Source organism: Oreochromis aureus, linkage group 3, assembly GCF_013358895.1.
Source record: "Oreochromis aureus strain Israel breed Guangdong linkage group 3, ZZ_aureus, whole genome shotgun sequence".
Taxonomy (NCBI): Eukaryota; Metazoa; Chordata; class Actinopteri; order Cichliformes; family Cichlidae; genus Oreochromis; species Oreochromis aureus.
In genome coordinates, this window is record NC_052944.1 from 96279658 (window position 1) to 96351746 (window position 72089).

The window sequence follows — 72089 nt, forward strand, 5'->3', positions numbered from 1 at the left end:
GCTCAGATCCATCAGGAGCAAAACCAACAGACTAAAGAACAGCTTCTTCCCATGGGCTGTCAGAACTCTTAATGCAAACTAAGCGTGTGTAAAGATTTCCCCAACACATCCACCCTGACACTGCTGTTGATCATCTATGTGCAATATCTCAGTCTTTCCATGTTCTGTGCAATATTTTTGGCTCATGTGCAATATTCTGGTCCCAGTCTGTTTCAATGTTTCTTACACATACACCATATATAGTCTCACTCACATATGTATACATATACACTGCTTTTTATTTTATTTTTTCCCCCTTTCGTTGTATATTGGTCTCTCTTCTTCTTACTTTTGCACCTTTGTGGTCCAGCTACCCAATTTCGCTGTGCAAGAAACTGCACAATGACAATAAAATGCTCTAAGTGTGTGAATGTGTGCGTGAATGGGTGGATGACTGGATGTGTAAAGCGCTTTGGGGTCCTTAGGGACTACTAAAGCGCTATACAAATACAGGCCATTTACCATTTATACCAATCCCAATATTATAAAAACCCAAACACAAAAGATTCCCCACACTCTCTTAACCCATGGTCTCTCCCGGAACCTTTAAATGGTGTCTGGACCCCTGGGGAAACATTTGCCCAAACACCTTGAAGAGAACACAGGCAAGAAAGGTGAGTAATCACATCTTACAATCACTTCTTTGCATCACTTTTATCACTAGATTTTCCATAAACACATTAGTTCTCCTTACTGGTAAACCTTATTTTCTCCCAATCACCATTCCTTTCTCCTCAGAGACAACCGCCACATTCCTTGATGAGGAGCAGCTGTGCAGGACCTGGAATAAAGGCCAACTGATTTTTAAAATACAAAATAAATATTCAATACATAATTCAACTGCAAATGTTCTTTTGTGCAAATCTATGTCTAAAGTGCGATGCCAAATAAAGGGCTTCATAAGGTGCTTTTAATACAATTTTTTTCTGATGGCTTGAGCACATTTTTGTAACTATTGGCTATTTTTGCAAAACTCTACACACAAATAAGAAAACTCTTCACCCAATCAGCAAAACATTGTAGTTTTCTTGTAAAAGCGAATAACCCTTGCTTAACTCTCCACACCTTTGTAAAAATGGTATTTTCGTATCCAACAGTTAACACAAGCCATCACATTAATAAGCACACAATGCACCAACTACACACTGATGGTATGAATGAAAAACACATCTGGCTTTTGCTTTCTCTGTGCACAAGGTAGGCCATGTCAGTTTGAGCTCATACTTTTGTCATAGATCCGTAAGCATTGAGGGATCCAAACTTCAAGTACTGGTGTGTATTCACACACATCAAACCAAACACAAGTGTTTATTTCCAAGTATAGGATTATTTGCAATCGCCATATTGACTATATGGGTTTCTTGGTCTGCAGTGAACATTCTTCCTCTGCCCCCAGCATCTGGTCGTCTAGCAATTCTGTAAAGTAACAATTTCAGGGTTTTTTACATCTATGGTATTGCTGTGTTTCTCATTAGCATGGCAGTGCTACAAGTCTTAGTGCAAAGTGACTGTACTAACCGATTCTCATTTCAAAATGTCCTTATGATGCTTGCTACAGTGTAGCGGCTCAAGTTAGGCTGAACCCGTTGGCCAGCTTCCCTCAGGGTCATAACCATGGTTGATTACATGGTCCACTGTTGTAGCTCTGATGTCATCAGCAATTCTATTTCTTACTCTTTTTACCCTTCCTCTCCCCCCTCCTCGTCCTCCTCTTGCTCCTCCTTGTCCTTGTCGTCCTCTTCGTCCTACTTCTTCACCTCCACATCCTCTTCCTCGGCCTCCTCTACTTCTCACTCTTCCTGCTCCCTCCACTGTACTCCACACACAGAGCTTACCTCTATTATAGTGCTTAGGCTGATTGCAAAGTGAACTAATTATCTAAAAAAGTTTTCACATGTGACAGTGTGCCAGACAGTTGGCAAAATAGTGTAAATAATGGCCATAAATGTGTATAGTTTTGCTAGGAGTGTGTTGATCCTTTGGAAATTGAGTGTAAAGCAGTGAGTTGTGTTTACAGTTCTGCAAAAAGAGTGCTGTGCAGTGGATTGTAGCTACAGGTTTGCAAAGTGTGTGTTACAAAATGGCAAACTGAGTGCAAAGCAGTGTTTGTGCTTTTAGTTTTGCAAACTCAGTGAGTGGTTTTGCTATAAGTTTTAATAGTTTTAGAAATTGTGCTATAAGAATCACAGTTAGGGTTTAAGCATTCAGAAAAAAACTGTAAAGTGAAAAGGGTGCTGTAAAGTGCTATACAGATAATATAAATAATCATAGCAAGGGAGTCCTCTTCCTTACAGATGGCCAGCAATGTTTCAATGCCACTCTCCAAAACATATGTGTTTATGACGTGGCTGTTTGGTCTCTCCGATGTAGAGGTCTGAGCATTCTTCGCTGGACAGTACAGATTAGTGAAGTTCAAAATGTGCTCTCAGAAAGTGAACTTAGGTAAACATGTGACACCTGTTCATCAAAAATTCAGCTGTACATATTTTTGTCATTAATAAGCTTCCACAAATCATTAAATTACTGATTAAACCAGGCTACGTTTAACTAAGGAAGGTTTATTCATCAAATTATTTATTAATAAAATGGAACATAAACAGCAACCTGATCTCATAACTGTCACACGGTGTTAAACAGAAGCTGTGAGCTCAGCTCTGCAGAGTTAACAATCATAATGAAGCAGTTCATGTTCATATTTTAGATGCAAACTGCTCTTCATATTTTGTCCACCAGATGTCACCAAAGAGAACTGTGTTGGAAAACATTTGTTTTTTTAACTAATTTTCACAGAATAAAAAATAATGCAAGGTAAACAAAATAAGAGGCGAAGGCCAAAAGACACAGGAGGCTTAAATCAGAACCTGAGAGAATGATAATGCCAATTTTATCAGAGACAGATGGCTTTAACTTATCAATGTAGTAAATAACATGAGATATATCAGAATGAGGGATGCTGTCAAACTTGAGTGATAAGCAGCTGTGTATGTCTAACCAAAATATGGTCGAATCAGTTCACGAGAAAAACAACTATTTTAATGTTTCACAAGCTTAATCAAACAACAGAGGTCCACCTCAAATCTGAGTCTTGTTTTTAGAAACACTGTCACTGGGTAAATATAATTATCTTTAAACATGCTTCTTTAATTTTTAGAGAAATGAACCAAACACATTTAGAGAAAGCCTTTTCCATAATTGACTGATCCTCATTAAAAGCTTGCAAATGATGAGTCAAAATGATGGAAGAGAGTTTATTTACATGTTGCCTAAATAACCATCATTTAAATTACAGCTGCCAAGTGCTAAGTTTGGCATCACTGGTTTGACATCTGAATGTAATGTGATGTTACAGATTAACTGCCTTGGTGCCAGTGGGATGGCATAAGACGCCTGCCTGTAATCCTTTTGTGTGCAACTTATATTTGATTAAAAACACAGAGTTCAGTGAATCAGTCACAAGCAATGCATCACCCTCAAACCAGTTTCAGTGATACTATTGTTCCAAAGGGAGGACATGTGGAGAGACGAGTGGTGTATAAATATCATTTTCGATAATCAAAATATCTGTTTGTGGAAATTTGATAAGTTTACAGGAACGTTGCTGATCTCACAGTTATATTGCAATAGAAACTCTACTCCTCCTTGCCATGGTCCGGGTGAGTGCCGGCTTTTTCCACAGCGCCAGTGATTCCACCTTTGGGCAGAGTCGCCGCGTCATCACAGACAGGCTGTACCTGGACGTAATTTGGCTGCCGGCTTCAAAAACCCTGTAACATTATAATAAGCATCATATAGAACTATTAAACTGAGATCTGAACTGTGACATGAGTGCAGTGTAAACACGCTAACGTCAGGAACTTATCTCAGCTGCTACAGGTCAAGAAACATGTCTTTGGGCTGTAGGAGGCATAAAGAGATCCCAGCAGCCAGTAGACAGAATGAGATCCAGTATTAAGGACCAGTGTTGGTCAAGTTACTTGAAAAAGAGTAATCAGTAACTAATTACTGATTACTTCCCCAAAAAATTAATCCCGTTACTTTACTGATTACTTATTTTCAAAAGTAATTAATTACTTAGTTACTTTTAAAAACACGATTTACAACCTGAATAGGTGATAAAGCGATAGATCTTTCAGCCCAATTCTACTTTTTCTGCATAATCCATCATAAAAAATGTAATCAAATGAAAAAGTCTCTGTTTAAAACTTGTTTTATTAGTTTTAATCTTTTAACTTTATGCATCAAGCAAAAATTTAATTATATGCAACATTCTCTGACTGGAATACATTTGTTTAATATTTAAACCTATTGTCTGCACATTCCATCACATAAAATAATATTTTTTTGTGTTTACATTCAGTCTTTCAAATACATGCAAGTAAAACACAGCAGGAAATAAATAAAATCAAAGACTAGCGGTTTTGTTGCTCTGTTTTCACCTGTATAGTAGGAGTGTTCGATTCGTGAATGAATCGTTCAATACTCGAGAATCACTTTACTGACTCATGAATCACGATTCACAACCTAGCGACAAAAAAAAAGCGACTAGCGACAAATCTGGCGATTTTTTCTGGTGTTATTGGAGACTTATTTATGACGACTTTTTGACGTGAAAACGCATATCGCTCTTACTCTGAACAAGCAGCGGGTACTGGCGTGGGCACCTCACCCGTGCCAAAGTGCTCATGGGCGGAGGATAGTCCTCCCCCCGCTGCTATCAGGGCAGAAGATGTTCACACCTATGCGTCCAAACTGCAAATGAATGCCGCTGCTCCTGCACTGACTGTAACGCAGTCAGTTCTTTTTTACTGTTATGCTGTTTTGTGGATCACAAGGTTTAAAACTACTTATAAACACACACACACAGAAAGTAACTCCACCAGAGTGCCTATTTCGGGTAACTTTTGCCAGTCCAAGCCCGGGTAAAGCAGGGTTGGAATTGTGACATTAAAAAATTACTCACTTTATGTCTCTTCCACGATGTTATTTCTCTCTCCAACAACGCAGGTTACAATAACATTAGCATGACCAATTATACAAATTAGGTGATGACGTCATTTAGCGACTAATAGCGACTTTTAGGACAACCAATAGCGATTTTCCTTACTGAGGAGTTGGCAACACTGGCTGAATCATAGCATCTACGAATCACTAGCTGTGTCCCAAAACGTCGGCTGCATCCTCCGGAGGCCGCATTTGAAGGCCGATTACGTCACAGCCCGGCGACGAAGGCTGTCCCAATTCGTCGACTCCTTCAAATGCGGCCGACAAATGCGTCCTTCATTTTCCCGAATTTGAAGGATGGGTCGGGTGTGTCCTTCGTGGCCCACCATATCCCAGAATTCATAGCGCGACCCAGCCAAATTTCAGCTGCCAACAATGGCGGCCACTACTAAGTTTTAAAATTAGTCTTATTAATCTTTCTGGGTCACAAAATAAACTTTTAACATATTTTCAGGCGAGAAAGTAGCTGTGCAAATTACAAATATCTGCTTGGTTTATCAAGACATCGTATATTTGCAAAAGTGTGCCGACGTTTTCGGAGACGTCTGTTACCCACCCGCTCGATAGCAAGCCGGGGGGGTTCAATGGTCACTCCAGCCGGCGAGAGCAGCGGACTCCCGGCTTCATCGTTTTCAGACCCCCGCTCTTTCGCTACTCAGGTTAAACATGATATATAAGTCACTCGGATAACTTAAAAATGTAATTGTTTGCCTTTTCGGTGTTTTATTTGTTCCGGAGTAAATCGGGTTGGCTGAGATCAAAATTATTAGATTATTAGATTAAATAAAACTTTATTAATCCATTGGGTGGGTTCCTCCGGGATTTTCACACAGCTGAATAAACGTTAAACAGAAAACTGATTAAACAGAAGTGTGAGACGGTCGAGAATTTACGCCAGTGTCCTGTTATATTTTAGATAGCAAGGAGCAGACGGCCGAGTTTATTAAACTCCACCGACACAGCGGTGACGCAAATCTGAAGGCTAGACCGTCCCATTTCACAGCCTCGCACTTCCGGCCTTCTCGGTCTTTGAAGGACCCGGCCCATGTAGACCGCGAAGGCCGGGTCCTCCGAAGGATGCAGCCGACGTTTTGGGACACAGCTACTCACTCACTCACCCCCTCCCTCCTGGCTCACAGCTCAAACGAGTTGAACCAATGACTGTAGAAAACATGGACGACGCCACACCGCCTCCTCCCATTGTGCAAAAATGAAGCCAAAATATCCCACTTGTGGAGGCTGCCATCTTGCATTTTTGGAGCCAGAGGCTGTGTCCCAATTCAGGGTCTGCACGCTTGAAGTACGCACACTACGCGTACTACGTACGGTGCGTACTACAAGTACGGGAAGTGCGGAAGTGAGAGGCTTGTGAAATGGGACGGTCTAGCCTTCGTCGCGCCGTTCAGGTTGCCTAGCAACCATGATACTAACCGCGAGAAACGTTTCATACAGCATTGTTTGACAGAAATGAAGGAGAAAGAATGTTTTGTTGGTCATTCATTTTTGTCATGACATCACTTTGATTAGTTGAGACCACAGGACTGTAAAACATGATAGTTGGACTTCATTTCTGTACTGAACAGTCATTTCAAGATTAGTTAGTAAATAATAATTAGCTAATGTTGTTCATGAGACTAAAGTCATCTCACTGTGGTAATGTTAATATAATATGGACAATATTATATGTATTGTCATCTATATATATATATATATATATATGTATACACACACACACACACACACATATGAGCTTGAACTCTGGGTCAAAGATGCAAGTAGCAGTTATTTATATTTCCTATCACCTTAAATCTTCACTCAAAGACAAGTATCTTTGACAGTGTATATACAGATGTATTATATATAAGAGACAAACATTGTTCTTTCAATATGTTGGCATTACTAAATTTGGCTCAATGCTTATATATATGTGTAAAAAGAAAATGTACGAGCTGTGATAACTGTTTCTGATAGAATGAAGAGTAGACTGATATATGAAATATTCCTTTATTGGGTGAGAAAATCAGACCATGTCATAACTGCTTTAAGTCATACAGAATAGATATCAGAGCCTTAAACAGGCTGACTTCTGCTAAATGGGTCAAACTGGGCAGAAAGTATATAAACACATAACATCCTTATAGAATATGATGTAACACTATAGATCAACTTACCTCAGAATATATAAAGCATATAAACAATTACAGCAATATGATGCAACAAACACAGCAGTGCTACTAATCCAAAATACTCAAAGCTTCATAGAACTGAAACAAACATTTATTTTTAGCTCCATTCTGCTGCTGATACATACTTTAGGTTTCTGAATATTAAACTTGTTGCTGCCGTTCATAGTGTGTAACTTGAAGGCCCTGAGTACTTTCTCCCACACTGAAAACACTGGGATGATAACATTATTTGAACATTACCTAATAAGACTGATTCAGGACAGACAATTAGTTATGTTAAACTTTTCTAGCAGTCCTTCACAAACAGGGAACAGTCTGTCTATTCTCTCCATCTGTCAGCTGCTGCTGGCTCTTCCTCCTCCTCTTCCTCATACACTGCTGAGTTTGTCCTGGTGGATCATCAGGGGTGCAAAGCCTCACAGATGATGTGCAGCAGTGGGTCCCTCAGTCTGTCCTCACTCTGGACACTTGCAGTCGTCACACATGGAAATCAAATGTGTGATAAGCTGCAGGATTCAAACACAAGTGTAACTTATAAACACATGTTCATACTTTTATTCCACAATCAGAGAGAAAGAAACAGAGAGAGAGTGCAGGACAGACAGACAGGTGACAGTCTCAGGTGTAAACACTGCTACAAAACAGCACAAGAGAAGGAGGATTTGGTGTTTGTGTTATTACGAGTGCTAAACAAGAAGAGTTCCAGATGGTCCAGTGGACACATGTGTGACTCCTGTGATTAAAGCATCTTTCTTTCAGCTTAACGAGTGAACCGTCAGCTCGTTCAAACACACGTTAAAGTCCGTTTGGCTCGACACCACCGAACAGAGGCAGCAATATAACATAGCTAACATTAACAGTGCAGTGAATCCTGCTTGTGCCGTGATATTCAGGACTGCAAACCGAGCAGCATCACTGACTTTCAGCTTGTTGTGTTTGTGGATATATGACTGACTTTAATTATCCATAAAATCATCACATTCTCTGTAAGATTAAGGTCAACTATATATATATATATATATATGTTTAGAAGTAGAGGCTTTAAAACCAAGTTACCGCTGAAAGTACAAACATCACTAATGTCACATAACTTTGCCGACATGTGGCCAACAGTAATGTTTTAATGTTCTTAAACATTCGCACATAAATAAGTGACATCATATTCAGTACTTACTTTTGACAGTTCACTCTTCGGCCGCTCCCTTCTGCCGTATTTTGCGGCAAAATTATCCACACCCACCGCCGCGCTATGGATTGTGGGATATATTGGGCCACGCTTGATATTTGGGGAAATCGACGGCGCATTTGGAGTATGCATTTGAAGTACACTTTGAATTGGGACAGCCGTCATCGCGTGGCGGTGACGTAATCACACTTGAAATGCATACTTCAAGCGTGCATACCCTGAATTGGGACACAGCCAGAGTCTGCGCAGTAGTGACTTGAGGTGGAGCGACAGCGTCACGCTCCCGCCCACACACCCGCTGGACACACCCCCCCAACACTTTTTACGTAGCCCGGCTGCTCCAGCTTTTAGCTGGTTTACCGCGACTGACGACTCATTAAATTAAGGCAAATACAACCATGTCCCTGTTATGAAAAAGACACACAGCTTATCATCTTATAGTTCTAAAACATCTAAAATCACTCTTATTAATTCGTTTGCTAGATTAGCCGCTAGCATACGCAATGTGTTGGGGGCTTGTTGCTAGCTAGTTAGCAATGCTACACACCTGTTACTCTAATAGTCTGTGTTATTGAAGGATTCAGCACTCCTTATGTTTTGTTATACATTTTTAGACAGCGATAAGATCAGCTACACACTCCACAGAGGCCCAGAGTTACTGTTAATATCAAAAATATCATGCTGTCCTTTGAGATTTTAACATAAGACTGTGAGTGTCATGGATCTAAAACTGTTTAAATCTTCAGAGCCCTCTACAGCCTGGTAGCATGGAGACTTTAAAAACAGCAGCAGAACGTTTCAGTAGGGTAGTCTAATTTGTTCTTTTCATTTAATAATAGAGTCCATATTATATCAACAGCTACATTCACCCTGGAGAGAAACTAGTGAGGGAGACCATCAGGACCAAGCTGGGTTTCCTGGGTCCAGAGGTTTGGAGAAACTTCTTCCCTTTCTTCATCACAGCTGTCCTGTGCCAGAAGTTCTGTTGACCCACTGAGAGAGGCATCATTTAAGAAACACCAGGAAGACTGAAGCTCATCGCATTGATCAAGCAGGACTCATGATCTTCACCAGCAGCTCCCTCACAGGGAAATCTTCAGCACTCCTCTGTAGGCCCGATCCAGGAGATGGATAAACCCAGCATTTCATTTACACTGTGATGGAGACCTTTGGTTTGTGTAATGTTATAAATACTCGGATACTCCCCAGAGTATTATAATATCATAAGATATTATATTCAGTCCTGTAGAAAGTTATATATTTAAAAATATACCATCCTCTCTGGTTACTCTGGTATGAATAACTCTGAATCACTTTATGGTAAATAACACACTATCTGCAAATAACAGTGAAAGAATTCCAGATCACAAGTTTATAGTTAAACATACAAGTGACGACTTTTGACCTTCATCAGGTTTTATTTAATTGTGTCAGAGAAACTCAAACGTGCTCTTCATGCAGCTGAGTACATCAAGTGTTTGAAACCGAAGCTGTGCAGGTCTGAGATCAGCAGCTTTGTGAAACACCAAACTGAGGTCCTGTTAATGCTGATATATAGTGAAACAGTTACATGGGTGATTAATCCTTTTGACTTTTTCAATGCCCTGTACCAACATAGAGCAGAGCAGCTATCTAATAATTTTACCTCCTCACTACGTACGACTCTGGATACTGTAGCTCCTGTGAAAACTAAGGCCTCAAATCCAAAGTACCTGACTCCGTGGTATAATTCTCAAACACGTAGCCTAAAGCAGATAACTTGTAAGCTGGAGAGGAAATGGCGTGTCACAAATTTAGAGGATCATCATTTAGCCTGGAGAAATAGTTTGCTGCTTTATAAGAAAGCCCTCCGCAAAGCCAGAACATCTTACTATTCGTCACTGATTGAAGAAAATAAGAACAACCCCAGGTTTCTCTTCAGCACTGTAGCCAGGCTGACAAACAGTCAGAGCTCTGCTGAGCCAACAATCCCTTTAACGTTAACTAGTAATGACTTCATGAACTTCTTCACAAATAAAAATTTTTATCATTAGAGAAAAATTACCAATAATCATCTCACAGATGTAATATCGCTCTACAGCTACTTTTAGTACCATCGATGTTAAGTTAGACTCTTTTTCTCCAATTGATCTTTCTGAGTTAACTTCAATAATTAATTCCTCCAAACCATCAACGTGTCTTGTAGACCCCATTCCTACAAAACTGCTCAAAGAAGTCCTGCCATTAATTAATGCTTCGATCTTAAATATGATCAACCTATCTCTAATAATCGGCTATGTACCACAGGCCTTCAAGCTGGCTGTAGTTAAACCTTTACTTAAAAAGCCATCTCTAGACCCAGCTGTCTTAGCTAATTATAGGCCAATCTCCAACCTTCCTTTCATATCAAAAATCCTTGAAAGAGTAGTTGTCAAACAGCTAACAGATCATCTGCAGAGGAGGCTTATTTGAAGCGTTTCAGTCAGGTTTCAGAGCTCATCACAGCACAGAAACAGCTTTAGTGAAGGTTACAAATGATCTTCTTATGGCCTCTGACAGTGGACTCATCTCTGTGCTTGTCCTGCTAGACCTCAGTGCTGCGTTTGATACTGTCGACCATAATATCCTATTAGAGCGATTAGAACATGCTGTAGGTATTAAAGGTACTGTGCTGCAGTGGTTTGTATCATATCTATCTAATACACTCCAATTTGTGCATGTAAACGGAGAGTCCTCTTCACCCACTAAGGTCAATTATGGAGTTCCACAGGGTTCGGTGCTAGGACCAATTCTATTTACATTATACATGCTTCCCTTAGGCAGCATCATTAGAAGACATAGCATAAATTTTCACTGCTATGCAGATGACACGCAGCTCTATCTATCCATGCAGCCAGGTAACACACACCAATTAGTTAAACTGCAGGAATGTCTTAAAGACATAAAGACCTGGATGGCCGCTAACTTTCTGCTTCTTAATTCAGATAAAACTGAGATTATTGTACTCGGCCCTGAAAATCTTAGAAATATGGTATCTAAGCAGATTCTTACTCTGGATGGCATTACCTTGGCCTCCAGTAACACTGTGAGGAACCTTGGAGTCATTTTTGACCAGGATATGTCCTTCAATGCACATATTAAACAAATATGTAAGACTGCTTTCTTCCATTTGCGCAACATCTCTAAAATCAGAAATATCCTGTCTCAGAGTGATGCTGAAAAACTAGTTCATGCATTCATCACTTCCAGGCTGGACTACTGTAATTCATTATTATCAGGATGTCCAAAAAACTCCCTGAAAAGCCTTCAGCTAATCCAAAATGCTGCAGCAAGACTCCTGACAGGGACTAGAAAGAGAAAGCATATTTCTCCTGTTTTGGCTTCCCTTCATTGGCTTCCTGTTAAATCCAGAATTGAATTCAAAATCCTGCTCCTCACATACAAGGTCTTAAATAATCAGGCCCCATCTTATCTTAATGACCTTGTGGTACCATATCACCCTATTAGAGCACTTCGCTCTCGCTCTGCAGGCCTACTTGTTGTTCCTAGAGTATTTAAAAGTAGAATGGGAGGCAGAGCCTTCAGTTTTCAGGCCCCTCTTCTGTGGAACCAGCTTCCAGTTTGGATTCGGGAGACAGACACTATCTCTACTTTCAAGATTAGGCTTAAAACTTTCCTTTTTGCTAAAGCATATAGTTAGGGCTGGACCAGGTGACCCTGAATCCTCCCTTAGTTATGCTGCAATAGACGTAGGCTGCCGGGGGATTCCCATGATGCATTGAGTTTTTCCTTTCCAGTCACCTTTCTCACTCACTATGTGCTAATAGACCTCTCTGCATCGAATCATATCTGTTATTAATCTCTGTCTTTCTTCCACAGCATGTCTTTATCCTGTTTTCCTTCTCTCACCCCAACCGGTCGCAGCAGATGGCCCCGCCCCTCCCTGAGCCTGGTTTTTCTGGAAGTTTCTTCCTGTCAAAAGGGAGTTTTTCCATCCCACTGTCACCAAATGGCTTGCTCATAGGGGGTAATTTGATTGTTGGGTTTTTCTCTGTATGTATTATTGAAGGGTCTACCTTACAATATAAAGCACCTTGAGGCAACTGTTGTTGTGATTTGGCGCTATATAAATAAGATTGAATTGAATTGAATTGAACATTGATATAGCACATGGCTCATTTAGCTTTGTATGAAAAAATATGTTTTATAATTGTAAGTTAATGAGCTCTTTTTACTTTCTTACATTTCAGAGCCAGTACATTTTTACTTTTAGTTGAGTAAAGAAGTTTAATTAGTACTACAACTTTTCCTGGAGTATTTTTAACGGTAGTATGTGTACTTCTACTTAAGTACAGACTGTGTGTACTTTTACCACCTGTGTCTGAGACCTCCTTCAGTGTCCATCTGAAGCTCTTAGTCTGCTGTGGAAAAAGGAAATCCAGGTAAGTTTCTCCTGATCACCTGAGGCCGTCATTACTGAGTGAACTTTACCCACACACCATTCCTCACTCCTCCCACCCACTGCACAAACTCACTGAGTATAGACCAGCTAATTCCTGTAAAGGGAGAGGCAGGTAGAGGTGGAGCAAAGACGAGAAGGTCAAGGTCCTTTTCCAGAAGTTAAAGTGTACAGCAGCAGAGCTGCAGTCGAGTCCTGTTTGTCTCTAAAAGAAGATTCACCGGAGTCTATCAGGTTTCTCTCAGCAACAGTGGTGAGTGCAGCAGATCACACTTCCTGTTTCTACACAATCTTCACTTCACTCTTTTCACTTCATGTTGACTCATCACAGACACATTGGTTCATGTAACCACAGATCCATTGTATATATACATCAAGCTGGTGTTTCAAACAGTCTCACTGTGGCACCGCTCAGGACTGTGGACTCAATTTGTGTGCTCTGGATTTCTGAATGACTCACTTCCTGTTTTGATTATGGTTTATTTATCACTTCCTGTTCTGTTTATGGTTTATTCATTACTCCCCGTTCCTATTAGGTTGATTCGGGATCTAATTGATTATTAGGATTACAGACATGAAAACAGCTATGTATTTTCTTTTTTGATATGTATATATATAACCTTTGACACTGTAAACCAGTAGATTTTGGTCAATATTTCAAAAAGGCATTCAAACATTTTACAATGATTGCAGGGCTCCAATTTTGGTCGCAAATGCGACCTAATTTCTCAATAGAGCAACTAAAAAAATCCTAGGTCGCACCGTTGCGACCAGCTGTTCGAGTAAAAGAAAAAGTCTCCGCAACTGGTCAAGTAACAGACAACATTATGCTCATATTGTGGTCTAAACCAATCAGAGGTAGTCAAGGGCAGAACGTTTCATATGCCCTTGCCCAAGGTAAGATCAGATATTAAGATAATTAGCTTGAAGCCTTTGAGGGGCTTTTAATTTAGACTTTCTTTTTATTTTATATATCTTGAGATATTTTAAGTTTAAATTTGAACTTAGTGAAGCACTTTAAGCACAAGAACTTTTTCGGTAAAGTATTTTTTGGACTATAAGGTGCACTTAAAATCCTTTCATTTTCTCAAAAATCGACAGTGTGCCTTATGTATGAATTCTGCTTCTGCTTTCTGACAACTGGTTTTATGTGGTACATGGCTTCAAAAATCCGTCAAAAAATGTTTTAGTACGACTTCAGTAAGCTATGAAGCTGCACTGCTTGATGGATTGTTGGAGCATTATGGCTACCGTAGTCAGGAGCCTCACGGAGTAATAAGTACTGTGCTTCAACATAATATTACCGTATTGTGTGTTTGTTTACCCCAAAATGGCTCCTGTTAAGAGACATGCTCAGTCACGCTGTAGAACATGGGAATAGCTGAGAGCTGTGAGAGAATTCAACATTAACGAATCAATTGTACGGAAGTGGAGGAAGCAAGAAGAATGAGTTGAGCAAAGTTTGACTTATCTGACTGTTCGGTTTCACTTAATGTGCCTTATAATCCGGTGCGGCTTATGGTCTGAAAAATACGGTAACTTATCTTTTTTGTAGAACTGTGCTCGAAATAAAGAACTTTGTGTTGACAAGACTGCTAGTTAATCATTTATAAATCAATATTGTCTGTATGGACAGCATTGTTTTTTAAAGAGAACATGTAAAGCTATGGTGTTAAGCGATGCGGTTGAAAAATCTGGGTGCACCTAACTTTTGTGCTGGTGCACCTAAGAAAAAAAGTTAGTGCAACTGTGGCAAAAAGTTAGTCTAGAGCCCTGGATTGTAATAGTTGATTTAAACTTTGGTGGGAACCACTGGGATAGTTCCCATTTCTCAGGTATTAAACAAGGAGGTCCTGCTGCCCCTCTGTTAGTGCTGCATATACAAAATGACAAATTTGAAGGATCACCATCTGAGGTCAGGAAATGAAATGCTGTCAGCTAGCAGATGATATAGCTGGCTAACCTTATTTTAAACAGACTGGAGGAAGAATTCCTGATTCTGATGTCAAAAAATTCAGTTATCTAATTTTCACATACAGGCTTTATCATGTTGGCTTCTTCTATACAAACATCTATTCCCCACATAAATCTTTGATTTGGACAAACAAATATATTAATTACATACATAGAATAATTCTAATTATGTATCCCAGCAAGTGAATGGAAAAGGTCATCTTCTTCCATATCCTGAGCGTGTGAGGACCTGTGATGTTCCAGTATCTGTGAGTATCAGTACAGTTATTAATGATGGCAGAAATGGACCAAAAATACAGACACCACTGAATAAAGATGTTCTCACAAATGCCCTTAATATACTGGATAAAACATTCAATAAAACATTTCTGAGGTATATGATTCATTATCCTATAACTCCCTGCTGTCAGTTTTATTGGAACAGTCACTTTATAATATTAATGGGTCATTTATACGGATCCAATCAATTTATTAAAAACATAGAAACAATCTGGGTGAATCTTACACCTTCTGTAAAACAGTCAGCGAAACAATTTCACATCTTTTTAACGACTGTATTTATGTTCAGTTTTTAACACTTATTTCAACTTTATTACAAGTTACAATATAAGGCAGTTATTTTTTAATGATAAAAAAGACTTGACCAAAGACCAAAGTCTTTCATTTTAAACTTTTTGATTCTATTTGGAAAATGTTATATTCATAAATGTAAGTGGTGTAATACAAAACCCAAATCACCTAAATTCAAACCTACCTGGAAACTTTGAAAGGTTTAAGTCTGTGAAGGTTCTCAGTCATCCAGGTCATCGTAGTCAAAGGAGTTTGCAAAGAAAAGCGTCTGGACTTCTTTGAGTTGCTTGAAGACGTTTCACCTCTCATCCGAGAAGCTTCTTCAGTTCTAAGGTCAAATGGCCGAGAGTCCCAGATTTAAACCCAGTGGGAGTATCCCCCCAAAGAGGGACAAAGGACCCCTGGTGATCCTCTAATCACATGCGCCAAGGGTGGAAAGCGGGTGTGGTACCTAATCAGCCAGGGTTTCGGGTGAGCTCATTGTGAAACCTGGCCGCACCTTGTCATGTGAATTCCTGAGGTCAGATGGCCCAGGATGTGAGCAACAGAAGGCCGTTGCTTCCCTGAGCAAAGACCACAACATCACTATATTACCAGCGGATAAGGGAAGGTGCACCGTGGTCCTAAACACAACAGATTACCACAGAAAGATCACTACTCTCCTCAGTGACAACAACACCTACGAAGCTTTAAAGCGAGACCCCACAAGCAGCTACAAGAAGAAAGTTATAGCTTGCCTTCAAAACCTTGAAAAGGACAAAACCATTGACCGCATTACATATCACCGCCTTTATCCAGGAGATGCCATACCCTGCATTTATGGACTTCCTAAAATCCACAAGGAAGGGGTCCCACTCAGACCCATAGTCAGTAGCATAAACTCAGCTACTTACAACATTGCGAAACACCTTGCTACCATCCTTGCACCTCTCGTGGGGAACACCCCACACCACATCAAGAACTCCACCGACTTCACCGACAAGGTCCAGAAACTTACCCTGGATCCAGATGAAACCATGGTGTCCTTTGATGTAGTCTCTCTCTTCACTTGCATACCCACCACGGAGGCAGTGGAGACTGTCAGAAAACGACTACAAGAAGACAGCTCCTTGGAAGACAGGACCAACTTCACACCCGATCAGATCTGCACACTGTTAGACCTCTGCCTTACCACAACATACTTCAAATACAACGAAGGCTTCTACAGACAAAAACATGGCTGTGCCATGGGCTCCCCTGTGTCACCTATTGTAGCCAACCTTTACATGGAGGAAGTGGAAAGGAAGGCTCTTGGCTCTTTCAAAGGAAGAGCACCCAGCCACTGGTACAGATATGTAGATGACACCTGGGTCAAAATCAAGACACAAGAAGTGGAATCCTTCACTGCGCACATTAACGCTGTGGATAAAAACATCAAGTTCACCAGGGAAGACACAAAGGATAACCGTTTGCCTTTCCTGGACTGCACCGTGCACATTGAAGAGAATGGCAACCTCAACATCGAAGTTTACCGGAAGCCCACACACACGGACCAGTACCTCCTCTTTGACTCCCATCACCCTCTGGAACACAAACTTGGAGTAATTAGGACCCTACACCACGGGCAGAACTTGTTCCTCTAAGCCTGAGGGAAAAAGAAGGAACACACACACGTAAAGGAAGCACTCAAAACATGTGGTTATCCTAACTGGGCGTTCATAAAGTCAGCAAAGAGGCACAGAAAAGAAGATCAGACACCAGCGTGGGAGGATAAGAAAGACAGACGCAACAACGTTGTCATCCCCTATGTAGCCGGTGTATCAGAGAAACTCAGGAGAGTTTTCTCCAAGCACGACATCTCAGTGTACTTCAGACCCAGCAACACACTCAGACAGAAACTGGTTCACCCGAAAGACAAAACTCCAAAACACAGACTTAACAACGTGGTGTATGCTGTACAGTGCAGTGAGGAATGTTCAGACTTCTACTTTGGAAAGACAAAACAGCCACTTCACAAGCGCATGGCACAACATAGAAGAGCCACCTCCACAGGACAAGACTCAGGAGTCCATCTGCATCTTAAGGATAAAGGTCACTCTTTCGAGGATGCCAATGTTCACATATTGGACAGAGAGGACAGATGGTTTGAAAGAGGAGTGAAAGAGGCCATCTATGTCCACTGTGAGCGACCATCTTTGAACAGAGGCGGTGGTTTACGACACCAACTGTCTGCCATCTATAATCCAGTTTTGAGATCCCTCCCCAAACGCCTTAACGCCCACTCACATCCTGGGCCATCTGACCTCAGGAATTCACATGACAAGGTGCGGCCAGGTTTCACAATGAGCTCACCCGAAACCCCGGCTGATTAGGTCCCACACCCGCTTTCACACCTTGGCGCATGTGATTAGAGGATCACCAGGGGGTCCTTTGTCCCTCCTTGGGGGGATACTCCCACTGGGTTTAAATCTGGGACTCTCGGCCATTTGACCTTAGAACTGAAGAAGCTTCTCGGATGAGAGGTGAAACGTCTTCAAGCAACTCAAAGAAGTCCAGAAGCTTTTCTTTGCAAACTCCTTTGACTTTGAAAGGTTTAACAAATCTCAAAGCTGTAAAGTCTCAAAGTAATTTTAATGTCTTTAAAGATTGACTTTCAAATATCTGACATTTACCGCTCCTGTATGTTTCATTGTTTCATTTTCTCTTTATTTCATTGCTGATGAATAAAAGCAAGATGTTTTTATTCATCAGTTGCTGTTCAAATGTGGCTGTGGCTTTCCAGTCGCCAGCCGAACATCCACATAAACAACAACAACTGTTGTTGGACCCAGTACAGATTTTAAAGCTGGCGAGGCATGATTGCAGATGCCGCGCCGGTGCATCTGCCTCCCATGCAGTGGCACCGCAGACCCAGCCCTGCCACATACCCCCATCGCCCAACTGAGGCCGCGGAGCCATCTGGCTGAACCTACACGCCCACGAGCAGAAGAGGGAATCACCCCCAGGGAATTGTTAGTTCATGTGGCCGCCCTGCAGCGGTGACGAGGTTGCGCAGACCACACAGTGTGCCGGCCTCGGGTGGAGGTGAGGCCAGTCTGGCCAGCATGCTGACTTTAGGCTTGGCAGGACCCTTGTGCACCTCGACCTCCATCTCTGGCTGGTGAGGTCTGTAAATGAACCACGGCAGACCCAACAACATTTTTATGCTTTTCAGTATTTCAGCGCCCGGTCACCAGCTGCTCCCACCCGAGGAGTGAGGACAGTTGCGGAGGCAGGCTGCATCCTGGCTGGCCTCACCTTGGGGGCCGGCATGGGTGTCTGAACAGTCGACACCTCAGTTCTCATGCGGTTGAGGGTGGGGGTGGCGGCAGTGTCAGCCAGGAAACTGCGAGACTCACAATCAGCACCTGGCACTCGGATTGGTCCTGCAGTTCTTCCCACCAGCGGCGAGACACCGCCATCTGTTGCGTGGCGGCCAACTTAGGCACCATTTGGGCCAGCTCATTCTCTGGCTGAAGAAGCTTCTTCTGCTCTAAGGCTACATTCTCACTGCAGGTCTTGATGCTCAATACTGATTTTTTGATCAAATCCAATTTTTTTGTCTGCTTGTTCACACTACAAATAAAATGTGACAGCAAACGCACTCTAGTGTGAACCCTCAAAGCGGCCCGCATGCGCAAAAGAAGACGTCACACACAACGCACTCTGTTTAGACCCAGACCAAACAGTATTGTTTGACTGATGGCCTTAACCCTAGAACACTATCGCTATAAATAGTAACACAATCACTAATGCCGGGTGATTTTTACCCGATATAATATAACCAATAAAAAGTAATCAAATATATCAAAATATGACAACGCATGACAAATTAGAGTGGTCTTCTTTTACTTTCAACTGTGCCATGTCTAACAAAATGAAAAAAAACTCCTAAAACAAAATAATGACTCTGGAAAGCTGGTCTTTGGTCCACCCATTCCTGGGACATTTGAGACTTCCCTGGTGAAGGCACAGGCTCCTCGACACGCAAACAGCTGCAGGAGAGAGAAATCATGTAAATGTATTTGCTCGGGTGAAAATCACCCAGCGATAGTGTTCTAGGGTTAATATAAAGACTTGTTTCGGACTTTACATTTGCCAATTTTGCTTTAAGTTATAAAGTGATTTCGTTATTTACATATGGGCTAATAATTATCCTTATTGCTGTTTTAGAGAGGAGCGGTGCTTCAAAGGATAGTTGCAGATTTCTGTCAGAATCTGCAGAATATACAGTACAAATAAAATGTTCACAACATTGTCTTCTCAACAGTTTCACTAACATCCACACTAGATGGCCAGGAAGCATTCACGATGTCTTCTCGGGCGCTTCTCCGGCGCTGATAATTGGCGTCTGTCTTGTGTCAGTGACGTAAAAGACGGATTTAATGCGATATGACCGTTCAAACAGCAGTCGCTTTCTAATTCATCAGATATGTATCGGATTCAGTACCACATACGAAAGTGACCCAGGTCGGATTTGAAAATATCGGATTTGTGCTGTTCACACTGTCATGCCATGCCATGATGGGATATGGGTCGCATAGGGTCAAAAAAGTCGGATTTGATGCGCTTTCACATGAAGTGTGAACGTAGCCTAAGAGTAACTGGTGTTGACCCAGCCACACACTCAGTCAAAAACTGTTTCATCACGTACACTGTAAAGTTTGTCCTGTCGAGCATCCACGGGACACAGGTGTAGGGACAGCAATACAGCTGACCAGTGGCGCACGTCGGCCCAAATGCCCGGCCAATAGAATCGGGCCATTATGCGCTCCAGAGTTTTTTCACAACCCAAATGCCCTGCCATGGGGTTCGAATGAGCCGAAAACTTTGGTGGACCAGGGTCTGCGTGCAGACCCTCCTGGACCGGGGGCGGGCGCTGGAGCACCGGCAACACGGAACATCTGCCCCACCTCCATGAGCCGACATTCTCGGCGCAGGTGCCCCGGCCTCCCACATTGCCAGCAGTCCGGCCCCGGTGTCTGTGCGGCTCCCCATGGCTCCGGGGCAACCTCGGCGGCTGCCAGGGTTCCGGCGGGAAGCAGCGGCTGGAACGGGTTCCTGGGGCTCCACCCCACTGCCTACTCCGTTCCCACAGGGCCGCCGTTCCTCCGCTGTGGCCTGGGCGGCGGAATACGGGCGCTCCGCCACGGCGCCTTGCGGCTGGGTCCCGGGTTGCCCGCGTGACCGCCGCTGCCAGATCGGCAGGGCGCTGGTAGCGGACCCAACGAGCCTTTGCCTCGGGCAGGCCCCCCACGAACTGCTCGAGGACGATCAGACTTATGCTGCTCTGAGTGCTGGCGAAGCAACGCCAGCTGGTGGTCCTGCGCGGCAGCCTGACGAGCCGCCATCGCCGCCATGTCCAACATCATCTGGCCCAAGATCTGCAGCGGTTGGCCGGGCAGCGGAGCCGCCGGGGGAGCAGGTGGAGCAGGCTGGGGATCAGACATCGCGCCAGGGTTTCGGCACCAGTGTAACGTTTGTCCTGTCAAGCATCCACGGGACACAGGTGTAGGGACAGCAATACTTTTATTAATACTGTGGTTTTAAGGTTTCACTGGGACACAGTCACCTCCGCTCTCTGCTGTCACGTCCGCTCTTCCGCCTTCGACTGTCACTGTGAACATATAAAGAGTCACAATCACCTTCACTTCTCAGCACACCTGTTCACCCTGCCACTGCGCCGCCTCGGGAGCTCACTGCGTCACTCCTCCTCTGCAGCCGGCCAGAGACCACACCCACGCCACATACACAAACTTAACAGTGTAGTGTATGTGTAATGCAGTGTAATGCAGAACTGGTTCGCCCGAAAGACAAAACTCCAAAACACAGACTTAACAATGTGGTGTATGCTGTACAGTGCAGTGAGGAATGTTCAGACTTCTACTTTGGAAAGACAAAACAGCCACTTCATAAACGCATGGCACAACATAGAGGAGCCACCTCGACGGGACAAGACTCGTCTGTCCATCTGCATCTAAAGGTCAAAGGTCAGTCTTTGAGGACACCAATGTTCACATTTTGGACAGAGAAGACAGATGTTTGAAAGAGGAGTGAAAGAAGCCATTTATGTCCACTGTGAACAACCATCTTTGGACCGAAGGAGGGGCTTATGACATTGACTGTCTGCCATCTATAATCCAGTTTTGAGATCCTTCCCAAACGCTTTAATACCTACTCATATCCTGGGCCATTTGACCTCAGGAAATCACATGATAGAGTCGGGCTAGGCCTCACATTGGGTTCACAAAGTCCAGACGCTTTTATTTCCAAGCTCCTTAAACTACTGACGCTTGTTTGTCTCTATTTAAAAAATAATTTAAAGTGAATTTTGAATAAAATTTGTTTCTTTTTTTTCTCCCGCAGAGTGCAGACATGTCTGCTGCCAGCAACCTGCGATCTGAAGATCAGTTTCTGTGCTGCATCTGTCTGGATGTGTTCACTGATCCAGTCTCTACACCATGTGGACACAACTTCTGCAAAACCTGCATCAGTCAGCACTGGGACATGAATCAGAGCTGTCAGTGTCCCATGTGTAAAGAAACTTTCAAAACTAGACCTCAGCTGAGGGTCAACACTTTTATCTCTGAGATTGTTGCTCAGTTCAGAAGTGAAGCTCAGCAGAAAGCCAGCAGCAGCAGCTCAGAGCAACAAGCTGCCAAACCAGGAGAAGTTCCCTGTGACGTCTGCACTGGAACCAGACTGAAGGCCCTGAAGTCCTGCCTGGTGTGTCAGACCTCCTACTGTCAGACTCACCTGGAGCCTCATCTGACAGTGAAAGGTCTGAAAAGACATCAGCTGATTGATGCTGTGGAGAACCTGGAAGGCAGGATGTGTACGAAGCACGATAAACCTCTGGAGCTGTTCTGTAAGACCGACCAGACATGTGTCTGCACGCTCTGTCCTGTTTTAGATCACAAGAACCACGAGTTTGTTCCTCTGAGAGAAGAATATGAAGGAAAGAAGGCAGAGCTGGAGAAGACAGAGGCTGAGATTCAGCAGATGATCCAGAAGAGACGACTGAAGATTCAGGAGATCACAGAGTCAGTGAAGATGAGTAAAGATGCTGCAGACAGACAGAAAGCAGAAGGTGTTCAGGTCTTCACTGCTATCAAGAAGTCTGTTAAGAGACACCTGAAGGTGTTCATAAAGGAGATCGAAGACAAACAGGAAACTACAGAGAAACAGGCTGAGGGTCTCATCAAAGATCTGGAACAGGAAATCTCTGAGCTGATGAAGAGAAGCTCTGAGGTGGAGCGGCTCTCACGCTCTGAAGACCACCTCCACCTCCTCCAAAGCTTCTCCTCCCTGAAAGCTGCTCCACTCACCAAGGACTGGACAGAGGTCAGAGTCAATCCACCATCATATGAGGGGACTGTGGGGAGAGCTGTGGCTCAGCTGGAGGAGACACTCTGGAAAGACATGAAGAAGAAGCTGTTTGAGGCTGAGCTGAAGAAGGTCCAGCAGTATGAGGTGGATGTGACTCTGGATCCTGATACAGCTCATCCTGATCTCATCCTGTCTGACGATGGAAAACAAGTCTATGATAGTGATATGAGGAAGAATCTTCCAGACAACCCAGAGAGATTTTCTTACTGTCCCTTTGTTTTAGGAGAGCAGAGTTTCTCTTCAGGCAGATTTTACTTTGAGGTTCAGGTTAAAGGAAACACTGAGTGGGATTTAGGGGTGGCCAGAGAGTCGATCAACAGGAAGGGAAACATCACACTGAGACCTCAGGATGGTTTCTGGGCTGTAGTGCTGAGAAATGGAAATGATTACAGTGCTTGTGCAGGTCCTTCAGTCCCCCTCTGTCTTCAGTCTGGTCCTGAGCAGGTGGGGGTGTTTGTGGATTATGAGGAGGGTCTGGTCTCCTTTTATGATGTAGGTGCTGCAGCTCTGATCTACTCCTTTACTGGCTGCTCCTTCACTCACAAACTGCTCCCATTCTTTGGTCCCTGTAATAGTGGTAAAAACTCTGCACCTCTTATCATCTGTCCTGCCAATCAAACTGAGTAGATCAATGACTGATTTTATTTGATTAACTGATTGATTTTTCCATGTTCTCCACCTGGAGGTGTGGAGGAGAAAGGAGCAGGTGGAGCACAGACTGCTGTATCCTTCCAGTCACATCATTTTGATGTGATAATTATGTTTCCATATTCTGATGATTTGGTTTAAAGATAAACAGAGTTGGGGAATGGCTGCAATCACAGCATGAATAACATGGTGAAGGATAACCTGTCATTAAAAATAGTTTGCACATGTGCAGAGGAGGGAGGGTGAACATGTTGGATAAAGGATGATGAAGATGGAGCTGCCAGGCAGGGGAAGAGGAGGAAGACTCTGAGGAGGCTCAGGTGCAGAGGGTTGGTGTGACAGAGGAGGATGCTGGGATTGGAGGAGGTGGAGACAGATGATCTACTGTGGAGATCTCTAAAGGAAGCAGCCAGAAGAATCAATTAGAAGAAGCATAAATTAGCATCACAGGTCTTTGTTGAAAAGGACATTGTTAATCCCATTGAGACTTTCACCTGGATAAATAAAGGATTTTTAATAAGTGATGAATATTTATTTGATAAAACCAAACCGTTTAAAATCATCAGCAAACAATGAAACCTTACACAGTCTTTGACTCAGAAACAGTCACTTCCTCCTGCCATGTTTACACTTCTATTTCAGTACAACTCAAGGCAGCTGTTTACACCCCTGCTTTTATTTTCAAAGTGCTCAAAGGAAGTTTTGACCCCTGTTACAGTGCGGGGTGTTTTCTGCCCTCTGGCGGTCACACCCAGAACTACAGTATTGTCTAAGCCACTGCAGAAGACATTTATCACAGTTATAAAACCTGGCATTGTTTCACCTTCAAACATTTATTTACAACAGCAACATGACCGTGAACAAATACAAAACCAGAAATAACAGAGAGAGAAATAAAAAGTAAGAAAAACTGCCCAAATCCAAATGTTTTTTTCTCCTAAACAGAAAACACAAGAAACAGAATTTAAGTGAAACAATCCAAAATTATAAATGTAAAAAATGTTTCAGTGTGATTTTTATTTTAAGAATGAAAAAGTATGTGTGATTTCTGACAGCTTCAGTCTCTGTTAGTCTGCATGTTGGACCCAGCCTGACACTGATTGCATGATGATGATTACAGAGTCATGCATCTGCACAAACTATAAAAACACTCTGAATATCATGCAGTGGGCTCTCTGAGTGTGTGGGAGCATGACACAGGCTGTTGTACAGAAGCAAAGGCCTGTGTGTGACCACACAGTGGTGCTTTTACAATATAAAACTATTCCTAACATGTGCTGAAAGTAGATAAATGTTTGGAGAGACAAGCTTATGGAAGACTTGAAAGTGCAGCAGGAGCGAAACATGATGGACAAACTTAAAATGAAAGTCAAGTTCATTTTGAAGCTAATTCTCTGAGGAGCTGCACATCTGTCTGCAGCCGTGGAGATCAAGCTGTGATCACATTTGCACCTAAAACCTGTTGTTTATACTATCCCAGTATTTATTTCAAAAGAAATATCATAAAAATGAGCATCCACCCATCCATTTATCCAGTTCAGAGCTGCTGTGGGTGCTGGAGCCTATCCCAGCTCTCACTGGGTGAGAGGTGGGTGCACCCTGGACAGGTCACCAGTGTATGGTAGGCAATGTTGAGAAGGTTACTTTTAAAATGTATTTCACTAGAGATTGCAGAATACATTCCCCAAAACGTAATTTGTAATGCATTTCATTAAGTTACTCCGTGTCCATAAAGTATTCTGAATACTTTGGATTACTTGATAGGTTTTAATGCTTTTTACAACTACATGAATGTAGTTTGTGTGATTTCTGTAATATCCCCCAGAACCCCATCCCCTTAGATACTGTGTCAGCTCCCAAACAGACAAAAAAAAAGAAACAAACAAACTAAAAAACCAGCGAAAAACGACTTAAACTTAAAAAAAAAATCATAAAGAAAGAACAATAGGGCGGGATGTCACGAGAGGGGGTGTAGCCAGGATTTTTGGTCGAGGCGCCATATTAGCGGGTCAAACAAATGCTTGCTGTGTGGTCGGTTGTAATGTTAGATTGCACTACCGGCAAAGGAATAAGCTTGAAAATGGGCTCTCTTTTCATTGTTTCCTCACCTGGAAGCATCATGAGGGAGCTCATGTATCGGATGTTACCAAAAGAAGGCATCTAGTCTGGATAGCAGCTGTGAGACGAGCTGATATTCAGTTCTCTTCCATCTCCAACTATCTGTTGGTGTGCTTCAGTATTTTCATTCTGGTAAGTTCTAAATATGTTCACATTACTCTTAATAGCCTATTAGTTTCATTTTCAATGCGGGTCTGAGGTCATAGCAAATTAGAACAAACATCCTAATGAGTGATTTTGTAGATATACGTTCTATTTATAGAGTTGCTAATTGTTTTTCATTATTGCAGGCAAACCAGCCTATGAAATGGATGAAACAAATTGTGACTGGGTTCCAACGCTACACATGGGGCACTACGAAATCCTACAAAATACATACCACCATGCCAATCAGATTACTTCTTCCATGTGAGGGTGAAAAGATGACCCTTCTGGATAAGATGGCAAAGGTTTGCTGCGTTTTGGTGAACATGTGCCCCAGTGTGGTAGTAAAACCAGGGAAAAATGCTCCAGTTAAATACTCTTAAAAGTCTTGTACTGTATATGTAGTGATACGTTTTCAAAAGAGACAGTAAATTACAGAATGCTAGTAGTGGGTGATATTATTTAAATGCTGTCATGATTTTATGTGAAAATTTTGTCATTTGCAAACTATACATGACGTTGCTCCTATTACTTAGTAAGTACATATTCAGTAAATGCAAATGTTCAAATCTTCAGTTTTCCAGAAGTTTTCATCTATTTTCAGATTTAGATTCGAGGAAGGTTGTCCAAGAGCAAAACATGAGACAGAGTCCAGACTGATTTATTGATTTTATAAATGAAGGCCGTCTCTGTGATCATTTACACTGAAACCCTCTTAACTAAAACATTTACAGCACTTGTTGTCAGTGCATTTGTTCTTAAACTTGGAGATACTTCAGAATCAGTCATATTCCTGTGCTGCTGCCATGTCTCTCATCAGCTGTGGGTTTATGAAGGCTGAATGTTTCTGAGGATCAGAATATGGATGAGTGTTTCATACGTGCATGTCATACAGTAAACAAAAACATTTAACATCTGTGTTTATTCTTTACACACCAGAAAGATGAGTCAGCTCAATGGTGTGCAGCAGTTTAGAAGAAGCCTTTGTTCTTAGACTCAAAGAAACCCAGAAACCAATTACTTATCAGGCATGGTCTAAAACCTCTGGCTTATTAATGTTTGTTTGTGTGCTTTCATTTTGAAGATGTTAAAATAATAAAACCACAACAGAGAAAGAAAAAAAAATCAATCAAAACAGCATAAGGAGAACAGAATAATCCTAATAAATAATTTAACATGTTTAAAAAGAGGTAGGAAGAAGTGTGAACTAATTTAATCCCACACTTTTCTTCTTTTTGTGCCAATAATCATCCCTTTTTTCTTCTTGTTTATCCCATCAAAAATCCTCCCTTTACATGGATTTGGTTTCATAACCCTCAAATCATTCTGATTTAGAGTCTGTCATGGTCCTGGGTCATTTTGACCCAGCATTCTCAGTTTTCTTGTGATTTTGAATTATGTTAAGTTCATTTGGTATTTTAAGGATTTATTCTATGCTTCCCAGTGTGTTCTGTTTAGTTTTGTTTATTGGATCCCCCCCCCTGTTGTGTCTTTCCCCTCTGTGTTTAATTCTGAGTTCTTGTGCTATATTTCCCCTCTTTGACTTTTAGTCCATAATGTTTCCCTAGCCCGTCATGTCTGTGCTCTCCCTCGTGCTCCTGTTTTCTCTCTCCCCCTCTATTCTGCTTCTCTGTGTACTTCCTGTTTTACTTTGATAGTCTCCTGTCAGTGTACCTCATGTTGTGTTTGCTCCTGCCCTGTCTCATTATGATTATTCATGTCAGCTGTGTTTCCTGTGTGCTCTCACGTCCTTCGTTATCTTTCTGTGTATTTATGTCCGCGTCTCTGTGTGTATTTCCCCTGTGAGTTTATATTCCTAGATTATCTCAGTTTAGTTTATTTGTATCTGTATCACCTCCACGCCTGCAATAAGGTAATGTATTTTGAGTTGACATTTTTTGTCTCCGTGAGTTTGCATTTGGGTCGTTTTTCCTGCCTGTACACTGCAGGTTTATGACAGAGTCTACCTGTGCTCATGTCTACCACTGAACAGGACTAGAACATTTTTAGGCTGAATAAATCATGAAGAATAGAGTGTTAACTGTAAAGTAAGATATGGTCTATAATGGGTTTACTCTGAGTGAAGGAGATGGAATGTTAGACCCTGTATTATTATATGATTATAATAACTCTGGATCAGTGTCAAACTGACAGTGAAGTGAGTATGACCACATGTTAGAAGAGCGCATATTCAGAGCTTGAGATAATATTAAAACTTTATTTATGTGATTAGGAGTTTTTTAGATGAGACCTGTATTTAAAAAGGTCAGGACGCATAGGCACACACCGACAGCTGTCACAAGTTTACAGAGTTTTATTACAAACTGGGAAATTCAAGTAGCTCCTGCTCCTCCTCCTCATCATCATCCTCCTCCTTCTCCTCCTGAGGGACAGACAGAAAAGGAGGAAGGGTGGATGCTGAATGTCAGGAAGCATTAATGCAGGCTGAGCTAATTGTTTCCACAGTGACTGTTTGGCTAGTCAAAACGTTTCAAAGGTTTTCACATCCAAAAAGTTCCCGCAAAGTTTTGTCCAGTTATAGAAGTAGAAAATTAGATATTGTAGACCAAAAATATGAAAATTAAATAAATAATTGCAACATTAAATAATTACTTAGTCAATTTAAACAATAATATTACATTACATTACAAAAGTGAGTACACCCCTCACATTTTTGGAAATATTTTATTATATCTTTTCAAGGGTCAGCATTAAAGATATGAAAGTCTGATAGAATTTAAAGTAATCAGTGTACAGCTTGTATAATGGTGGAGATTTGATGTCCCCTCAAAATAAGTTAACATATAACCATGAATGTCTAAACTGCTGGCAACAAAAGTGAGTAATAATAATAATAATCATACTAATGGATTGGATTTATACAGCGCTTTTCGGGGCCCTCAAAGCGCTTTACAATTCCACTATTCATTCACTCTCACATTCACACACTGGTGGAGGCAAGCTACAGTTGTAGCCACAGCTGCCCTGGGGCAGACTGACAGAAGCGAGGCTGCCATATCGCGCCATCGGCCCCTCTGGCCATCACCAGTAGGCGGTAGGTGAAGTGTCTTGCCCAAGGACACAACGACCGAGACTGTCCGAGCCGGGGCTCGAACCGGCAACCTGTCTCAGTCCAGAGTTGCCCCTGGTGAGAGGCGGCGACCTGGGGTGGGTATTCTAGTATCCCCTCAGCTTGCTGTTTGTATGTTGGGGTTTCTCCCAGTGGATGAGAGGGTTTGTTCCCTGCGGTTTGAAGTACCCAGCCTTCTTGGGGTCCCCAGGTGTCTTCTGCCTGGGGACTCTGTTATACTACTGGGAGACTTCAATGCTCATGTGAGCAAGGACAGTGAGACCTGGAGGGGTGGGATTGGGAGGAACGGCCTCCCAGATCTGAATCTGTGCGGTGTTTTGTTGTTGGACTTCTATGCAAACCACAGTCTGGCCATAACGAACACCATGTTTGAACATAGGAGTGTCCATAAGTGCACGTGGCACCAGGACGCTCTAGGCCACAGGTTGATGATCGATTTTGTAATTGTATCACCAGACCTGTGGTCATGTTCTGGACACTTGGGTAAAGACAGAGGCTGAGCTGTCAAGCGATTACCACCTGGTGGTGAGTTGGATCAGTTGGCCGGGGAGGACGCTGGAGAGACCTGACGTGTCTAAACATATAGTGAGTGTGTGCTGGGAACGTCTAGCAGAGGCCCCAGTCCACAAGATCTTCAACGCGCACCTCCGGCAGAGCTCCAACAGCATTCCTAGGTAGACTGGAGACATTGAGTCCGAATGGACCATGGCACCTACATTGCTGAAGCCGCTGCACTGAGCTGCAGCCTCAAGGTGGTTGGTCCCTGTCATGGTGGTAACCCCCGAACCGCATGGTGGACGCCAGAGGTGAAGGGAGCCACCAAGCTGAAGGAGTCCTATCGGGTATGGTTAGCCTGTGGGAATTGGTAGGCAGCTGATCAGTACCAACAGGCCAAGCGGAGCGCGGCTCGGGCAGTGGCTGAAGCAAAAACTCGGGTTTGGGAGGAATTCAGAGAGGCCATGGAAAAACTTGTGAAAAAAGACTTTCAGACTGCCTAGGAGAGATTCTGACAATCCGTCAGGCAACTCAGATGGGGAAAGAGGTGCTCTACCAGCACTGTGTATAGTGCGGGTGGTGCGCTGCTGACTTCGACTGAGAAAATTGTCAGGCAGTGGAAGGAATACTTCGAGGACCTCCTTAATCCCACTGGCATGTCTTCTGTGAAGGACGCAGAGTCTGGGGACAAAGGGGACGACCCGCCAACCTCTGGGGGCAAGGTCACTAAGGCAGTTAAAGAACTCCTTGATGACAGAGCCTCTGGGGTGGATGAGGTCCACCCCAAGTTCCTGAAGGCTCTGGATCTCGTAGGGCTGTCCTGGTTGATACACCTCTACAATGTTGGATGGAGATCAGGGGTTGTGCCTCTGGCAGACCAGGGTGGTGGTTCCCATCTTTAAGAAAGGGGACCGGAGGGTGTGTTCCAACTATAGGGGGATCACACTCCTCAGCTTTTCTGGGAAAGTCTATGCCAGGGTGCTTGAAAGGAGAGTCCATCCTTTAGTTGAACCTCGGATACAGGAGGAACACAGAACACCCACATAGTCTGTCTGTTCCCAGGATTTGGGAGCAAAGACGCCATAAACCCAAATAAAACCCTTACTGGGAATATCTGCTCCTTTTGAGAGCTCCTTTTGTGAGATCCAAAATTGAGTCAGTAAGAGTATATGGAGAAGCTGGAAAAAATGAGATTAAGAATTTTAATAAAATATTTGAATTCATTTTAATGAGCTCAGACTTGATGGAATTTCAGAGGAATTGGTTGTTATAGGAGCTTCAGTGAAACACAACATAAATGTTCACACTGAATATCTGTAAGTGGAGAAAGTCAAAGAAAAAACAACACATGTGGATCTTGAATAATCGTAGTTTCTGTAGATGTGTAGATGAAGCCTCGAGAAGCTTTTGAGGATGCTTTCTGATTGTACTGAGAAAAAAAGCTTTAAAGCCTGAAAGACAGACCCTACTAGTGACATCTAGTGGTCAACTGCAGTTATAGCAGATGATAGGTTTGTAGCATAAACCTATTCGCTGGAACGTTCAGGACAATTTGCTACACAGCAGAAACAAGACACAAGTAGGCAGTTCTTTGTAGTACTCATGCATGAGGGAGGCCTGCCTGGAGCTAAGTGTCGTTCCACCCACTTGACCTCCGTCAGACTCTCAGCCAGGTTCCCCATAGCACTCCTCTTATTGTGGTTACTTGAATATGCATAGGGTCATTAACATATAACGGCTTACATAGGTATACATGTGAAAAAAGAATACCTTGTGTGTGTGTGTGTGTGTGTGTGTGTGGGGGGGGGGGTCAAACTGTGACCCCAGGAAGACTCCCCAGAGCTGTCCATCTAAACAAAAGGCACTTAGCCTAAAACAGATATAGATACGTTTATCCTACCATAAAACAATAAGACAAGGTACGACCTCTCCCATGCTCCTAAAATGTGGGTGTGCAAGTCAGAGTGCTCTGGAATGCACACAAAGCTTGCAAACTATTAAGGATCAAACCTCTACCAATCTACACCTAATTATAAAACTCTAAGAATATATAAGTAGATATTTCTAAGCATAAATGACAATCACAATACAAATCTAACAGCAGATACACATTTCCAATGATTGACACATGTTGTTTATTCCAAATTCAACACAAGAGTAATTATAAATTATTGTGGGAGATCAGGTTGAATCAGTCACCTTACTTTCAGTGTCTTCATTGTGAAGTACGAAGCCTCAAACATTATTCGTCATGGGGATGTCATACAGTGTTTCAAACCAGTCTTCTTCAATAGAATGAAACAGGGTTTGGATCCTCAGTGCCTGACCCCACCTCTAGTAGCTTCATAAGTAATCATTTGGAACAGATTAAATCATTAACTGATTGAAAAATTGTCTCTGAGTGAAAGACACACACATCTACAGACTGAACTATCTGTTCAACAGCCAGAGTGTTTCTCTAACAGGGTGACACTCAGCAGACAAACACTGAGGATCCAGAACAAAAACCAAACGCAGGATAAACAGGTTCAGTGAATGTGGAGTTAAAGGTGTGAAGGTGGATCAGAGTGTCAGAGGAGACTCTGTAGAAGGACAGAGTGCCAGCAGGACAGTCCACATACACTGCTACTCTATTAGAGACTGAGGAGGAGGAGGAGATGAATGTTCTTATCTTATTGTGCCTAACAAAACGAGGAGCATCGTCAGTGCAGTACAGACTCCAGGACTGATCATTCCATCCACACAAACCGTCTTTACTTTTTCCTTTCCTTTTGATTTTTGTGTAACTCACTGATATATAAACATTTCCTCTCCACTCCACTTCCCAGTAACAGCGACCAGTGAGACCATTTCTACACAGCAGTTGATACCTGGGATCAAATCTGTGTGGATGATCGGGATATGATTGACGTTCCCAGACGCATGTCACCTTCTTGTTGTTGTCAGACAGTTTCAGGTATCTATTGACTGTGTTTGTGTCGATTGTGAGTTGACAGGAATCTGATGGAGAGAACAAACACAATCCAGCTGCAGTTATTGATTCATCATCCATTTATACCCTGACTCTTTGATGATGTGACAATATTAAGATTGTTTAATGTGTGCTGGTTTGCTTCCATGAAGCACATTAAAAACATACCCTTCCTCAGATCTTTGGCTCTCAACCATTGGACTCCAGCAGGCTCCACCCTGAAAGGGGGGGGGGGGGTCAGACCAGCACAGCACAGTCTTTCAGCACGCATGGACATTACACCACTCTCATAAAAATACTGTTAGACACTGATAAAGGAACAGTCCAACATTTTCACAAATTCATATGTGATGATTTGGACTGATCCTGGATCTGTCTTTGAAACAATTGTTCAATTGGTTGCTACAGAAAGAAATTAATAAAGTCAAGGCATGGCTGATCAGTGTTGTGATTTCAAATGGAGAGACTATTCTCTGTGTGACCTTTAGCTGCCCTGACACATGACTTTTAGATTGGCACCGCTTCAGTTAAGAGTGAATAATCCATACGTCATTTATTCAAGATTCAAGAAGTTTATTGTCATTTACACCACAAAACACAAATGGTTAAGCAGCGCAATAAAAGTCTTACTTTGCGGGTACCCTTCACACAACTAAAAGAAATTAACAATAGTAAAACAGTGGTTTGTAAATCTTGTAATAATAATAATAATAATAATAACAATAACAGAATAATAAAAACAACATAAAAGCAAGCAGTTTACGCAATCATAAAAGCATAAGACTAAAAACAAATTTAAAATAGCAGAGTGGAGAGGTTATGTGGGACAAGCTATTTTGAACAAGTGAGTTTTCAGTCTGGACTTAAAGAGAGAGAGGGAAGAGATATTTCTTAAATCAGGAGGTAGGGAATTCCAGAGTCGAGGAGAAGAGCAGCTGAAAGCCCTGCTCCCCATGGTGACAAGTCAGGGGGGAGGGGACAGAGAGAGAGAGAAAAGAAGAAGAAGGAGATCTGAGATTCCGAGATGGGATGGTGATCTGAACCAGATCAGAGAGATATGGAGGGGAGAGATGATGAATAGCCTTTAATGTATACAAAAGTATTTTGAAATTGTAGCGATATTTGACCGGGAGCCAATGAAGCTGCTGCAGGACAGGGGTGATGTGGTGAATAGAAGGGGTCCTGGTGATAATAGGGGCAGCAAAGTTCTGGACACGTTGGAGCTCATGGGTATAAACAGAATTTAAAGTGCAAGTAGTTGCAACACTGTCACAGTGATAATATATACAGAATATGCAATATTAGGGTGTATACGTAGAGATTTGTACAAAAATTGCAAATTTACAGGTTAGGGGTAATTACACTTGTATTATTTTGTGTGTAAGTGTACAAAATTGCAAATTACAGTTATGGATAAACAGTTCGACAGAGTGAGTGATTCAGTAGCCTGATGGCTGGTGGATAGAAGCTGTTTTTTAGTCTGGTTGGTCTTGCTTTCACACTCCTGTAGCATCTGCCAGATGCCAGGAGTGTGAACAGTGTGTGGTGTGGGTGGGTGCAGTCCTTGATGATATTGTGTTCCCTTTTCCTGACTCAAGTGTTGTCAATGTCCTGTAGTGGTAGGAGTGGTACTCCACAGATGTGTTGTGCCGTTTTGATGACACGCTGGAGAACCTTCCTGTCCTGAGTGGTGCTGTTCCCATACCACACTGTGATGAAGTTTGTCAGGATACTCTCCACTGTGCATCTATAGAAGTTGCTGAGAAATTTGGAGGTTAATCCAAATTTTCTCCGCTTCCTTGGGAAGACGAGTCGTTGTTGAGCCTTCTTGATGATCTGCCGTATGTTATGGGTCCAGGTGAGATCCTCACTGATGTGGGTGCCAAGGAATTTGAAGGTTTTCACCCTCTCCACCTGAGTCCTGTTGATGCATAGTGGGGTGTGCTGGTCTATCCTCATTCTTGGGTCAATAATGATCTTCTCAGTCTTCTCAGCATTTAAGGATAGATTATTTTTCAGGCACCAGGACACCAGCTGAGCCACCTCTTTCCTGTAAGCAGCCTCCTCTCCACCAGTAATCAGGCCGATGATGGTTGCGTTGTCAGCAAACTTAGCTCTGAAGTTTGTTCTGAAGAGCAGACCCTCAAAGCCCCGAATCAGTCTCTTCACTCCAAACGTTAGTAATTTTACTTCCTGGGGGGCTCGTTTGAGGAGCTGCCTTGTATGCGCCCCTTACATTGCGCCCCATTACATAGACATGGTCCAGGATGTTGTTATTCCTTGTTGGAAGGCTCACATATTCATGGAATTTTGGAAGCACAGTCTTGAGGTTGCAGTGATTAAAATCCCCAGCAACAACAAACACAGCATCTGGGTGAGCAGTCTCATGTTTGCTGATGACGTCATGCAATAGTCCTAGCGATGTGGTCCGATCAGACCGCAGCGGGATGTTAACAGCCAGCAGAAACACAGCATTGAACTCCCTTGGTAAATAAAAGGGTCTGCACTTCATCATCGTGCTGATGGTGAAGTGCAGACCCTTTTTATTTATTGTATCGATGTCCACACAACAGTGTTTCTCCACCAGCTGAGTGTCCACACACCATCTGTTGTTGATGTAAATACATACACCGCCACCTTTCTTTTTACCCGAGGCAGATGTACGGTCTCCACGATGCACCGAGTGTGTCTGTAGCTGTATGGCCAAGTCTGGCATGCTCACCGTAGTCCAGGTTTCCGTAAAAATTGGAGCACAGCACTCTCTGATCTCACATTGAGATGTTATCCTGGTTCTCAGCTCGTTGGTCTTGTTTTCAAGAGAGCAAACGTTAGCTAATAAAAGGCTAGGCAGAGGTGGTCGTGTGACTCTAGCCTTTAGCCTAGCATGTAGCCTACCTCTCTTGCCATGCTCCACTTCAGCTACACTCTAAGTACCTGAGCCCAGGGGTGTTGCCTCCTGCCAGCTGGAGTTGGTAGGATCCAAGCACCATGTATTAGAAGACAAATGTGCGATTTCCTGCTGCTGCTTGGAAACTTGGTCAACGGACTATTGTTCAACAACCAAAGTTAAAAAAAACTGATCAAAGACTACTGATCAATGGCCATGAGTACCGTTCACAGAAAGATGGGGAATGGCTGCAATCACAGCATTGTAAGATGGTGAAAGATGTACACGTAGGCCCACTCCTCGATTCAGATGGTCTTTCCCTTTTCACATAAATGGCCTCCTTGACTCCCTGCTCAAACCAGTGTTTCTCCCTGTCCAGGATGTGAACATCACTTAGGCAGCAGTTGTCCTTCTCTCCTGGATCACCTGGACCATTCTTTCTTTCCTGAGGAAGCTGAAAAGAGCTGGAGTGGATGTTGACATCCTCATGTTCTTCTACAGCTGCGTGATGGGGTTTGCCAACCAGTCAATGTGTGCTTTGTGGACTTGAGGGAGGCACTTGATCGTGTCCTTCAGGGTGTCCTGTGGGACGTTCTTTGGGAGTATGGGGTGTCTGGCCCATTGCTAGGGGCCAGCCAATCCTTATTCAACCATTACAAGAGCTTGGTCCACATAGCCAGCAGTACATCTGACTCATTTCCGGTGGGTGATGGACTCCGCCAGGGCTGCCCTTTGTCACAGATTCTGTTTGTAATTTTTATGGACAGAATTTCTAGGCATAGCCAGGTGGTGGAAAGCTTCCACTTGGGTGGTCTCAAGGTCTCATCTTTGCTTTTTGGAGATGATAAGATAAGATAAGATACCTTTATTAGTCCCACAAGGGGAAATTTCATGTTAAGGCTGCCGACCTATTGCACACAATGGCGGCGCCATCTTACCCTCCGACCATACATACATTACACAAAAACATCACATGGGGAAGACAGGTCAGAGAGGTATAACAATGGAAAATGCACCACATGAGGAAAGATAAGGAGAAAAAAATAACTCCCCCCAGACTGAGCTTCAATAGGGAGATCAGTTTGAGAACAGAAAAAAAACCCCACCTCTGCACATAGCACATGAAAAAACTCTTAATACACCAAAGAAACACATGACAAGCAACAGGGATGGGTAAAGGGTGAGAGACAGCAAATGTAGATAGTACATCCGGGCCTGCAGCCTATGCGCTGGTCTCCATGATCCACCGTCAGCATCGGAAGGGAATAAGCGTCAAAGGCATTTGGAGGGGGAGGGGGGATGAGTGTACATCAGCATGTGTATAAATATGTCTGTGTGTGTGTGTGTGTGTGTGTGTGTGTGTGTGTGTGTGTGTATGTCCAGAGTTCAGCTGAGACAGTATCCTTCGCCCTGCCAGGCTAAGTAAACAGTCTTCCAGCCAACCCAGGTGGCCTTGCATAGAATGGGAACAACAGTCTAAACACAGTCGTTATCGTTTTGTTCAGCTCCAGCCTTGAGACCACATAGCCACATTATGATGGTGGTTTTTTCTTTAGTGTGAACAACTCATGAGAATTTCAAAGCTGTTCTAACAGTCCAACACCGGTCTCTCAATCTCCCGTTGGAGAGCCGTGACCTTCTCCATGATGTTATCAAACTTGCGCTCCGTGATGTTGTCATTCTTGTGCTCAAAGAGCCGATTCTGAGAACTCACGACCACAGTGAGCTGCCCCAAGATGTGATCCAATTTGCACTCAGAGGTGTTATTCCGAGCGAGCCCCTCCAAGATGTAATCCAGTTTGCGCTCAGAGGTCTTATTCTGAGTATTCATGGCAGCCGTAAGCTTCTCCAAGATCTTATCCGTGCTGCACTCAATGAGCCCATTTTGAGAACTCACGTCTCGTTCCATTGTTTCAATCCCAGCGGGCAGCCTTGTGGGGGTTTGAACAGCCGGTTCCGCTTTCTTAATTCTTCGATAAGCCAGGGCCAAGCCAGCTCCGATCAGCAAGAACCCTGTTATCATGGTTCCGAATAGGTAGATATCTTCAGCACTCAGGCTCACCTGAGCCCAGACTTCTCGTTGAGAAAAAGGTGTCAATTGCATTCAGGGACCAGTTGATCAAATCCATAATTCCTCTTTTAGGTTTTAGAGAACAGACTGTGAGAGACTGTTCCAGGGAAAAGTAATACAAAAAACACAAGACTAGGACACAAGAGGCTAAGCAGGGAAGCTAAGGGAGAGGAGGAGGAGGAGAGGAGAAAAGTGTGACTGCCTTCGTCAAGAGCAAGAGAGAATTGCAGATGATGTGGTTTTGTTGGCTTCATCAGGTGGTGGCCTCGAACTCACACTGGAGTAGTTTGCAGCTGATTTGTGAAGCAGCACAAATGGCTGATGCTGCCCCCGCGATAAGAGTAAGAAGATGGGTGGATTCATGAATTAGAATTTTCACACCTTGTGATTTGAACTCCAATTTTATTTATTATTTGTTTAATTTTTTTTTAAAAAACATATTATGCATCACTTTTATATTTTTATTTTTTTAATTTTAATAATTGTATTAGTTTTCTTCAATTGTAGTGTTAATTTTATTTTTAAAACACACTTGTCTTTCTGTCCTGTGTGTTTGACTGCTCATGTCACATCTGCATGAAACAAACAGGCCCTTTCACATAAGACACAGCATGCACAGCATTCTGAAATTCATTCATTTCTATTGCTTGTGCCGCGCAATGACGGTATCCCACACTAAGTTCAATCACAGAGTTCAGTGAACTTTATGACAAGTTTACATGCATATATAAGGACTTCCAGAGTCTTTGAGTAAGCAATTCCATTTAAACGGCTCTGGGGACCTCGGGAGATAAGCAGTGTTGTGCAAATGACACACTCTTCGCTAGTAGGAACAGTTACAAAGCTTCCTTCTTTATGAATAAGGATACAAATCATGTACAAGCAGAGTGGAATCGGCACCGTGACATAAGACTGCATGCCACATCCTATGTGAAAGGGACTTAAAGAACACATAATTTTTTTTCCAGCTCTTCAACCTCTTCATCAATACCTGAGAGTGTCCAGTCTCCAATGTGGATCCTTCAGTCCAGCTGACAGCAGCTTCATTCCTGAGTCTCCTCTATGATTGTAGGTTAGGTCCAGCTCTTTCAGATGGGAGGGGTTAGAACTAAGAGCTGAAGCCAGAGAAGTACAGCCTTCCTCTGTGATCTGACAGCCTGATAGACTACAGACACACAAATAACAATCCATCTGTGAAGAAGGTGAGGGTTTGATTTTTAAGTATTTGTTTTCTGTTTTTTTGTTAAAGCCACAATTCACAGTAATTTAATTCACCAAATCACACCAAATGACAACAGGTGCCTCAAGGTGCTTTATCATAATAATAATAATAATAATAATAATGGATTGCATTTATAAAGCGCTTTACAATTCCACTATTCATTCACTCTCACATTCACACACTGGTGGAGGCAAGCTACAGTTGTAGCCACAGCTGCCCTGGGGCAGACTGACAGAAGCGAGTCTGCCATATCGCGCCCCTCTGGCCATCACCAGTAGGCGGTAGGGTAGGGTAAAGTGTCTTGCCCAAGGACACAACAACCAGGACAGAGAGCAGGACAGAGGGATCAAACCGGCGGCAGATGCGCTTCCCAACCCCCTGAGCTGCGGTCGCCCCATTATATTTATATTGTAAAGACCCTACAATAATATAGAGAAAACAAATTCAGAGAGGTGTATACACATTAGTGACAAAGGTGAGTGAAGAAGAAACACTGTGTAACATGGGAATCCCCCAGAAGCCTAAACCTATTGCAGGATATCTAAGGGAGAATTCAGGGTCATCTGATCCAGCCCTAACTATATGGTTTAGCAAAAAGGAAAGTTTGAAGCCTAATCTTAAAAGAGGAGATGTTTGTCTCCCAAATCCAACTGGAAGCTGGTTCCATAGACAATTCTGGATTTAACAGGGAGCCAGTGAGAAGAAATTTTAGGTGACATATGCTCTCGCTTTCTAGTTCACGTCGTACTCTTGCTGCAGCATTCAACTAATGTGATGGCCACATGACACTAGTCATCTCAAGTGACTAATAAGATATTAGACAGAAAACCCTATCCTTCAGACGATTTCCTCTAAGCAGCACTTGGTGAAAGCGGAAAGACAGAACTTCCTTTTAACAAGAAGAAACTGCAACAGAACCAGGCTCAGAGAGGGCAGCCATCTGCTTGGATTAGTTGGGAGTTAAATGAAAAAGAAAGAAAGTGCAAAATATTTAGTCTAGTACCATCTGATTGAAGCAGTTAGTCCATAGTTGTTGGACTGAGTCTTTTAAATTCTTCTTGGCTCTTCAATCGAAAACAGTCCACCATCTGGGGATTTTATCTGGAATACCTACAAACAACAGCAGACTCTCAAACCATCTCTCTCTGCTGCAAAAGGCAACACAAGTTGTGGAAGAAACCATGTAAATGTTTGCTTGAGGAGGAAACTGTGTCAGGCTTAATTGCTGATTCCCCCAGGCCTGCATTTCTATATTGTTTGCTGTCCAATGTGCACTTTCTGGAGAACAAAAATGGAGAATCGCAAACTGGATTTAATAAAAGAAATGCAAGGTAAAAGACTATTGTGTTCTAATGACGAAGAAGAAGCTAAAGCCTATTATTCCCCAACAGTGCCATTAACGTGGATTAACAACATGTGTCTGGTGCACAAACTCTGCACCCATCTTAAGCTATTGCAATTTTTAAAAAAAGTATCTCCTTTATTATATGCCCTCTAATGCAAAGACATCCATACTATCAGTCTGTCAGTACAATACAAAGCAGCAGCAGGTATTTTATTTAAAGCTAAAGACACTGAAACAATTAGAACTGGAACTTCACAACAGGGGAATACAGACATCGCACATGAAATTACCTGAGCGGTGTTTTTGGGTACACATAAAATAAACATTTTAGAGGACATTTAAGATCAACATTGATATGTTTTAAAATGATAGAAAATGGAATGTTTAATGTTAGACAACAAGGTTATTTAACAGTTCGTGTCTATAAAAAATATTCTACATGAAAAAAGCAGTTTGAGAACGAATATAATTCAAGTTTTAAATGGTCATTAGTGAAAAGACTTGAAACCTTACCTAAGAGTCTGAAGTTCACAGTGTGCACTCTGCAGTCCAACAGACAGAAACTTCACTCCTGAATCTTGGAGGTCATTGTTACTCTGGTCCAACTCTCTCAGACTAGAGGATTGGGAGCTGAGAAGTGAGGACAGTGCATCACAGCTTCTCTCTGTCAGTCTGCAATCACTTAGTCTGAAGAATTATAAACAGGAAAACAAACAACACCTTTGTTAAAGTACAGGATGGGCCATTTATATGAATACAATAACATGGGAATGGTTGGTGATATTAAAGTCCTGTTTGTGGCACATTAGTATATGTGAGGGGGCAAACTCCTCAAGATTGGTGGTGACCATGGTGGCCATTTAGAAGTCGGCCATCTTGGATACAACTTTTGTTTTTTCAATAGGAAGAGGGCCATGTGACACATCAAACTTATTGGTAATGTCACAAGAAAAACAACGGGGTGCTTGGTTTCAACGTAACTTTATTCTTTTATGAGTTATTTACAAGTTTCTCTTTGTTCACAGCCATTGACATGTCGAAGAGGTTAACACGTGAGGAGCGGATCAAAATTGTGTTGATATCTAGTGAACACAGTAACCGGGTCATTGCAGCAGATTTCAATGCAAGACACCCTACGAGACCACCCATCTCCCATGCTACAGTTAGCAAACTGCTTGCTAAGTTTCGTGAAACTGGTTCAGTGTTGGATTTGCCAAAATGTAGATGCAAGAAAACTGTCACTAATGAAGAAACATCAGTGGCTGTCCTAGCTTCATTCAGCAAGAGCCCACAGCGTAGCACTCGCCACATGTCACTGGAGAGTGGCATTAGTTGAACATCCCTTCGGCGGATATTAGCTACTCACAAATGGCACCCTTACAAACTCCAGCTACTGCGGCATTTCAACGAGGATGACCCAGATCGGCGCACATAATTTGCAGAATGGGCAAAACAAAAATTGGAACAGGACCCTCAGTTCACGCAGAAGATTTTGTTCAGTGATGAACGTTTATGTGAATGGTGAAGTTAACAAACAAAACCACCGCTATTGGTCTGACACTAACCCACATTGGATGGATCCCTCCAAGACTGTTGGAACAACAAAAGTGATGGTTTGGTGTCGTATATGGGGTACAACGATAGTGGGTCCATTCTTCATCAATGGAAACCTCAAGACCACTGGATATTTGAAATTGCTACATGATGATGTGTTTCCTCTATGCACTGAAGCTGGCACGTTCCCAGAGTTTTTCCAGCAACATAGTGCACCACCACATTAGGGTGCCAGGTCCGAGCATTCCTAGATGAACAGTTTCCTGGAAAGTGGATTGGTCGTCGTGGGCCAGTTGAATGGCCCCCAAGGTCTCCCGATCTGACCCCCTTAGACTTTTATCTTTGGGGTCATCTGAAGGCAATTGTCTATGGTGTGACGATACGAGATGTGCAGCACCTGAAACTACGGATACTGGATGCCTGTGCTGGCATTTCTCCTGCGGTGTTGCTATCAGTGTGTGATATACACATATACTAATGTGCCACAAACAGGACTTTAATATCACCAACCATTCCCATGTTATTACGGTGTATCCATATAAATGGCCCACCCTGTATATTCGTGGTGCAATGAAGAGGTACTAGTTTTGACATTATTTAAACTTTTTCAGCACTGGCTGGAATTCTTATTGCGTTATATTAAACAAGTAACTTGATCTGACCTTAGAGTTTTCAGTTGACAGTGTGGACTGTGCAGTCCAAAAGAAAGAAGCTTCACTCCTGAATCCCGCAGGTCATTGTTACTCAGATCTAGCTCTCTCAAACTAGAGAACTGGGAAGTAAGAAGTGAGGACAAAGCTTCACAGCTTCTCTCTGACAGCCTACAGCCACTTAGTCTGAGGAATATGAACAAAATGACAAATAACACTGGTATTAAAGTGCATTAATTGAGAAATGAAGCGTTACCAGATTTGGCAACATGTAACAATATATCAGGACTGCCTGGAATTCTTTGAGTTTAACGTTAAAGAAGTCTCTTGATCTGACCCGAGAGTTTCCAGTTTATAGTGTGGACTCTGCAGTTCAAAAAGTGTGAATTGGGCAATGTTTTATTCATTTTAGCACTAGCTGGAATTTCTAATTTATATTAAACAATCTTGAGCTGACCTGAGAGTTTCCAGTTTCCAGTGTTCATCCTGGAGTCCAGTAGACAGAAGCCTCACGCCTGAATCCTGCAGATCATTATTACTCAGGTCCAGCTCTCTCAGACTAGAGCATTGCGAACTGAGAACTGAGGACAGAGTTTCACAGCTTCTCTCTGAGAGGTTGCAGTCACTCAGTCTAAAAAACATGAAAAAGAAGAAAAAAAGAAAAAAAATAATATTGGTGTTAAAGTATATTTATTGTGCAATACAGAGTCGATTGATTTGACAATATTTGATCTGTTTCTTGACTTTCTGCCTTATTTTAAACGAGTTAGAAATGTGTCATTTTTTATGTAAAAATGAGTGCATACACGTGTAGATGAAGGTCACTTAATTAGCTTTTTAATTTTTTTTCAACAAATGAAACAGATTATCAATTTATTTTACCTTAAAGTCTTCAGTTTCCAGTGTTGACCCTGCTGTCCAGTACACAGAAACTTCAGTCTTGAATCCTGAAGGTCATTGTTACTCAGGTCCAGCTCCATCAGAGTAATGGATGGGGAGCTGAGAACTGAGGACAAAGCTTCACACCGTTTCTCTGAGAGGCTACAGCCACTCAGTCTTGAAGAATTACAATAACATAGAAAACTGATCTTACAGTCTATTCAAGATAAAATGAGGCATTAGTAGCTTTTCACAATATATAACCTGTTTTAGATCTGGCTGCAGTCCGTATTGCTTTATGTTAAATGAGTCAGAAATGTGGCAATTTAAGGTGACTTTGAATTGCATTGAAAAACAACTACATCAACAGATAAAGAAGGTCACTTAATTGGCCACTATGTTATTGGTTATCTGTGAAGGTTAATAAAAACAATATCACTTGAGCTGACCTGAGAGTTTCCAGTCCACAGTGTGGACTCTGCAGCCCAACAGATAAAAGCTTCATTCCTGAATCCTGCAGGTCATTGTTACTCAAATCCAGCTCTCTCAAACTAGAGTGCTTGAAACTGAGAACTAAGGACAGTGTTTCACAACTTCTCTGTGAGAGTATACAGCCACTCAGTCTGAAGAATTGTGAGAAACAACACAAATGTTAAAATGTATTCATTGTAAAATGAGAAGTTAGTGAATTGGGCAATGTTTTATTCATTTTAACACTAGCTGGAATTTCTAATTTATATTAAACAATCTTGATCTGACCTGAGAGTTTCCAGTTTCCAGTGTTCATCCTGGAGTCCAGTAGACAGAAGCTTCACTCCTGAATCCTGCAGATCATTGTTACTCAGATCTAGTTCTCTCAGACTAGATGACTGGGAGCTGAGAACTGAGGACAGAGCTTCCCAGCATCTCTCTAGGTAACAGTCATTCACTCTGAAGAGAACAAGAAGACAAATAACACTAGTGTTAAAGTATATTCATAGTGTAATGAGGAGTTACTGGATCTGGCAATACTTGATCAATTTCAGAACTCTCAGCAGTCCTTTTTACGTTTTGTTAAACAAGTCAGAAATGTGACAGTTTAATGTGACTTAGACTATAACACAAAAATTATATAACATACAATAGCATGTAATGAAAATCAATGAGTTACAAATACTATTGGCTATGTTAGTCAGTTAACAGGATTTCACTTTATTTGACCTGAGAATTTCCAGTTTACAGTGTTGATTCCGCAGTCCAGCAGACAGAGTCTTTATTCCTTGATCCTGGAGGTTGTTGTTACTCAGGTCCAGCTCTTTCAGACTAGAGGACTGGGAACCGAGAAGTGAGGACACAGCATCAAAACTTTTCTTTGTCAGGTTACAGTTACTCAGTCTGTGGAGGAAAAAAAGAAAGAGAAGGAAAAAAACATAACTGTTGTTTATAATTCTGTTGCTAGGTGACAGTAACTAGACAGGCAACAATATGCAATACTTTACAGTAGGAGTATTCTTCTCTTTTACATTTGTAAATATTTATTCTGGGAATTTCCAGTTCAAAATAATATCACACACAGCGTCGTGGAACAGCCCCTAACCATAACACTACCCCTTAACCCTCCTTTCTTCTGAACAGCCACTTTCAGGAAGCCTATTAAAGATCAGTACTAAAAAAATAGGATTTCTGGTTCCTGATTGAAAATGGAAACTTTTCCAATCCACCTGTAGATGTTGGAGAGTGAATCAGATATAGTAATGATAGTGGAAAGGCAACAAAAGGCAGGACGATGTCTGTGTCTGGTACATTTCTAATGCATTTTGTGGTGGATTTAGCTTTTTCAACCACAATAAACACACAATAAGATTTAACTGTTTCCAAACTATTTGAAAGGTAGTAGTGAGGTAAATGCTGACTGAAGTTACTGTCAAGAAGAAAACAAAAGTAATGCCTTGAGTAAATTATACTACAGGACCTGTGCTTATGGCAGCTACCCAGTAAGACTGGTTTTCTACTTTAGACTTTAAATGGTAAACAGTAAATGGATCTTAAAGACTTTGTAATCATGGCTTCTGGTAAGATGAGCAAAGAAATAGATACAGTGGGATGCAAAAGATTGGGCAACCTTGTTAATAGTCATTATTTTCCTGTATAAATCGTTGGTTGTTACAATAAAAAATCAAAGTTAAATATATCATATAGGAGACACACACAGTGATATTTGAGAAGTGAAATGAAGTTTATTGGATTTACAGAAAGCGTGCAATAATTGCTTAAACAAAATCAGGCAGATGAACGCAACCACACAATGGACCCAGCAGCACTCGCCGCCTCAGAAGAACTGGCAGGATATCATTTACTCCGTGGACTGGCTATGTAACCAGTGGCTGGATTTTCCTGAGGTGGAGTTTCGTTGCGCTGTAGCTAGCGGGCTACAGCCATTAGTTTCTGGTCTTCTCTGACTACTGAATTCTCTTGACTCGCTAATACAGGACTTTCTTCGCAATACATTGCACCTTCATTCCCCAACTCCAACTGCTCACCTGCCCGGCCTACCAGCTCGTGCTGCAGAGGACTCGCAGCACAAGCTGCCTGACATAACGCCACCTGAAATGGTGGTTCGCCACCTGAAATGCAGGCGATCTTAGACACCCTGCAAAGGAGTGTTTTTTTATCTGCTCACTCAGAGCAGGGCATTAATCTCACAAAGACTGCCTTCTCTGATCCTGCCACTCTGACTCCTTGTGCTACTGTTCTTAAGACAGCTGCGGCCCAGCATTCCCCTGCACTTGTCTCTGTTTCCCAGGAGAGGGGGGCTTGGGCCCAGTTGGTCCCTGCTTCAGTTTCCAGGCCGGCTGAAGCCCTGCTGGTCCATGCACCCGTATCAGCTCCTTGGGTGGGAGCAGCAGCTGCCCAGTCGCTGCCAAGACCTGTCCCAACCGTTGAGGTTAGGCCCACCTGGATGCCCAGGTGCTCAGTTATTTGTTCGGCCAGGGGTCTCCGTACCTGCTGACCCTGTGTCTGCCTCTGCTGGAGGGTCCGAGGGGCCCGGCCAGCCATCGTCTGTTCCCACTGGGGGTTCTGAAGAACCGGACCAGTCATCTTCCGTTCCTGCTGGAGGGTCCGAGGACCCGTTTCAGCCGTTTTCCGTTCCTGCTAGAGGGTCCTTCCTTGTCTGGTCCTGCCTCGTCTCCTGTGGCTGCCACGCTGCCATCAGGTACTGCTCGGTCTGCACGTCCACGTCCTGTGCCAGCACCTCGTCGGCGTCGGCCACTTTCCAGCAGGAGGGCCTTGGAGTATGGCTAATCCTCTACATCAAAAGGAGCTTGAAATGCTTGGGCATCTGGCATCCCCCCAGATGAGGTGATCCAAGCATGTCACACAGTGAGGAGGACAGGGCAGACCCAGGAAAGAGAAAGCATATCTCTTGGCTGGTGGAGCAGTCACTTGTTAGAGCTGCAAGAAGAGTTAGTGACTTTGACTGTGCACAGGTTCCAAATCTGTTTACCTCCATAGATGTTCAAAGCTTGTGCTCCTGTATAATCCAAGTTTCAGTATTTATGTCTCAAGGAGGAAGACCTAATTTTATATTATTGAAATGTAGAAGTTTACACTTTGTGTTATTTAATTTATTACAACTGTAAATAAATCAGGTACACCCTGATGTCATGTGAAATTTCGAATACACTTTATCTTAAGATATGAACCTGGTGAGGAAGAGATCAGTGACTCAGTTAATTGGTGGATGTCTCTACCTGTCTTAAATAAATACATTAAAAATAAAGAAATGAGCTCACATTTACTTACAGAGCTTTGTTGGAGGCTTTGACCACTGGCAGCAGCCTCAGAAGAGCCTCCTCTGAAGCAGAGTATTTCTTTAGGTCAAACACATCCAGATCTTCTTCTGATGACAGTAAGATGAAGACAAGAGCTGACCACTGACCAGGAGACAGTTTATCTGTGGAAAGGTGTCCTGATGTCAGGGACTGTTGGATCTCCTCCACCAGCGAACGATCATTCAGTTCATTCAAACAGTGGAACAGATTGATGCTTTTCTCTGCAGACAGATTACTTCTGATCTTTTCCTTAATGTACTCGATTGTTTTCTCATTAGTCTGTGAGCTACTTCTTGTCTCTGTCAACAGGCCTTGTAGTAGAGTTTGATTGGTCTGCAGTGAAAGGCCCAGAAGGAAGCGAAGGAACAAGTCCAGATGTCCATGTGGACTCTGTAAGGCCTTGTCCACAGCAGTCTGATGGAGAGATTGTTGTTTCGGTTTGTTGAATAATTTAGACCACTTGGAGGTTGTTTGTTGCTTCTCCAACAAATTGACTTCAGAGTTGATGAAGGTAAGATGGACATGAAGAGCAGCAAGAAACTCCTGAACACTCAGATGGACGAAGCAGAACACCTGGTTATGGTAAAGCCGCGTCTCCTCTCTAAAGATCTGTGTGAACACTCCTGAGTACACTGAGGCTGCTCTGATATCGATGCCGCACTCTGTCAGGTCTGATTTATAGAAAATGATGTTTCCTTTCAGAAGCTGATGAAAAGCCAGGTGTCCCAGAGACCCAATCATCTTCCTGCTCTCTGGACTCCAGTGTGGATCTGTCTCAGCTCCTCCATCATACTTGACCTTCTTCACTTTGGCCTGAACCACCAGGAAATGGATGAACATGTCAGTCAGGGTCTTGGGCAGCTGTCCTCCCTCTCTGGTTTTCAGCATATCCTCCAGAACTGTAGCAGTGATCCAGCAGAAGACTGGGATGTGGCACATGATGTGGAGGCTTTGTGATGTCTTGATGTGGGAAATGATCCTGCTGGCCTGCTCCTCATCTCTGAATCTCTTCCTGAAGTACTCCTCCTTCTGTGGATCAGTGAACCCTCTCACCTCTGTCACCATGTCAACACATTGCAGAGGGATTTGATTGGCTGCTGCAGGTCGTGTGGTTATCCAGAGGCGAGCAGAGGGAAGCAGTTTCCCCCTGATGAGGTTTGTCAGCAGCACATCCACTGAGGTGGACTTTCTGGGGTCGGTCAGGATTTTAGTTTTGTGGAAGTCCAGAGGAAGTCGACACTCATCCAGACCATCAAAGATGAACACAACCTGGAAGTCTTCAAAGCTGCAGATTCCTGCTTCTTTGGTTTCAGTAAAGAAGTGATGAACAAGTTCTACCAAGCTGAACGTTTCCTCTTTCAGCACATTCAGCTCTCTGAAAGTGAACGGAAATGTGAACTGGATGTCCTGGTTGGCTTTGTCTTCAGCCCAGTCTAGAGTGAACTTCTGTGTTAAGACTGTTTTCCCAATGCCAGCCACTCCCTTTGTCAGCACTGTTCTGATTGGTTTATCTCTTCCAGGTAAGGCTTTAAAGATGTCTTCTTGTCTGATTGTTGTTTCTGGTCTGTCTGGTTTCCTGGATGCTGTTTCAATCTGTCTGACCTCATGTTCAGCATTGACCTCTGCAGTCCCTCCCTCTGTGATGTAGAGCTCTGTATAGATCTGATTCAGAAGGGTTGGGTTTCCCGCTTTAGCGATCCCCTCAAACAAACACTGGAACTTCTTCTTCAGTGCAGATTTAAGCTTATGTTGATGAACTGGAGCAGAAAGTTCTAAATAAACGCAAAGCAAATCAGATCAATGAATACATCATTCAGCAAAAATTCCAACATTTTATTCCATCAAAGAATGAGTGATTCTTTGGTTGATTAAAGAGTGATTCAATACATGCTGTTTAATCACTTGAGACATTAATAAATGCTAAAATTCAGTCCAGAAGCATAAATATTCCTCTTACTACTCTGTAGATGGTCAGCCAGCTTCTCCTGATTCATTCTCCTCAGGAAGTGCACTGTGATCTTCACAAATGCTTGTCTGCTGCTACTCCTCTGCTTGTCATCCTCACCCTCCATCATCTCCTCATCTTCCATCTGACTCTCTAAGCATTCTCGGTAATCTGGATTCAGAACCTTCTTGAGCTTTTTCATCTCATTTTTCACAAAAGCGATGATGTTGTCCTCCAGCAGCTGGAAAAGAATACTTTATGAAACCAAATCAGACTAAAAACCCTGTAGAAAAATATCTAATCCATGTTAAGATCAACTGGTCTAAAAAGAACAGCATAAAGATGACTGAACAGAACAAATGGAAAAGTAGATGTTTCACATGTACAGACCATAAATATGGAGTCCAGCTGTATTTGATGCTGCTGGGAAGACTGACCACTGGGAAGCTCAGAGCTTTCCCGATCAACTCTGTGGAGGAATCATAAAAAATTAATTCAAATGAACAGTGAAGGGTCAGTTAGAGATATGTAGACGAAGACTCTGACTTGAGTGACTCTGTGTAGTTGAAAAAGTTCACCAGTCCCACTGATCCCACTAAGAATCAAAAGGTAAACTCGATGTTTTCCTTTAAATTTGAGTATTTGCAGTGTTCTGCTGAGGGTCTGTGCTCAGAAAACCTCATCTGATGTCTAACAGGTTAAGCTACTTAGTGTGGTACAACTGATTAATAACTAGTAGCTCATTCCATGAAAACTCAGTGAGTTCCTAATATCTAACTCTATCTGAATGTTTTGTAAAATAACTGAGCTAAGGGGAATAATGTATATCTGTAGATTATTTAAGCAGCACATGCAAAAGTTTACTTCCATACTACCAATGAAGTAATTTTTCATTTACTTTTTTTTCTTTTTTTCCTTTTGTGTTTTGTTTATTTCAGTCTCAATTTTTAATGGTTTCTGAGCCCCCATAAATTGAGGTCATATCAAAGTGAAATTTTTATTTTCATTTAGGCGCTCACAACAAACTTCAGCCACATCAGTTTTACAACCACTCAACATGTAAGAATCAAAAGCAAAATCTGTTATTTAGACAGTATTGTTATTTTTTATAATTAGCTGTGAACACCAGCCTTATGGGTTAACAGTTGTTTCAATAAACTGAACTAATTCATTATCTATGATGTAGAGGTAAAGAAACAAGCATTGTTACCTGGATATTTAATGACATGTGTACACTGCAGTTTATTTCCAACAAAATGAAATATTTAAATCAGCTCTCAAATAGTTAAAGTTTCTAACAGCTCACCTCTCTGCAGTAGAGGGATGTTGTCCTCTAAAGGTAATGGGAAAATCTTTGGACTGGTCACTCTTTAAGGAAACACAGCTGGGTTCAGGTCCAGGTCCAGGTTCAGCAGGTCTCCCATAGATTCTGTTAGAGAAGAAAAAATGTGGTTTAATTTCCAGCCACATTTTCCAGCTAAAAAAGAATTAGAATACCTTCATCATTTCAAAGAAAACTGGTACAGTAGGTTCAGCTCCATGTTTTGCTCTGAGTTTACAGGTTTGGAGCGTTCTGCTAAGTGTCAGTGCACAGAGAATGTCATCTATTTTATTGGAGAGTGTCTTGTAAGAAAAGCATTTGGGAGAGGGGTCTTGAGTGGTGTAATTCTTAGCCAAGTTAGCATGCCTGCTTGCTTAACTCGCTCATACTTCTGCTGCCTGCACCATCTATATGGCCTCCCCACTTGTACGGGTGTCCACACTGGTCTTGGTGATTTTAGAATCTCCTACAATATTGCTTGTTTAGCAAAGTAGGATCCTATAGAGCACAAATCTTGACAGCTCTAGTGGATATTAATGTTTTTGCAAACTCTCTTTGAGGGGCCAGTGAAGGGACAGTTTGCAGATGCTCTGAAGAAAACTGTAAGCGCCAAGGCTTTCTTAAACTGACAAAAGAGTACAAGTATGAGCTGGGGAACATAGATAAATATTACAGAATAAAACACGAGGGGAAACAAGACGGGGCAGCACGGTGACACGATGGTTAGCACTGTTGCCTCACAGCAAGAAGGTCCTGAGCTCATTTCCACCATCAGGCCGGTGTCTTTCTGTACGGAGTTTGTGTGGGTTCTCTCCAGGCTCTCCGGCTTCCTCCCACAGTCCAAAGACATGCAGTTAGTGGGGGCCCATAGGTGTGAATGCGGGAGTGAATGTGAGTGAGTATGGTTGTCTGTGTCTATGTGTTAGCCCTGCCTCTCGCCCTAAGACAGCTGGGATAGGCTCCAACGTCCCGCACAGCCTTTAAAAGGATAAGCGGAAGCAAATGAATGGATAGAGAAACAAGGCACATGAACTCACACCACAACATAAACACGGACACACAGAGAGGGACACAGAAAGCACAGACACAAGGGGAAAACTAATAACCAAAAGTAAACAGAAAAGCCCAGGCACTTACAGAATGCTCCATAGAAATAAACAAGAAGACTTAACATAATAAAAAATGACAAAAAAACACAAGAAACTGAAAACACTGGGTCAAAAGATCCAGGACCATGACACCTGGATAACTGAGAACTTACACAGACAGAAACAAGCATTGTTACCTGGATATTTAATGACATGTGTACACTGCAGTTTATTTCTAACAAAATGGAGTATTTAAATCAGCTCTCAAATAGTTAAAAGTTTCTAACAGCTCACCTCTCTGCAGTAGAGGGATGTTGTCCTCTAAAGGTAATGGGAAAATCTTTGGACTGGTCACTCTTTAAGGAAACACAGCTGGGTTCAGGTCCAGGTCCAGGCTCAGCAGGTCTCCCATAGATTCTGTTAGAGAAGAAAAAATGTGGTCTTCATTTCCAGCCACAGGACCTAATGAAGAATTAGAATACCTTCATCAAGGCTTTCTTAAACTGACAAAAAAAAAAATCAGCAAACAAATATGTCATCTATTTCAAGCAGGGCGCCATTAGGATCTTGAAGTACTGCACATGAGACATTTAATGGAGTTAGAAGTTAGCAGGAAGTTAGCTTGCTAGTTTCCACCTAAACATGATATAGCATGTTCTGACTGAGAGATTTCTGAAAAAATGGAAACGTACAGCTCTGCTATCACTTCCAACATAAATGAAGACAGAAAACTAAACAGCAGTGATGTTTGTAGGGTTACTGAAATTGGACTAGCTGGTACATAGGGATGTGCTACGTGATCGCTAGTGACACAGCTATGTTAGCATAATATAAACAGTGAAGCTGGAGGATGAACGCTGATTTTACAGCAGGATGCTGTAAACAGACCAAACTTCAGTCAGGAAAACAATTTAGATAATCTATCCACAATACGAGGTTAGTCATTAATATACTGCATCAACATGGGAATAGAGCAGCTGGGAGAGAATTCAACATTAATGAATCAATGGTACGGAAGTGGAGGAAGCAAGAAGAATGAGTTGAGTAAAGTTACGTACTAGACTTATTTGACTGTTTTGTTTCACTTATTGCGCCTTATAATCTGGTGGACCTTATGTATGAAAACCGACCCGTTCATCAACAGTGCACCTTATAAACCGGTGCGCCTTATGGTCCGAAAAATACAGTAATTCAGTGTCTATGATGTAGAAGAGAAACAAGCATTCTAATGAGCTTGAAAAGAAAGGCAATAGGCCATTTTAATTTGTCTGATTTAAAATGTTTGTTTGTACTTTGCTTTTATTTTTAAACCTGAATCGTTGACCCAACTGACATCCGTCTGTATCTCTGCCTGTGACTCCTGGAGTGTCAGCCACAATGATGTGATGACCCTCCAACTCTGCTGACCCAGAGACTGGTTCAAACCCAGACCCGGTCAGAAACAGTTCTGGTCCTAGGATGGATTTTCCGGCCGAGCCCCACCCTCCACCAGACAGACCACTCAGAACAACTCTCCTGTCCACCAGTGTGAGAGATGCCATGGGATGATCAGCTGGAAGAAGGAAGAGACACATTAATTGTAAAATTTGGACATAATGAAGAACTAATTACATTAGAATTGTGAGTGTAAAATCACCCTCTGCTAGACAGATGGGTTGACATTAAGTAAGTAAAATGCATGTTCCGTGCTAGGACCAGTTTTGTTCTGTTTTCCTCCTATGCAGATGACACCCAACTCTATCTATCCATGAAGCCAGGTAACACACACCAATTAGTTAAACTGCAGGAATGTCTTAAAGACATAAAGACCTGGATGGCCTCAAAATTTCTGCTTCTTAATTCAGATAAAACTGAGGTTAATGCATTCGGCTCTGAAAATCTTAGAAATATGGTATCTAAACAGATTCTTACTCTGGATGGCATTACATTGGCCTCCACTAACACTGTGAGGGACCTTGGAGTCAATTTTGACCAGGATATGTCCTTCAATGAACATGTCAAACAAATATGTAAGACTGCTTTCTTCCATTTTTCGCAAAATCTCTAAAATTAGAAATATCCTGTCTCAGAGTGACACTGAAAAACTAGTTCATGTATTTATTACTTCCAGGCTGGACTACTGTAATTCACTATTATTATCAGGATGTCCTAAAAACTCACTGAAAAGTCTTCAGTTAATCCAAAATGCTGCAGCAAGAGTACTGACAGGGACTAGAAAGAGAGAGCATATTTCTCCTGTTTTGGCTTCCCTTCATTGGCTTCCTGTTAAATCCAGAATTGAATTTGTTACAGGCCTTCGATGGGGTCTGTTTTTAAACTGTTTTTTTAACAGAAAAGCAGAGACAGGAGAGATCAGTTGCGTTCGGTCTGCAGGCTCTTCGTCTGAGGCACAGAAGCATTGCAACAACCTACGGGACGACCGTGGCTCAGGGGGTTGGGAAGCGCACCTGTAACCGGAAGGTCGCTGGTTCGATCCACGGCCTTTCTGTCCTGGTCGTTGTGTCCTTGGGCAAGACACTGGTGTTGGCCAGAGGGGCCGATGGCGCGATATGGCAGCCTGTCTATCAGTCTGCCCCAGGGCAGCTGTGGCTACAACTGTAGCTTGCCTCCACCAGTATGAATGTGAGCGTGAATGAATAGTGGCATTGAAAAGCGCTATATAAATCCAATCCATTATTATTATTATTGCACTCAGCGCTATCTCCCCCTTGTGGCAATGCCACACAATTACATTGTCCATAACTCTAAATGAAAAGTGCCATACCACCATAAAATCAGGTCTTTTACATCAAAAACAATTCACAAAAAAATTATAATTGTGACCATACACTTGTGGGCGTCACAAATTCAAAATCCTGCCCCTCACATACAAGGTCTTAAACAATCATCTTATCTAATCTTCGTGGATAGAGTTGGGTGTCATCTGCATAGCAGTGAAAATGTATACTATGTCTTCTGATGATACTGCCCAAGGGAAGCATGTATAATGTAAACAGAATTGGTCCTAGCACTGAGCCCTGAGGAACACCATAACTGACCTCAGTGTGTGAAGAGGACTCTCCATTTACATGCACAAATTGGAGTCTATTAGATAGATATGATTCAAGCCACTGCAGTACAGTACCTGTAATACCTACAGCATCTTCTAATCGCTCTAATAGAATATTATGGTCGACAGTATCGAACGCTGCACTGAGGTCTAGCAGGACAAGCACAGAGATGAGTCCACTGTCAGAGGCCATAAGAAGATCATTTGTAACCTTCACTAAAGCCGTTTCTGTATTTCTCCAGGCTAAATGATGATCTTCTAAATTTGTGACACACCATTTTCTCTCCAGCTTACGAGTTATCTGCTTTAGGCTACGTGTTTGAGAATTATACCACGGAGTCAGGTACTTCTGATTTGAGGCCTTAGTTTTCACAGGAGCTACAGTATCCAGAGTCGTACGTAGTGAGAGGTACAGCTTTACCTCCTGATTCACAGACAGCGGTATGCAGTGTGTGTGTGTGTGTGTCTTTTTTTAAAGAAATATCAGGACTTAGAGCTCAGAGACTGATCCTTTCTCTCTCTCCTCCTTTCTTCTGTTCAGACACAGAAATGAATAAAGTAAAGAGTAGGTATGAGTTTTTCTAGTAAGTTTTTTCTTGTTGATTTTCTAAAAGTGAAACTTCTTGTGTGACTGGAGTGAAGTGAGCAGGATTTTTTCGCGCTCTGTTTAAAGAAGTTTTAATCATACAGTATATCAAAACATTTACTAACAGGGACTTTGAGAACAAATATTTATCTGCATGCATTTAACTGTTTTATTCTTTGGTGCTGTTTCAATAGTTTTAATATTTTAACTTGTGTTTAATGGCATAAAGAATGATCTCCCAAACCTAATAGATAGATAGCAAAAATTGTTGCAACGGCTGGAAAAATTAATCACAGAAGCTAAAGATGCTCGAGAATAGTAAAGGAAGTGGCAATTATTTACAGGTTGTACATGTGATGCAAAATGGTGCCCAAGCAACCTGCAAAATATTTATAACAAATGTACATTTCATCTGCATGTGTGAATCAGTATCCTCATGTAACATAGAAAGACAAACCCAACAGTAAGTCTTCTATTTTGAATGCAAGATATTGTTTTTGAACTTATTTTTGGTATTGACAGGACTTCTACTTAAACTCCTCCTACAGATTTATTCACAGTGACATGCTTTAACCAGAGATGCCCATTAAACAGTTGTTTTATCTCAAATAAGGTATTTGTTCTCAATTATCTTTTTACTAGGAATAACTTGAATTTCATGTTCTTACCTGAAACATGGCAGTGTAATATGGAATTTTAATGAACTGTACCCTGCAGACTGTGCTTGTCTAACCACACCCTGAACTTCAGGATGTGGAGGTGGGCTGGCTGTTATTGTTAGAAACTCCTTTTTCTGTCGTCTGGTGAAGACCCCTTCTATTAACTCTTTTGAGATTCAGATGATGAAGATTAATAGAACTAATCCCTTCTATGTGATCTTAATCTATAAACCACCGGGACTAGCCAGGAGTTTCTTAGTGGAGTTTGGGGATTTTTTTCTATCATCCACCATCAAGTTGGAAAGAATCCTTCCGCTGGGGGATTTTAATTTCCATGTCGAAGAAAGTTCATGTTACGCTGATTCTGATTTTCTGAATCTCAAAGCATCTTTTAATTCTACCCAGCATGTGACCGGGCCAACACACAGTGGTTGCCACACCCTGGACCTGATTCTATCACTGGGTCTGGATATCGGACCAACTGAGGACATTTTTATTAGTGATCATAAATATTTCTTATTTGATCTCTCCTTTATTTGTGACACTCTGCCCTCTGTTCAAGTGAAGCAGTCACGATTAATTACTGACTCTGTGGTAGAGGAATTTGTGGAATTGTTTAATCTACCTGAAACTGATGATATGGAACAGCATGTAGCCTCCTTCAATTCACAATGTCTAAAAATTTAGATAAAGTGGCTCCTCTTAAAATCAGGAAAGGCAGCACTGTTAAATGCTCACCCTGGATCACAACTTTAGGTGGATTTGACGTAGAACTGAGCGCCTGTGGAAAGCCACAAAACTTGAGGGTCATAAACCTCACTTAAAAGAACTGTTATCTACTTTAATAACATAGTGAAAGACTCGAGAGCCACTTATTTCTCTAAACTACTTGCAGTAGGAAAAAGAAATTCTCTTTGATACAGTGAATAGCATTGTCTCTCCTCCAACTCCATGTATACCAGTGGCCCAAGAGGAAATATAACTCTCTTAGATAGCCCCTTCAACCATGATCTCCCACCCCCCATAATGATGGAATCTTTTCACACAGTTTCTTTAAAAGAACGTCCTGACGTGGAGAGGGCCACACTTATATCAGCAAGCTTCTTCATCCTAATTCGCCAAACTGGATCCTTAGATTTACCAATACTGCTCTTCTGGCTATTCCACATTTACTTCCGCCTCTACGCACCATTGACTCTGTGGCTTGTTTAAAAAACAGCTGAAAACTCATCTATTTAGATGACATTTGGGTAATGTTCTTGTGTAAGATGTTGTTTTGTCTGATATGTTTTTATATTCCTTGTAAAGCACCTTGTAATAGATTCTTGTCTTAAAAAGTGCTATATAAATACATTTTACTTACTTACTTTACCTTACCACAATTCAAAGTGATGCTCCATCAAAAGGTCCATGTAAATAAACCACCAATGTGACTGACACAGTCAGATCATCAACATGTTCATTAAATGAGGAATGTAGATTTACTGTAAACAAATATTTCTAAAAGACACTGACCTTTATTATAGTGATCAGATTAATATTCTGCATTATTCAGTCTTCATTAGCTACTATGCCTTAGCCTTTACAATGATCCTGAATGAATCTGTCTGCAGTTGCAGAAAGCATGAATAAAGGAGGAACTAATCTGGATCAACTCTGCAGCAGGAAAAGGAAATATGAGCAACTCATCTGTGACATTTTATTTCCCGTTAGAGGCTGTTTATTTTTATTCATTATTAACACTTTCACACATAGTGGTCATTACAGTGGACAGCTATTCAAAGGCTGTTGTCTTGTATTTGTGTCAGTGTTGATGGTATACTTGCACATAAACCACTACATTGGACACTAATCTGTCACTCCATACCCTGCCACTCACTGGTCATTTAATGTTACTATAGATGTATGACGTGTTTCATTGTAATTATTGTTATTTAACCCTGTCATGCATGAATTGTGACAACCTCAATCAGGATTTTCTTAAGTATTTTTATTCATCTTTAAAGATGAATAAAAATACAGAATAGATGATCTGGTGGAGGATGCTGCTCTCCATATATGTCCAAACACAGTGTCAAAAAGAGGTAGATGGGATTTTATTCTAACATCCATACAATAAGAACAGTCAAAGTCAAAACTCACCAATGCTGTGCTTTGGCTCCAACCCCTGAATGCTGGTGTTACTGTCATCATGGCAGACACAGTGGTCGGCAGGAATTATCTTCTTGTTTCTTTGTGTCCTGGCACTCCCTGGATCCCAGTGACGCCTACCTGGTACCTGTGGCTGGCCTGAATGACCTGTTCCAACCTCACCATCCATGCTTCCCCCGGTGCCACCTCCATGGGTGAATACCTTGCTCTTGAGGCCACTGTGCTGGGTTCCCTGGTCCGCTGAACTCAACTGAAAACCAGCACCTGCCAGGTTTTGTATGGTAAATATCAGACCACTAGCAAAGCAAACTTTTATCTTCAGGTAGTTCTTCAGGTCTCATGGCCGGGATTTTCTCTGTATGACTAAAACATGGCTGCCATTGCTAAACGAGTCCATTGCTAAGTCTGAACTCTTGCCAGCTGATTTGTTACGACTGTCTATAAAAAGTACTATAAATGTTAGCAGCGGCTTTTATTGTCTTCATTCTCCATTTTTAAGTTGACTTTATTTGAAGTGAGTCGCTTTAACACATCCCTGTGTGTTGTCATCTAGAAAGCATGCGATCGCCTCTCAGTGCTTTGCCAGCCGCATGCTGGCTCAAAGGAAGAGTACAATACACATATTCTGGCCTCCATTCACCACAGGGTTCATTTTAAAATCACCCTTGCACTCATGCTTAAGTCTTTAGGTTATCTGACAAACTGCTCCTACATATACAGAAATCTAAGCAGAAGCTCAGAGGGAACAGAGCATTATCTTTTGCTGCTTCTAGGTTATGAATAAACTGCCTTGAACGATAGACAGTCACCTGCACAGTCCAGTTTTTAAAACTCCTCTCAAAACACATCCATACTCTTGGCTCTTTAAGTGTGAGCCACCGAGCTTATTTGTTTTTAATTGTTTTTCTTGTTTTATCTGTTAATATCACAGAAACAGTAGTGTCAATACTTGTCTACTTTCATATTTTTATTTAAATTGTATATTTATACACCTCTTTATGTAGATTGCTTTGTTGTCTGTTATATGTATGCTGATATGACCACTCAATTTCCCTCTGGGATTAATTAAGTTTATCTTATCAATAATTTTCTACGTTTTGGCTCCATTTTATCATCTCTGTGTTTTATTTCTTTCTGATTTACAGCACTCTGTGTTGGCTGCAGCTTTTTAAAATACTTTACAAATAAAATTGGAATGGAATATATCAAACTGTTACTGGGGGATCATAGACCGTCCTTCAAGACACCGCCCCTGCATCTGGACACTGCATCTTCTTTTTTCGTTTTTTTTAATTCCACGGGCAGCTACACTGATGCTTTCCTGCGAACTCTGTCAGCGAGCGGTGATATTTCAGATAAAATTAAGGAAATTCTGATTACATCTAGTTCCTTTAGCCTCTAAATAAACACCGATAACTGTGAACAGCGGTTTGTGTCGCCTGCATGTGAAAGTATGACGAATAAAAACTGCGTCAAAGCACAGGCGAAAAAACACGGCTCACTCTGTGCCTTAATTTGCTTTAAATCAACCCGTGTTCTGCACCTTGCAGTAAAATAAGCCTTACTCACCGGGACGTGTGCTCTCTGCCATTTGTCCTTTTTTTCAACAGCTTCCGTCCATAATCATGCACAGGAATTACGTGGGCTGCAGTGTAACGTGTCCGTCTGTGTATCATCTGTTCGGAAACTGTGGTGAAGCTATGTGTGTAAACTACATATCGGGCTTTGGAGCGGTAAGAGGCTATTTCAAAAAGAAAGTGATGCATGTGGTGTATGGGATTATAACATTTGCACACACTGTTGGTTATATCATTTCTGATACTGTAATAAAGCCTTAGTGTTCCTTGTTCGTTTAATTTTTTTATTTATTTTGTTTATTTATTTTTAACTGGTACTGCTGCCACCACCTTTATTAAATAGGACTGGTATTCAGAAATAAAAAGGATTATTCCAAACAGTGAAATGTTTTTAAAACACTAGATCTTTATTTAGAATGAAATCATTAAATACATTTTCCATCTTGCTTCAATAAGCGATCTGCAATTTACAGGGGTTTTCCTTCCTTGCAGAACCTAAACAATGTACAAGTGATTACTCAAATACGGTGGCAGGGCTAAACAAATTTTTCATTGGGGGTATACCTCTTCACTAACTATGTGAAAATCCCCTATATGTAAATGAAAAGAAAAAAATATTCACAAAGACACTTTGGAAGTATTTATTGTATCATCATCATGTCTTCTAAGAAAGCAACGGCAATCTTTTAGTTGTAAATGAGACCAAAAAGCTGCCCAAAATAAATAAAAAATAAATATAGAAATAAATATATACAGAAAATAAATAAAATAACTTACATTACTGTACAGGACAGAATTCAGATATAATTTTTAGGAGAGCTTAATAGCCCATGTAGCAATGAGATTAGAGGTCAAAGTATGGCAACAGAGACACTTAGTAATCCCCAGTCCCTCTCAACCTAAAGAAGGCACCAAGCCTACCCTCCTAACACAGGAAACACTCACCTACCTGGCTGTCTTCACTGTCAGCAACACTTAAAGTTGCAAAGAGCCTCCCACCCCTCACCCTTCAAGTGGCCCAGCCAGCAGGGCCGTGCAGAGATGTTTGAAGGGGCGGGTGCTCAAAGTTAAAAAGGGGCACATAGAACCAGGCTGAATAACGACAACCCACATTCATCAACAATCTAATATGGAATCACATCATACTATATCAGTGTCATCAGGTGGAGACAATGCAAAGCAAATGTAGCCTATGTTTTACCTGATGGGTACAATGTTGCTGCTGCTCCTGCTGCTGATAGTGCTGGAGGGCAGGGCTGTGTTGATCTGAGACTGTAGACATTAAAAAGTCCATAGGAGCGATGTGAGCTGATTAAACAAGTGTTATTAGCTAATAATAAAATGCAAAGTTTGGTGACAGCACTTGGAATCATAAGGAAACAGATTAAAAAAAAACCTGTGGGAAATAAACTGAAACCGGAATATTAGTAAGACAAAAGAAAGAAGTGATCATGGTAGGGTGAGAATGTAACAAAAAAAATCTATGTGCATAAAACACACACACAGATATAATGACATTTTATATCTTCTCCAGAAATCTGTAAATACAACTTGCAAAGTTTGCATCATAGTACTGATCCAGAATCCTTTCCTTATTATTTATTCCTAATGCTATAATAGTAAAATAATGAGAATAAAACATAGTAATAAATATAAAATAATGTATTTATGATGATTCCATTTGTTTGACTATCCACTCTGTGCAGGCATAATGTTTATTAAATGTTTAAACTGTAGAGATAAAATAAATTTGCTGCTGTAAAATCAGCAATTTGTCATACTTGAAATATAAATCTAATATAATCTGTTTCTTCATATATTTTTTTTAAATACAGTGTTTTTTAATATCATATTTATAATAACCCATAATTAAGTGGATATGCATTTTAGATTAGTGAAATATAAGCCCCCCCAGAAAGGCAGGGAATTCATCAGGAAGTGGTTATGGGGAGAGGGTGATTGATTGTCTGAAGTAGTCAGAACAAGATAATGTACACATCAACTTTTAAATATCCCCCATTACTGATAGAAATCTCACAGTCTAAGAAGGCTAACCTGCCACTTTTCATATCCTCCCTGGTGAATTTGATGTGTCGGTCCACCGAGTTAATGTGATCAGTGAATTGTAGTCCTGAGATTTGATTTTCACCACATCCACATTCCTGAACCACCTGACAACCCATCTAACCCATTTACCACAGTGTTTCTCAGCATGTTAAATGTCAGTAAGGAGAGATCATTAGAAAGAACTGAATATGATTTATTGATATACAGAATTCAATTAAAGTATTTGGTGATTAGATTCAGAAGGTCCGTCGCAACAGAACATATTCCCAGCAGTGGTAGGGATTAGGGAAGGATCCCCCGGAGTTTAGACGCAGGTGGTGGAGGAGGAGGCTTCAGTGGAGCCTGAGTAACATGGGAGAGGCAGAGATGGGGAGGAGATGGGTTACATGATGGCGTCTGTAAGGGAAAATTACAGATGAGCATGTATGTGGAGTGGAGGCTGATTGTCCTGAAGAACACAGGAGAAAGATGGTTGGACTACACCAGAGATGTTGCAATAAGCTTGACAGCGTGGGGAAGTGGAAGTGATGTAAGCTTAGGTGAGCCACCAACCCTAGGAAGTACAGAGATGTATAGATCTATATATAATATAGAGCTTCCTTACTGAACGTACACATAAGCGTCATTACTTTGGCTTACACATGTTTGTGGGCATACTTTGGATCCGCGTTATATCCATAAATTTAGTTTAAAATGATCAGGTGAAAGAGGCTGTGACAGTATGTTCACATTCTTTTAATGAGAGAACAGGATTGTCCATCCATTTTCTTAAGGACTTATTCGATTCATGTTTTTTTGTGGTGAAATTACAATAACTAAGTACTGTATTGGTTTCTGTTAGTAGGATTTAAAAATGATACAAATGAGAATGCATTAAGTGTTGTATATGTAAGCTTAACATTTAATAGTATAGTAAACAAGAACCAGCAGGTGTCACAGAAAACTTATTTGTTGCATTTGTAGCAGAGTGGGAGTATAACTGTAAATGACTAGTTAAAAGTGGCAGGTCCTTGCCAGTTGTGCTAGTTGATGTTGATGTGATTAAGGCTGTGATTTAGCTGTAGCTCAGGAGGCAGAGCAGGTCACCTACTAATCAAAAAAATTGGTGGTTTAACCCAAATATGTGAAATATACTTGGGCAAGACACTTAATCCCATCAGATGATGAATGTTAGATAGAAAGCACTTAAGCACAGAAAATAGTGTTAGTGTGAATGGGTGAATGAGGCATGTTGTATAAAGTGCTTTGAGGCAGAGCAGAAAAGCACTTTATAAGAATCAGTCCATGTACCATTCCATTTAGGTGTGACTTGAACCTTTAAAACTGATAAAACTTTATAAGCTAATCAAGTGAGACAATAAACCATTTTAAACTTTTTTTTAAACTTGATATTTAAACCTGATATTCAGGTAAATTCCACTGAGTTGAGTTTATTTGACCTGAAGACTTAAACTGAGAAGGTACAGTGCACAATAAGCACAGCTTTAATCATCATTTGTATTTAGCAAGCTGAACTGAATCATGCCAGCTTAAAAGCAGAACCACCAGGGTTACTATGGCCATGGATTGACATTGTCCTGTAGAGAATCATAAGGAACAACGTGACATCTGAATGCTGAGCTGTATCTTCAGCATGAGTTAGGTTTGTTGCTTACCTTTTACCAGCAGCTGTACATCTCCCAGTATTAGTAGTTCTCTCCCATCACTGATGGTGCAGGTGTACTTGCCAGTGTCAGGCTCTGTTGGTTTTCTCAGAGTGAGGCTGAAGTCTCCAGTGTCCAAAGCAGCTGACCTCATAAGTGTGCGTCTGCTGTAATGCCGGTTTTGCCCTTTAAGATCATCTTTTTCTTTTTGTTTGTGGACAAAGTTGGGATTGAGATCGATGCGACTCCACATCACTGTGGGTTCTTCTGGTATATGATTAGAGTAGTGGCAGGGTAATGTGACAGACTGTATACCTCCATACACTTCCACCACCACAGCCTGGGCATGGTGGGACACTGGAAGGACAAATAAACATAAGTCAGCGGTGCTCACACCAGCGAGAGTACTGACAGGGACTGGACTGAGAGTCACTGAGAAGGAGCATATTTCTCCCATATAGGCGTTTCTTCTTCTTTTTTTTTACTTTCTTTTTTTTTAGCATTATCTCTTTTATTGAGAAAGCAATTGAACATAACAGTAGTATGGCTTTTTACACTGTCTCTGCTTTCACATTTTTAAACTTGTAATTGAAAAGAAAAAAAAGAAAAAAGAAAAGAAAGGAAAAAAAAGCGGCCAGAAGGATATACAAAAGTCTTTTATCATTAGAATTCAATTTATCCACTGGTGTGTTACACAGAAATGTGGTCTCAAAGGTTAAAGGAAAAACAAATGAAAAAATATTTTGTCGATGTTCATGGATTAGAGACCAATACTGGTGAATAACTTTGCAATCCCAAAAGATATGGAAATGGTTAGCTCCATCTCCCCCACATCTCCAACAAGTGTCACCAGTTTCCCGATATCTTTGTTGAGCAGGGGTGATGAAAAATGGAAAAGAGGCTTTTCTTTCAACATCTCAGAGAAATTATTTGACTGAATGGATGTAAAAATTATCCAGGTAATTTTTTCTAATGTAACACCTTTGTTTTTCATTCATATTTTTTATCTACCATAGATAGTGACAGTTAACCATGTCACACTGTGATTAAGCCTTTTAAGCTGCCCCAGCAGCCTTGATATATTGCAACGTAACTAAGGGGTCATCTGATCCAGCCCTAACTACAGTGGGATGATATTTGAGAAGTGAAATGAAGTTTATTGGATTTACAGAAAGTGTGCAATAATTGTTTAAACAAAATCAGGCAGGTGCATAAATTTGGGCACTGTTGTCATTTTATTGATTCCAAAACCTTTAGAACTAATTATTGGAACTCAAATTGGCTTAGTAAGCTCAGTGAGCCCTGACCTACATACACAGGTGAATCCAATAATGAGAAAGAGTATTTAAAGGGGTCAATTGTAAGTTTCCCTCCTCTTTTCATTTTCTCTGAAGAGCAGCAACATGGGGGTCTCAAAACAACTCTCAAATGACCTGAAGACAAAGATTGTTCATTATCATGGTTTAGGGGAAGGATACAGAAAGCTGTCTCAGAGATTTAAGCTGTCTGTTTCCACAGTTAGGAACATATTGAGAAAATGGAAGACCACAGGCTCAGTTCAAGTTAAGGCTCGAAGTGGCAGACCAAGAAAAATCTCTTAGGCTACGTTCACACTGCAGGTCTTAATGCTCAATTCCGATTTTTTGATCAAATCCGATTTTTTTGTCTGCTTGTTCACACTACAAATAAAATGCGACAGCAAACGCGCTCTAGTGTGAACGCTCAAAGTGGCCCGCATGCGCAAAAGAAGACGTCACACACAACGCGCTCTGTTTAGACCCTGAGGGGTCGGACAGAATGCTTTTGCCATTATGTAATCTGTAATTTCCACATAGTATGCTGATCACTGTGATTTTCAATGATTAAACTGTAATAGAGACGAGCAAACATATTGGCAGATCTGAGAAGGAAAAACCTGTGTTATGAAAATGATTTTAATCTTTTATACATGATTGCATTTGAGCATATTAAAGAGCTGTGGCTCCTGGTCAGGTGAGGGTCAGAAACTCTTGGCAGGCGTTAATGATCAGCCAATACACGGTGAGGAGGACAGGAGCTCTGAAAGGAATTGCAACACACCTGCTTACATGACATACGCCTGGAGTTATTTTTATCTTTTATTACTTATATCCTTTAGAGCTAAGATTTAAGTTTTATCATTTATCATTTATAGCCGTTTGACTAAGTTTTAAGTTTCATTTATGTTCATTTTAAGTAAGTTTCCTTCATGGTTTGAGTAGTATCATTTGAGTGTGACATTTAGTCTAGAAGTCACACATAGTTCAGCTGTGTATGTGCGCAGGCCTTATGTCTGGCTAGGGCGAGAGGTGTGAGGTGAGCCGGGGTGCAGGAGAGGTCATGACACATACATAGCATACACAGCAGACATCCACACACTCACACACACACACATACACACCATAGTAGATTCACTTTAGTAGGTAAGAAGTTAAGATGTATTTTTGCTGCAATTGCAAACTGTGCCGGCATATTGTCAGATGGTTACAGGAAGTGCACCAGATGTTCCGGGAGATAAGAATGCGTACATGGTGCGACACCGGGATGGAGATGAGACGTAATGTTCTTAAAACTATGTTAAAGTTAACGGGACATTTTGTGGTTTAAGTTGACGTATGCTGTACTGGATCTGCCTGGCAACAGAAACCCTATAAAGCCTTTGTTCTGACTATTGTAAGATAGTTCAATCGCTGACGTTGCTCAGTGTTGAACTCCGCGCGTCATTAATAAATCTTCGCTTTGATCATACCTTCTGGACCAGTGTCGTCATTTGATGTTGAGAAACCTCCGTACTCTTTTCTCCAATTTTTGAACCTTAACAACCCAGAGCAAGCAATATTGTTTGACTGATTGCCCTTAATATAAAGACTTCGGACTTTACGTTTCCCAATTTTTGCTTTTAGTTATTCTGTTATTTACATAATAATGTAAATAACCTACTAATTATCCTTATTGCTGTTTTAGAGGAGCGGTGCTTCAAAGGATAGTTGCAGATTTCTGTCAGAATCTGCAGATTATACAGTACAAATAAAATGTTCACGTTGTCTTCCCAACAGTTTCACTAACATAAACACTGGATGGCCAGGAAGCGTTCGCGATGTCTTCTCCGGCGCTGATAATTGGCGTCTGTCTTGTGTCAGTGACGTAAAGGACGGATTTAATGCGACATGACCGTTCAAACAGCAGTCGCTTTCTAAAACATCGGATATGTATCGGATTCAGTACCACATACGAAAGTGACCCAGATCGGATTTGAAAATATCAGATTTGTGCCGTTCACACTGTCATACCATGATCGGATATGGGTCGCATAGGGTCAAAAAAATCGGATTTGATGCGCTTTCGCCTGCAGTGTGAACGTAGCCATATACAGGGAGTGCAGAATTATTAGGCAAATGAGTATTTTGTCCACATCATCCTCTTCATGCATGTTGTCTTACTCCAAGCTGTATAGGCTCGGAAGCCTACTACCAATTAAGCATATTAGGTGATGTGCATCTCTGTAATGAGAAGGGGTGTGGTCTAATGACATCAACACCCTATATCAGGTGTGCATAATTATTAGGCAACTTCCTTTCCTTTGGCAAAATGGGTCAAAAGAAGGACTTGACAGGCTCAGAAAAGTCAAAAATAGTGAGATATCTTGCAGAGGGATGCAGCAGTCTTAAAATTGCAAAGCTTCTGAAGCGTGATCATCGAACAATCAAGCGTTTCATTCAAAATAGTCAACAGGGTCGCAAGAAGCGTGTGGAAAACCAAGGCGCAAAATAACTGCCCATGAACTGAGAAAAGTCAAGCGTGCAGCTGCCAAGATGCCACTTGCCACCAGTTTGGCCATATTTCAGAGCTGCAACATCACTGGAGTACCCAAAAGCACAAGGTGTGCAATACTCAGAGACATGGCCGAGGTAAGAAAGGCTGAAAGACGACCACCACTGAACAAGACACACAAGCTGAAACGTCAAGACTGGGCCAAGAAATATCTCAAGACTGATTTTTCTAAGGTTTTATGGACTGATGAAATGAGAGTGAGTCTTGATGGGCCAGATGGATGGGCCCGTGGCTGGATTGGTAAAGGGCAGAGAGCTCCAGTCCGACTCAGACGCCAGCAAGGTGGAGGTGGAGTACTGGTTTGGGCTGGTATCATCAAAGATGAGCTTGTGGGGCCTTTTCGGGTTGAGGATGGAGTCAAGCTCAACTCCCAGTCCTACTGCCAGTTTCTGGAAGACACCTTCTTCAAGCAGTGGTACAGGAAGAAGTCTGCATCCTTCAAGAAAAACATGATTTTCATGCAGGACAATGCTCCATCACTGCACGCGTCCAAGTACTCCACAGCGTGGCTGGCAAGAAAGGGTATAAAAGAAGAAAAACTAATGACATGGCCTCCTTGTTCACCTGATCTGAACCCCATTGAGAACCTGTGGTCCATCATCAAATGTGAGATTTACAAGGAGGGAAAACAGTACACCTCTCTGAACAGTGTCTGGGAGGCTGTGGTTGCTGCTGCACGCAATGTTGATGGTGAACAGATCAAAACACTGACAGAATCCATGGATGGCAGGCTTTTGAGTGTCCTTGCAAAGAAAGGTGGCTATATTGGTCGCTGATTTGTTTTTGTTTTGTTTTTGAATGTCAGAAATGTATATTTGTGAATGTGGAGATGTTATATTGGTTTCACTGGTAAAATAAATAATTGAAATGGGTATATATTTGTTTTTGTTAAGTTGCCTAATAATTATGCACAGTAATAGTCACTTGCACACACAGATATCCCCTAAAATAGCTAAAACTAAAACAAACTAAAAACTACTTCCAAAACATTCAGCTTTGATATTAATGAGTTTTTTGGGTTCATTGAGAACATGGTTGTTGTTCAATAATAAAATTATTCCTCAAAAATACAACTTGCCTAATAATTCTGCACTCCCTGTAGACAGAAGCGACGAATGGTGAGAACAGTCAGAGTCACTTTACACAAGGAGATGCTGTATGTGAGAGAGTGATGCAGAGGAAGCCTTTTCTCTGCCCACAGCACAAACAGAGCCGCTTGAGGTATGCTGAAGCACATTTGGACAAGCCAGCTTCATTCTGAAATAAGGTGCTGTGGAATGATGAAACTAAAATGGGGTTATGTGGGCATAAAAAGGGGTGTTATGCATGGAGGAAAAAGAACACAGCATTCCAAGAAAAACACCTGCTACCTACAGTAAAATATGGTGGTGGTTCCATCATGCTGTGGGGCTGTGTGGCCAGTGCAGGGACTGGGAATCTTGTCAAAGTTGAGGGACACATGGATTCCACTCAGTATCAGCAGATTTTGGAGACCAATGTCCAGGAATCAGTGACAAAGCTGAAGCTGCGCTGGGGCTGGATCTTTCAACAAGACAACGACCTGAAACGCTGCTCAACATCCACTAAGGCATTCATGCAGAGGAACAAGTCCCCAGTCTCAGTCCCCAAACCTGAATATTATTGAAAACCTGTGGTGTGAGTTAAAGAGAGCTGTCCATGCTCGAAAGCCATCAAACCTGAATGAATTAGAGATGTTTTGTAAAGAGGAATGGTCCAAAATACCTTCAACCACAATCCAGCCTCTCATTGGAACCTACAGGAAGCGTTTAGAGGCTGTAATTTCTGCAAAAGGCGGATCTACTAAATATTGATTTCATTTCTTTTTTTGTGGTGTCCAAATTTATGCACCTGCCTGATTTTGTTTAAATAATTATTGCACACTTTCTGTAAATCAAATAAACTTCATTTCACTTCTCAAATATCACTGTGTGTGTCTCCTATATGATATATTTAACTGACATTTTTTATTGTAACAACCAACGAGTTATACAGGAAAATAATAACTATTAACAAGGTTGGCCAAACTTTTGCATCCCACTGTATATTTCTTTAGCTAAAAGGAAAGTTTTAAACATAATATTAAAAGCAGCGTGTCCATAAAAGGATTAATTCTTTTAAGATAAGAAAAGATGGGGCCTGATTATTTAAGACCTTGTATGTGAGGAGCAGGATTTTGAATTCAATTCTGAATTTAACAGGAAGCCAATGAAGGGAAGCCAATATAGCAGAAATGTGCTCTCTCTTTCCAAAGTAATGCCAGCCAGAGTAAGAATCAGGTTAAAAATTATCATGACATTCACTCCATGATAAGTTGTCATGTCCTAATACTGTTACACCTTACTATCATTATAGTACAGACAGTATAGACAGTAGTAATATTTTACTGTCATATAAACAACAGTAAAGTATTGTTACATTATACCTAAATATCTGAAAATTGTTTTAAAAATGTTAAAAATATCTGCTGCTAACAGAATGAACCAACACCCAAACTCAATGGCAGCTAAAACATCTAATGTGTCACGAGATGCTAGCTGCTGATACAGAAAGAAGATTATTTTCAGTTCCAAGAAAAAGTTTCGATTATAAAACACAGGCATGTTTACTCTTAAAAAACTGTAATATGTTTCAGCATAAAAGCCATAAACACACGTCATGTGCATGCTGGCTCTTTGGTTTACCAAAATTCCAGCTGGGATGAGACTGGAAGACTTCAAAAGTGGTGTTAATGGGAAAGTTAAAGACTGTGCTGTGACTTTGGTGAAGGAAGAGCTCCATGTTTCCTGTCTCCATGTAGTCAGCCACCAAGTTCTGTTCTTTACATGCTGTTCTGTGACTACAGCAGAGAGTTTGTCTCCTTCTTGGTCAGAGACATGCAGACTGTTATTTGATCAAAGGTTGATAAAACTCACAAAGACAACATGACTGTAGCTACAAACCTTAAATTATTTCACATCAGTGCTCTTCTATCATCAGGAACCATCAAACCCTCCGCATCAAACCTGGAGACAGTGCAGTGTCTAAAAAGAGCGTCAAACATACGAAGACACCAGAAAATCACATTTTTTTAGTCCACACCACCCAAAAAATGGGAAAAGTTCATAAAAAAGGAGTGAAGTCTAAAGAATCCTTAAACCCTGACATTTAGTGCTCTGTCATTTACAAAGACTGAAATTAAATCTCACAGAAAAATGGAGATTTTTTAGTATAAATACTTAAACTACCTGAGGTTTAACTGTAAATATACCAAGCAAGTATGATAAATAACAATAACAGAGTCTAATGCTGAGTCCAAGCCTCCAGGCTAAAAAGTTTACCAAGACTTGATGTCCTAGTTACCACATCAGGTGCCCTCTTTTTCTTATTTCCTTCCCTGCTGTGGGGTCATGTGGAGAATATTGGGGGAGAGGTGAAGGTCATCTTCCCTCCAGGCAGGATGGTGGTGCTTCAGTGCCACAGAGCACGTCATCGAGCTACTGATGCAGTCAGTAAAAGGGTGGAGCTCCTCAGTGTGGAGATCCCAGCACTGTGTGATGACTGTGAGGTTTTGCAACCCTTTCTCTGTGGCTACCTCTAAGTTCAGGTCCTCCGTCAGCTCTCTTGCCTATGGGGTGCCTCAGGGCTCTGTCTTGGGACCATTATTGTTTTTGTTGTATTTACTCCCTCTTCTGCAACTTCTTGGCTCTTTCTCTGATATTTCATATCATTGTTATGCAGATGATATTCAGCTATATATCTCTTTTAGGCCACCTGATGTTTCTAAGCTCCAAATCTTGCAGTCCTGCTTAGATTCCGTTAGAGATTGGCTGGCTGGTAATTACCTTCAACTAAATGCTGATAAAACGGAAATCATTGTCTTTGCTCCTGAGAAATTTGTTCCCTCGTGGTTAAAAAATCTAGGCCCTCTTGCTTCTTATATTAAATCATCCATTAGGAACCTTGGTGTTACATTTGATCCAGCTCTGACGCTGGACACACACGTTAAATCTTTGGTTCGCTCTTGTTTTTACCATTTAAGAAATATTGCTGAGTCCCATTGTGTCACGTTCCGAATTGGAAATGATTATTCATGCATTTGTTTCATCCCACTTAGACTATTGTAATTCCTTGTTTACTTGCTTAAGTATGCCTCCCTGGAACGACTGCAGGGCGTTCAGAATGCTGCTGCTAGGCTTCTGACAAACCATCACAAACACTCCCATGTTCATGTGCAACAAGTCAACAAGAAAAAAATCCCACTGTTTACATCTTATTCCTTTTTTCTTCACCTTCCCTTTTCTGTTACAATTCAGGATTGTATTTTTTATACACACACCCCCCCCCCTTCCAAAAAAAAAAAAAAAAATCAAAATCCATCTCTGAGATTGTTTCTGATCAGTCGAGAAATATGTCTGTGAAGGTTCTCAGTCATCCAGGTCATCGTAGTCTAAAGAGCTTGGAAAGGAAAGTGTCTGGACTTCTCCAGACGCTTTCCTTAGATCAGTCAAGAAACACAGACTGGAGGTCATCTATAAGTCAGACTTTTTTTACTGAATATGAAATGAAGAGAGACGTCTCCAAAGCTTCCAGGTACAACCTCGATAAACTGCACTTATATTATTTATAAGTGTCTGAAGCTACATTTGAATCGACACAGATGAATAAAGTGTTTATGAATCCAGAACCATCTGGATCAACTGTTGAGAAAAATGGTCACATGGTGGTTATATTGCCTTTTCCCAGGAATTACTTGTAGTGAATTGTTACTGAATTTGCACAACAAAAGAGAGAAACACAAATGTATAGTTATGCAATGTAAAAATTTAAAGAAGCCCAAACTCAAAATATTTAAAGCCTGCAGCTCTCCTCCTCACAAAGCCCAACAACTTCTAAAATGTCTTAATTTTCTGTTGCAAAGATTTCTTCCATCAGGCTAAACATGATTAAAATGTGTATAATGGAACAAATACAGTGTTTGATTATGATGCAACAGATTTTAAAGCAAAGTCCTGTGGGTATTTAAACTGTAACATATTAGTAGAAACTGATAACTGCTCTTGAAAAATAGGCACCTCAGAAAATAAGATGAAAACAGACATTTTTTCAGGAGAAAAAACTAATATATGTACAATGTATGAGACAATTTATCTGATATATTTAACATTTACAATAGCTAAGTGAGAAAAAGTATGAAACACCACAGTACGTCCATTATTCTGAGTCAGCACAGAGGTGGATACTAGAGTCAGGCTTCACTCTAAACCCAGCATATACAGGTTCAGTGAAGGTGGTGTTGAAGGTGTGCAGGTGGATCAGTTTGTCAGAGGAGACACTGTAAAAGGACACAGTTCCTGCAGAACAGTCCACATACACTGCTACTTTGTGAGAAACAGCTGAGGGGAGAAGAGGAATAGCTCTTCCAATGTAATCATGATTTCCATAGTAACCTATATCATCACGACAGTA

General features: G+C 41.6%; 3 protein-coding genes across 7 annotated transcripts in view; 1 reads left to right on the forward strand and 2 right to left on the reverse strand.

Moving 5' to 3' along the window:
* The first annotated feature begins 13027 nt into the window (after nt 1-13027).
* LOC116313214 (E3 ubiquitin-protein ligase TRIM39-like) lies at nt 13028-23959 on the forward strand. The gene is made up of 2 exons (XM_039608923.1): nt 13028-13103; nt 21779-23959. The coding sequence occupies exon 2, from the start codon at nt 21788-21790 to the stop codon at nt 23426-23428; it is 1641 nt and encodes a 546-aa protein (XP_039464857.1). The 5' UTR covers nt 13028-13103; nt 21779-21787; the 3' UTR covers nt 23429-23959.
* Nucleotides 23960-31476: 7517 nt separating this feature from the next.
* LOC116313215 (NACHT, LRR and PYD domains-containing protein 3-like) lies at nt 31477-59075 on the reverse strand. The gene is made up of 16 exons (XM_039608898.1): nt 59057-59075; nt 57479-57751; nt 52354-52594; nt 51337-51459; nt 49940-50062; nt 49024-49102; nt 48646-48874; nt 46660-48460; nt 44077-44250; nt 43636-43806; nt 43326-43499; nt 42455-42628; nt 42010-42183; nt 38218-38391; nt 32437-32486; nt 31477-32297 (listed from the first exon to the last, which is right to left on the reverse strand). The coding sequence occupies exons 2-16, from the start codon at nt 57654-57656 to the stop codon at nt 31771-31773; spliced, it is 4392 nt and encodes a 1463-aa protein (XP_039464832.1). The 5' UTR covers nt 57657-57751; nt 59057-59075; the 3' UTR covers nt 31477-31770.
* Nucleotides 59076-71153: 12078 nt separating this feature from the next.
* LOC116313216 (NLR family CARD domain-containing protein 3-like) overlaps nt 71154-72089 on the reverse strand; it is a 16456-nt gene continuing 15520 nt past the window's right edge. For all 5 annotated transcript variants that reach the window (XM_039608904.1, XM_039608905.1, XM_039608906.1 and 2 more), the window contains one exon: nt 71154-72089. This exon is cut by the window's right edge and continues 287 nt beyond it. In XM_039608904.1, coding sequence (XP_039464838.1) covers nt 71835-72089 — 255 coding nt within the window. In that variant the 3' untranslated portion in view covers nt 71154-71834.

What these genes read in the sequence shown, in the direction of transcription:
- LOC116313214 (XM_039608923.1), top strand. Translation starts at nt 21,788, where the DNA reads ATGTCTGCTGCCAGCAACCTGCGATCTGAAGATCAGTTTCTGTGCTGC.
- LOC116313215 (XM_039608898.1), bottom strand. Translation starts at nt 57,656, where the DNA reads ATGGATGGTGAGGTTGGAACAGGTCATTCAGGCCAGCCACAGGTACCA. An exon ending in CATCCCTCTACTGCAGAGAG is followed by an intron (nt 49,103 to 49,939) that starts GTGAGCTGTTAG and finishes ATTCCTCCACAG; the next exon opens with AGTTGATCGGGAAAGCTCTG. An exon ending in TGGAAACTGGAAACTCTCAG is followed by an intron (nt 42,184 to 42,454) that starts GTCAGCTCAAGA and finishes CATATTCCTCAG; the next exon opens with ACTAAGTGGCTGTAGGCTGT.